This window comes from Gymnoscopelus microlampas (assembly GCF_963454915.1).
Source record: "Gymnoscopelus microlampas genome assembly, chromosome: 13".
Taxonomy (NCBI): Eukaryota; Metazoa; Chordata; class Actinopteri; order Myctophiformes; family Myctophidae; genus Gymnoscopelus; species Gymnoscopelus microlampas.
This window is the reverse complement of record NC_139950.1, coordinates 15,172,261-15,244,349: the sequence shown is the minus strand read 5'-3', so window position 1 is coordinate 15,244,349 and position 72,089 is coordinate 15,172,261. Positions and strand designations below refer to the sequence as shown.

The window sequence follows — 72,089 nt, the reverse complement described above, 5'->3', positions numbered from 1 at the left end:
CTTGTGGAGGTTGTGAGAGTGTATGAACCTTTTCACTGCAAAACCATTTTGACTAGGTAAACATGGCTGAAGGTAATGTCTATTGTAGCGTGTGTTTCATTTAGTTTATAAAACAATTAAGTTAAATAGACCCACAAGTAATGTTTTTGCTGTGTGTTTACGCTTCAAAATGGCTGTTGTTGAGTAAGGCTGTAGGCTAACTAACGATTAACCTGTTAATCCCTCCCCCCCCCCCCCCACTAATATGATTGATCTACTGTGTACTACTAAATGATTTTTTGTAAGCAATATGTGGATATATCGGATTGTACTTGAATTGATGGCTTTTCAATTATTTTGAAAAAAAAAAATGAAATTGGGATGATTAATGCTCATCCCAATTTGTCTGAAGTCAGATATTTTGAAATTGCTTGACATGTTTACTCAGAGGTCAAAACTATGTTTGTGACTATCAATTAATTGATTATTTGATTAATCGTTTCAGCCCTGGTTAGGAGATCAACTTTTTCTCAGTTTCACAACTCAGACATTTGACTGTGTCTGGCTTCATTGAGCAAGCGGACTGACGTTTTACACAGTTCCTGCATGTACTGTACTGTTCCTCTCCAAGGGGAATAATGAAAGCCTCTACAGCAGTCTGACAACATTTCACACGCATACTTCAGCATATGAGCTAATATGAGCAAAACAGCAGTTTGTATAAAGTTTATTGAGTTTATTAGGATCCCCATTAACTGGTGCATAACAACAGCTAATCTTCCTGATGGGGTCCACACATAACATAAAAACATGACATTAAACAAGACATTGCAGGACAGCGACATTAAAGATAGACCTACATTTTCCTTCAAACATTGTGACTTTTCCATAATATGCAACTTATTCTCCAATTCCCCATTTCCTTGGAAAGAATTAATGCTTACAGTACCTTAAATTATATTTTTACACCAAAGTAGGTTAGTCCAGGTGTGTCTTGGGATTATGTGACAACCACACATTATTAATGTAACATATCGTTGCTGTAGGGCAAAAACCTCTTATCTCCATAGTCTAACCTTTTGGGTTTTTTCGTAAATTAACGCCCTACTTGATCATAACACAGCGTCACACAAAAGTAGCAAAAGTAGCAGATCTGCAAGCTCAAAACGCGCCGCAAAGCAACACGTTTTGAGCTTGTCGATCTGCTATTTTTCCTAGTTTTGCATTTTAATCCTGAAAAGTAACAGTTTTGGATAAATGAGGTTTCCAACCGACAGAGACATCATACAGCTTTACAAAAAGTTATGAATTATGATTTAATTATACTGTATTATACCAGCACTTGTTTCCCAATACAGAGGTACATTCTATACCCCATGTACCGTATATACTGGCTTAGATAACAGTGGTGTGGTGATGGCCAAAGTATAAGATCAGGCATAGGCGGTTAAAGCCAATCACTTACCAGCGTTGTGCTGGCAGTAATTTCCTTTTCTGACTAGCATCGATCAGAGAAATAAGCATAATCCAATCAGCAAACATGACATTGTAATATTGAAAACCTCTGTAACCAAATAATGATACAACTTTCATTTCCATAACATGATTACAGCCCGAGGCCAGTCAAATCAAATGGAATAATGTCGCTCCAAAAGCATGAGCAATTATCAAGCCTCATTCTGACATTTAAAACTAACAACGCATGGATGAAAAATGAGCATATTGTCGACAGTGGAAATGTCTTGGCATTGTCTTGTCTGATTATGTGAATGATGCCTGTTCAAAAACTGAAGCCTCTGTTCAAAGAACCATATAAATCCAAAATACTGAATATAACAGCTGTAAGATGTAATGACTGAGGTTTACAAATCCCATGATAGTGATAAGTATTATACAGAATGCTATAAGTTGTGTACTTTCACATAATGAGTAACATTCAAACTACAACCTATTTATAATTACAATAATATGTCTGCAGTATAAGACTGATATTGCAAGATAAGTCAAAACTGAATTATATGGTTCTTCAACGGAAGGCTTTAATTCAACCTTCTTACAAACTGGTTAACAACATTCACCAGTTGTGGACATTAATCTGCTTGTATTCTATTAACCACATTCACCTGGTGTTGAGATTAAAGGTAGTGTAAGTGATATTTAGTTAGTAAGTGTTACATCGCTCTATATACCCATAGTAATGATCATTATAGTGTGTTTGTCCAGTAACTGCCTACCCAGCTCTTTAATATACAGAAAATACATTTTCAGGGTAGGGTACCAACTTTAACCAATCAGGAGAGAGAACATAATACAGAATACAGCTGGATAAACAAGTGAAACTAGAAGTGATGAAACAAAAGGGGGGGAAATATAGCAAACAAGATTGGAACTGGAACACTGTAAGATTGGAATTAAACATGATCTTTGTGTGGTTCTCTTTCCTGATTGGATAAAATTGGTGTCCCGTCCTGAAAATGTTATTAAAGAGCTGGAGAGGCGGGAAGACCTGTTACCGAACAAACACTCCATAAATATAGAGCTTTAACTATTTAGCAAGAATCTTGTTTTTGTTAACAAAATCATATAACTTACGCCACCTTTCAACCGCTAGTATTCTCATTTACCTGGTATCCTGCAGGTGTGACTATATCTCTGCTTAGACTTTTACAATGCAATCCACTGCTTTACTTTCAACACTTAACATTATATAATGTGCGTTGCTCTTTTTTCCAGCTTAACCCCAGTTCAATCTATGCTACAGCCTTCCACTTAGGTGTTAATTTAGCATTGTACTGTACTGTATGTGCTGTATATATAACAGTGTTGTCTGTCTGTCTGTCTGTCTGTCTGTCTGTCTGTCTGTCCCACAGGCTGACCTTGGAACCGCAGAGCCTGCTGCAGAGGCTGCTCAATAGGTGAGACCATGCGAGAGATGCGACGCATGCGTTCACAGAGCCCTACACTGTAGAGGCGTCATGGACTTTCTGTCCACAGTGGACACAAGTCTATGAGTGTAATGTAAAATATATTTTTTTTAGGAAAATTATACTTTTGCCTAAATCTTCTTGACACTGGCGCACCTCTGGTAAAATTGCCTATATCCTTATGGAAAAGATCATGCTGTTCCCACCCCAGTAGTATAATTGCCATGTCAAGAGTGTGACAGAGACAATGTGACTTAGGCAAAAATTATAAATAAGTCTGGAGTAAGTCACTTACTCCAGAAATAATTTGGCCTAAGTCAGGTTTACAATTGCTTAAGTCGAAACACACATTGGCCTAAGTCATTTAATCCTCTTATGTTACATAAATGACAGACAGCGTTATTTGTCTGTCAATAGTCATATATTGTTATAAACTTTTTGGGTGAAATGATTATGAAATAATGTAGTTTTGGTTCAGTTTCTTCTGTTTTCAGATTTTTTTTTTCTGATCGGCAAACGGTGATAGTGTGTTGTGTGCGTGCATGCGTGTGCGTGCGTATGTCAAAATAACTCGGTTCAGTTTGAAATGTTTCTACTGAATTAATGTATGATCAATTCAAGCATTCACATGAATAGAAACACATGTACACGTCAATAACGCAGGAGTATCATGCTGGTTTGCATGTGCCAAATGTAAACGATTATGCCGATCATGAAAGATAATTGCGATTATCTCAAGTAATTGTGATTAGGCGAGTATGTAATAATTGTGACAGGCCTAGCTGTCGGAGTGATAACATCACCCTGATGCTGCAATGATGCAGATAGGACAGACAAACAAGCTCTCTCTCTCTCTCTCTCTCTCTCTCTCTCTCTCTCTCTCTCTCTCCCCCCCCCCCTCTCTCTCAGAATCTCATCCTTAGTGTGGTGCAGCAGTGACCCCCTCCTCCCCCTGGTTCCTGTCTCGTGAGAAGAGGACAGAAGGAGTGATACGGCGACGATGACATGCAGACAGGGGGAGCGAGAGAGACCACGCCTGCACCCCCCCCTCCCTCCCCCCTTATTACTAGCCGTTCATGGTGTCAATCTGTCTGCTAACGTTATACCTGCCATCCCTAACGTTTTCCTCCGTGATGCTGTTAATAATTCTGCCAAATATTAATACCACCGGACCAACATATGCGCGTGCGCACACACACACACACACACACACACACACACACACACACACACACACACACACACACACACACACACACACACACACACACACACACACACACACACACACACAGGATTAAAGACCCCACTCCCAATAAAAAAAGAGAGTCCCTCTTTTCAGGGTGTTTTGCCTCGCAATGGCATGGTTTTGAGGTTAGGTTTATAAACATAGTTTCTGTGAGGTTAAGGTTATAGGTTTATGAGAGGTTAATGTTATCTAAAGGTTATGGATAGGCATATTAGGGGCGGTCCCTGGGCGAAACACCCTGAAAAAAGGGAGCATGTTTTTTGTGTGGTTGCATACCTGGTATGCATTTACTCAGCCTCTGATTGGACAACAGACGGCCACATACCAGGTGTTTAATGCTTGAGGCTTTTAATGTCACATCACAACATGTCTCCCCAGGACCCAAACATACACAAATGTATTATGAATTAACCAGGTATAGGCCCCATTTAAATAGTGAAAATGGTGAAAATCTACAACCTCATAGTGAGGTTGTGGATCTGCTATTGTCACTATTTCTTACATTTTTAATGGGGGTTTTGTTTTTAAGATGAATCATTATGATTACTTTTATGTTAAGAAAGGGATATCTGGGTCCTGACCCGTTGTTTGGGAGACACTGCTTTAGAAGTATATGCAGGGTTTTCAAGGGAAAACTTCAAAAACACTGCACAGAAAAAACAGATTTTTGGCAGAATGGCTCTTTGTTTAGGCAGACACTCATTTCAGCTTTGAAATGATATTATTTGCTGACGCAAACTCGCCCATGTAAGCCGTCGCGCGCGCACACACACACACACACACACACACACACACACACACACACACACACACACACACACACACACACACACACACACACACACACACACACACACACACACACACACACACACACACACACACAGCCTTCAAGAGGAAATCTGCTTAGTGGCTTTCAAGCTAATTGCCTGGAATAATTCAAGTGAAGGTTTATTATTCGTGTCAGAGTCCTGGCATGGTTTTTACCTCAGAGATCGATAAGCGAGCGCTATGACATCAGCTTTCAATAATCACTCCTTCATTTTACACTGAGCTCACCGGCCAATGAGGGGCCCTCTTTCATAAAGTTGCCACCATACAGGCCACACCTCTTCCCACTGTCAATCACAACCATGGTCCCCCCCCCCCCCCCTGTTAGTTGGTGACGTGACAAAAAAAAAGGTTTTAATCAATTTACAGTTTTGTTGTTGAAGTGATTTGTGAGACTGCATGTTGCCTTACTGACACAGAATATCACACACACGCACACGCACAAGCACATCCACGCACAAACACACACACACACACACACACACACACACACACACACACACACACACACACACGATTATTAATTTGTGTTGATGTCAAAGCTTCTTTTATAAAACAATAGAAAGTGAAATGAAATTATAAAATTTTGTTTCAAAAATCCAAAATAGTGTACCTGTGTCTTTTGTTCTGATTTCACTGTGACAGCAAACCTCACGTCATTTGGCCTCCATCCATTCAAATCGTATTCATTTTGTCAAGTGGCTGAATTCCGCCGGTTCTGCTTCGGCATCTACCAGGTCACAAATTTGTTTTTATATACATCGTTGCTGTCGGGCAGCAACAATGTGTAAATTAACGCCCTACTTCATCATCCTACAGCGTCACACAAAAGCATCAAAAGTAGCAGATCCACAAGCTCAAAATGCGGCGCTTTAGAGTAATTTATTTGAATCCTGAAAAGTAACAGTTTTGGGCAGAAGAGGTTTCCACAAGACAGAGGCGATATATTTTTTGCTGTACATCGCACGACAAAGTATTAGGGCTTAAAGACCAGCTGTATGGCTGTTCGTGACCATATCGTGACATACGGTATTTCCTAGTGAAACAGGGGGCTGGACCAATCACATGGATGGGACAGGTTGGGGGCGGGTCGTTCACTGACATGCCATCTTCTCCGGTTTACTTCCCGTATCTGCATGATGTAGGTGGCCGCCTTTTAAGGAGACCGGAAATAGGTGAGTCTATTAATTCCAAATGGGAGAAGTGAACGTGAACACAGTTTCTAAACGAGTATACCCCATGGTCACTGAACTAAATACTGGAATCAATCGCCACAAGCCACACAATTGTCAGAACATTTTGACACTTAAATAACTTTTTTCAGAGACACAAATCAGGAGAAAATCTTTATTTAACAACCTTTCTCCAGCCCAGCAACACGCTCTCGTGAGATCTAGCACCAGTAAACATAGGACGTTTGCGAGACCTGCCGTCAGACGGCACCCACTTAGGTGCCATTTGTATGCCATTTGTGTATCATTTCGTCTCTAGTGGTTACAATTGGGATGGCCTATCTTTCTATATCTGCCATCTTTGCTGAAGCACACTGCGTCTTGCCCCGCCCTATAGGCCTATACCTGACTCTGATTGGCTATCTGGAAGAAAGGGACAATATCACATCTAAAAACGACGACAGAACAGCAAGTTCTGTAGCTAACTGTCTATTCACAATCATGTGTTCATGTTTTTAAACAAAATGTTTAGCTGTGTGTGTTTGTAAAGCCTAATCCACAATCTTTCACTAGCAGATTGATTGACAAGGGCCCGTCAAATTATTTGTTGTTGTTGTTCTGATATAAAACACACAAAAATGTACTATTATCATTATTATTTGCATCTGTGGTTAAACTATGACCCCTTTAGGACTGCGGGCATGCTCTAAAAGTGTGTAAATCATCTAAGATTTAAGAAAAAAAAGGATTATCTCCTATGCAGAAAGGAGAGGATGGCAAAGGAAAGGAATGCTCTCAGACTGCAGGACGTGAGCTGGCAGAAATTGGGGCACTCACCTCTGGAGCTCCAGTACGCTATCATTTATTTAAACCTGATCTAGCACAGCAGACAGAGCCAAGAACAGCATCTATGTGTAGGCTCTCTCTGCACATAATACATAGCCTATCAACCACTGTTGGGAAAACAAAACATGTCAACAAAAGCATGTAGATCTGCATTGTTTGCTAACTTTGCACAACACTCTTGTGCAACGAAGTGCAGCATTAATTTACAGTTTGAAATATGGAGATAGTGATACAAGCTATCTGGCCGACGGCAACAATATAAGACTGCATGTGAGTGTTCACTCACTCACTCATCAGGTTCAACTGTCAACATGAGTTATACATCTGACCCATGGCTACCGCAGCGTCACACACACACACACACACACACACACACACACACACACACACACACACACACACACACACACACACACACACACACACACACACACACACACACACACACACACACACCCTGTTAGTTGGTGACGTGACAAAAAAAAGGTTTTAATCAATTTACAGTTTTGTTGTTGAAGTGATTTGTGAGACTGATGTTGCCTTACTGACACAGAATATCACACACACACACACACACACACACACACACACACACACACACACACACACACACACACACACACACACACACACACACACACACACACACACACACACACACACACACACACACACACACACACACACACACACACACGGCTACTGTACAGATAAGTGTCATCTCTTTCTCTAATGTTTGCTCTTGGCTGCCCTCTGGTGATCACCATATTTACCACCATTTATTTTCTAGGTAAACAGATAAGGGACTGTTCAGATATTTAAACATTGAACAAAAAGTTTGGAATTAATAATTATAGATTATTTCTCTGTTGGAACATTTACTTCTTGGCAACATATGTTATACCATTGGAACGTGTGTTTAATTCCCTTTCAAATGGTTTGTAAGGAACTTCTTTCTTCTCTGCCATTGCCAAACAGCTTATTCTGCTCACTAGGCTAAGATATCCTACTATCCTACTATAATTCTAGTAACGTCTGTAGTGGGAGTAGGTGAAGCTACCCGGTTCTCCTCAGTGGCTGGACCAATTGCTCTGATTTTGCACACAGCCATTGACCATTACCATCTGAACTTAACTGTGAAGCCCGTTTTTCAATTTCATCAAATCTCAGCTTCTTATTAGCGTTTATGTGTAAAACACTGTCGCCATGGTTACGGGGCTGCCCAGCTATGGGACGAACTGCCTACCGGGTTGCCAGATCATGTGCGCATATCCCCCCACGGATGCGCCGACCGGGTATGGTCTAGTTGATTTAATTGTTGTTAGACACCAAGGTGAAGGTTAAGTACCTAGTGGTGGAGTTTACATACAGGAGGAACGCTTGTAGCTCGATCATCTCCGGTGCCCTTCCAGATCAAGAGCACATCATCAATGTACCGACGCCATAAAACTATTTTAGGGAGAAATATTGTATTCACAGGGTTATGTATAGTACCTTTATTAGAAGGATAACCCCCAGCCTCACAGCTAGAAGGTCCTGGGTTCGATTCCCGCCGGGGACGCTGTGGGCGCTGGGGGCGTGTCTTCTCCTCCGCATCATCAGCGCCCATACCCTAGGTGGGGTTGGCGAAAGGGCCTACTCTGTGTGGAGTTTGCATGTTCTCCCCGTGTCTCCAAGGGTTGTTAATACCCTCACAAAAACATGTAGTAATCCTGGTCACTATACTGCCTCCCCCTGGTCAGCCGGGGCGCCTGATGGAGGGGAAGGGAACTGGTTGGAATAACGTGTTCCTTCCACGCGTCAGGTGACAAGAAGGTCAGTTGGCTCTCATGCATTGAAGGAGGCATGAGCTCGGCCCTGGCCTCCCTAGGCTGGTGGGGGGAGTGCTGGCACCGGGTGAAAAAAAGGGTTACAAAATCGAGGGATAAAAATTATAAAAATTTAAAAAAAGAAGGATAACCCCTTGAGATGTGTCATCTCGTTTTCAAGAGGGTCCTTATGACAAAAATAGAGATAAGTACATCCATGCATACTATACATAAACAGGACAAAACAAACTTGACAAAACAAAAACTAAACAAAAGCTCTCCTGAAACTGGCCGCTCCCACCCCACCTGAACACCCACAAAATAACAGACTTCATGCATTAATGATGTACCCATGTAAAGCTAACTAAGCAAAAACAGGAGAAGCAACTACAGACCGTTACATACACATGCGGTAACATGCAATTACATGCCCATGCGAGTATACATAATACAAACATGCACATGCACCTTGGAAATTAAATTGCAGTATATTCCTCATAATTCACAGGACACGTATAAATCGTTCTTCCCAAAAACCCATAACCAGACAAGCATATGACGGGGCAAAAGCACTACCCATAGCAGTCTCTTAATTGGCATTGTAAATACAAGTTACCAGAGTACTTGAAAAAGCTATTAGACAGAATAATCTCAGTGAGTTCAGTCAAAAAAGCTGAGGGGGGCATGATGAGTGCCGGGCGTGTATCTACAGTAGGTAGTGGGCAATGCCTTCTAGACCAACATCATGCGGTATGCATGTATAGAGACTCTGTACATCAAGTGAAGCTAATTTAGTATCAGCATGTTCATATTTCAAATTTTGAATTAGATTCAGAACGTCAGTGGCGTCCTGCGAGATGGGACGGCAAATTTAGCACATGTTTTGTGATGATCAACATATTGAGACAAGGGCTCAGTGAGCCTATCGAGGACGATGGGGCGGAGGGGGGGGGGGGGGGGTTCTCTAGGCCCTAGGGTTTTGTGAATTTTAGGAATCAGACCCTCGGCTTGACTGATTGATTGGCAGGGCTTCCCTGATAGGCTAATCAGACCCTCAGCTTGACTGATTGATTGGCGGGCTTGGCATAACATCAATGCCGGACTTCGCATGACATGTGTGCAGAGCCCTGACTAGGAGGGGAGGGGGAGGGGAGAGGGGACACGCACGCACGCACGCACGCACGCACGCACGCACACACGCACACATGCACACACGCACACACACGCACACGCACACACACTAGAGATAAGCACATCTTTCTCTAATATTTGCTCTTGGCTGCCCTCTGGTGGTCACCATATTCACCACCATTTATTCTCTAGGTAAACAGATAAGGGACATGTTCAGATATTTAAACATCGAACAAAAAGTTTGGAATTAATAATTATAGATTATTTCTCTGTTGGAACATTATTTCTTGGCAATATATGTTATACCATTGGAACACGTACTTAATTCCCTATTAAATTGTGCATTTGTAAGGAACATGCAGGATGATCTTCACTCTTCTCTGCCAATTCCAAACAGCTTATTCTGCTGTGCTGCTCATCCCACGAATGCATGTCCGTTACACACCCATTTAAAAGGGAAATAAACAGGCTTTTCAGCTGTGTATCCTTGTATTTGTTTGCATGTTGAATTTGCCCTTGGGTGAGTTTACGACTTTACGGCGGGACACATTTAGCTGTTCAAACATCCATTATCCATCCAACATTATGTATTATTTAGGAGAATGCCAAATTATAGCATTGTTTTTCTTCTTTTGAATGTCCAGCACTTAAAGTGATTTTTTGACCTGTCACTAACTGCCCCCAGCTACACTACATTTTCCTGTGTCAAACAGGTGTGACAGGAAAGTGACCTGGAGAAGAGAGAAGGGTCACATGACAACTCACATTATATATGTATGCGCGCGCGCGCGCACACACACACACACACACGCACACGCACACGCACACGCACACGCACACGCACACGCACACACACACACACACACACACACACACAACCACCACCACCATCATCATCATCATCATCATCATCCTATCCTACTACTATAACTGAAATGTACGTCCAGGGCTTTCAATTATAGTAGTAGGATAGGATGATGATGATGAGTCTTGGCTCTGTACACACGTCATGCACACATGTCATCATGCACACACGTCATGCGAAGTCCGGCATAAACGTATGCGAAGCACTGCCAATCAATCAGTCAAGCTGAGGGTCTGATAGGCCAATCAGACCCTCACCTTGACTGATTGATTGGCAGGGCTTCGCTTAACGTTTATGCCTTCGCATGACGTGTGTGCAGAGCCATGACTAGGAGAGGAGGGGATACAAGCTCACAGTGCATCACCTTGTGTCACGCTGCAAGCTTGTACATCTGTTATTTTGTAACATTTTTGAAAGTGTTTGAACATTTTTTAATAATTTAGAATTTTTTAACACAAATCTTCTCTTCTGGGGGGGTCCCTGGCACAAAACATTTTCAGATGGGCCACGTTCGTGGCCAATATATATCATTTTGGGGGTCCTCGACAATAAAAAGTTTGAGAACTACTGATTTAGAAGGCATTAGTAGAATCGGCCTCAGGTCTGACGCCGGCAACAAGGAACCTGACAAACAACTCATGACCCAACACTTAACACACACAGAAACACAGTGTTTATAGTATCAGGAGCTCGTCACCCAACCAGGCTCAGCTGGTCCTGCAGGTGACGGCACTCAGTGCAATCAGACTCCTGGAGCAGAGCAAGGGCGGGGCCCTCACACACTCAGTGGCAAACATCAGGGACACATCATCAGGGACAAAATGGGGGAAGATGTACACAAACAGAGGCACTCTATTGCAGTGGGGACACACACTCCAAAATGATGCAGGTAACACATGGCCCACGTTACCAAAACCCTACACACACACACACACACACACACACACACACACACAATTTTTTTTTTGTATTACGGCGTGGCTGGAGGAGGCAGGTCTGTCTGTCTGTCTGTCTGTCTGTCTGTCTGTCGGTCGGTCTGTCTACGATTGACTGGAGATAATCTTGCAAACCACTGGAACGATCAGTGCCACATTTCTCGTGCACACTGCCAGTAGGCCACAGAAGTGCCTACTTTAATTTTATAATGGAAGTCATGGAAGTCCACAGTGGACTATGCATGGCAGGGGCGTCCTCTTCCCTGAGCCAGGCCTAAACCTGACCGCATACCAAAACGTTTTGCTGCAGGGTCATCAACTGGGGACCACCGCTCATAGATGTTTTGCCCCTTATCCCAGAACATCTCCTGATGGCGGGGCAACATAGATACATCATAGATGACTGACATCACAGGCTGGCTACAAGTCCAAGATCCACATTGGAGCCCCAATGTGATTCCTGAGATCCACATGATTAGATTTTTAACCATTCATATAGCCTATCAATTTATTAGACTAGGAAGATAAAAAGTATAATTATAATATTAGTATTTAGTACAACATAAAATAAATCATTCTCATGTTTTATGTTAACATTTATTATCACTCTTGGACAAGAGTGGTGTTATCTCCATCTCACAAAGAGATAACACCTGGAAAAAGAACTACTGCCAAACGCGATAATAACCATTAGACTCTGATCGTTATGTTGTCCAGCCTACAGGGACTTCCTGTAGCCCTACTCCCTGCATTTCCTGTACTTGTGCTTCTGGTTAAACCAGTGTTTCTCAACCTTTTTTAGGCCAGTGCCCCCAATCCAATATCCAGTATGATCATCATGGTCAGCAGAGGTGGACAGAGTACTCGACCCCAGTACTTGAGTAAGAGTACAGATACTCAATGGTTAAATTTACTCCACTACAAGTAAAAGTAGCTCAGTCAAAATGTTACTCAAGTAAGAGTAAAAAAGTACTTGCTTTTAAATATACTTAAGTAATCAAGAGTACATGTTTTTAAAATACTTAAGTACAAGAGTAGAGGCACAAGAGAAGAGGCACAAGAGACTGTGTTGTCCAGTCTGATCTCTCATCTCGCATGCATAGAGCTAAGTGTACTTTGTATGTTTGTGTCCAAGGGGATATGTTTGGCGCCCACTTCCCAGCATTATTATTTTATTTTTTTCTGTTAACAGCTGGTCCGAGTTGGAAGGCTGACAAGGCTGATAATGCTGGGAAGTCACATTGTGACTGGAAGGGGTTCTGCACAAAAGTCAACATGTCACATGTACAGTAAGTGTGCTTTGTATGTTTGTGTCCAGGGGATCTGTTTGGGGCCCATAGCTTCACACTGGATATTTGACCGTGCTTAGTAAACAATAACATCCAAAACAACAACTTTTTGGTACTGTACCTGGGCTCCTTTCTAAATGTTCCAAACATTTCTCCCCTATTTTGCATCAATGAGTGAACCGTAAGAGGGTTATGATGACAAATTCCTATTACTTTGTGTAGAATGGCCAACAAAACCAATATGTCAACAGGACACACACAGCTACGAGTCGAATCCCATCTCGTATTCTAATGCAATGTCTTAAAAAATGTTTTATTTGCACTAGTAAAAAGGACTTGCATCCATGTGCTCCAGAACTTGTTCATTGCTTGCAGTGTCAAACAGGTTTCAGAGCTTTCATACGGTCCGTTCAATGGATTATTTTTTTTGCGAGCAACGTGAGCGATAACAGACACACACACACACACACACACACACACACACACACACACACACACACACACACACACACAGTCACACACACACACACACACACACACACACACACACACACACACACACACACAGCTCTGCGTCTGAGGGGACTGACAGAGGCTGAGTGGAGCACTGAGAGATTTCAGATGTGTGCACAACGTTCGGCTGCGTGCGCGTGGGCGCCGGCGCACGCTGTTCCTTCTTTGACGAACACAGCGTGTGGCCAATTGCATTATAGGGGGAAAAAACAACCAACGAACCTAAAAGTAACTTTTTAGCCTCGCTAGAAATTTACTCGAGTAAAAGTAAAATATTTGTCTTGGAAATTTACTCGAGTAAGAGTAATAAGTATCAAAGAAATCTAATACTCAAGTAAAGTACAGATCCTCAGAATATGTACTTAACCACAGTACTCAAGTAAATTTACTAAAAAATAATTCAATATATATCGTTCACCATTGTATTATTTTGTCAGATGTTTGAATGGCCCTTTAACCTGTGATGCGTGATGTTTTATTAATGATTTTAGTGACTTTTTATCCTGGATTATGATTAATTATGACTAGGCCTACGTGGTCATATGTGGCGACTTCAAAATCCATGTCTGGTGTGAGTCTCGTCCCCTTGTCAAGGACTTTAAATCTCATTGAGGCTTTTAATCTCACCCAATCCGTCACCGTACCAACACGGGCCACACACTGGACCTTGTGTTGTCATTTGGGGTAACTCGAAAACGTCATAAACCCCAAGTTCTCTTTAACATCTTTAACTCCTTCACTAACCCCGCGAAGCACCCCCCATTGCACCCTCACCTGCACTCTGTTTAAATTTCCCCAAAAAATGTATTGACAAAATTTCAGACCTTAGGTCAGCACACAGTTCCCCCCCCCCCCCCCTGACCCTGTTCCCTCCCTGTGCCCTGTCACTCTGGACAACAACTTTCTGACACTCAACCAAAACAAAACTGAGATTATATTATTCGGCCACAACACTGTCACACAAACACTGTGTAATCCTTGACAACGCCTTCAAATTGGACAAACACATCAGTTCCGTCGTCAAAGCTAGTTTCTTCCAACTCCGACTTCTTGCCAATGTTAAAGCCTATCACCCCCGACAACAACTAGAAATAGCTATTTATGCCTATATTTCCTCACAACTCGATTACTGCAATTCCCTGTACACCGGCTTAAAGCAGTCATCCCTCAGACCCCTACAGCTGGTCCAAAATGCCAGGGCTCTGAGGTCTGCCGATCAGTCGTTATTGGTCGTTCCAAAGACTAGTAACAAGACCAGGGGCGGCCGCCCCTTTGCTGCTGCCGCTCCCAGGCTCTGGAACGACCTGCCTCTCCCCATCTGATCTGCCCAGTTCATTGAGGTTTTCAGATCCCCATTTAAAACCCACCTATTCTCTTTGGCTTTTAATTGCACTTGATCCGCTAATGTGTTTTAACAATGTACATTTTTGTTTGTGCGCTGATGGGCACCTGTTGTTGATTTGTTTGTCTCAACCTTGTAAAGCACTTTGATCAGCTTCTCTTGTTTTAAATGTGCTTTATAAATAAAGTTTGATTTGATTTGATAATAAAGTTTAATCTGATCCCTCATTCTGAGACAGACAGACAGGGATGAACGCATGATAATGATCTGTTTTAATGTAAACAGTAGACACTAAACATTCATTAAAGACCTCAGAGAGAGAGGATGACTCTCTCTCTCGCTCGCTCGCTCGCTCGCTCGCACGCTCGCACGCACGCACGCACGCACGCACGCACGCACGCACTTACGCACGCACGCACGCACGCACACACACACACACACACACACACACACACACACACACACACACACACACACAGATTCACTGTGACATTTCCCTTGAGCCATACGTACAATATATGATCAAATATTGACAGAGGAATATTATCATGCTGTCATCAGATGACAGAGTTCATGTATTCATGTGTGGTCATTAATGTGAATCCTTTGTTATAATGCAATCAGTCAACAGAGCCTGGTAAATGTGACTATAGGTACATTTACTTCAAGTACTGTACTTGAGGACTTTTTACTTCACTGGAGTGTTTCCAATTTTCAATAAATAAAATAATTAGGCAAATATCGTACTTTTTACTCCACTACAATTATTTGAAAACTCGTTACTAGTTACATTGTAGATTTTGATTATTATTGCAAAATATACAAGCTCACAACGAGCAGCAAAGCGACACGTTGTGAGCTTGTAGATCTGCAATTTCCAAAGCATTTGTATACATTTGGAAACATGTGAAATAGGACATTCTGCAAAATGATTACTTTTACTTTCAGTACTTATATTAAGTATATTTTAATCCGAATACCTTTGTACTTTGTACTAGTATTTCTGTGGTATTGGTACTTTTACTTAAGTGCAAAATGGGAGTACTTCTTCCACCTCTGCTTGTTTGTTAAACTAGCTCCAAAAACTGCAACACACAACAGCAGACACACAGCTATGGGTATCATATGTTCTCTTTGCCAAGACATACAGTAGGAAAGTTGAGAGGGATACAGTGTAGGAGAGACAGACAGTACGAAAGCAGAGAGGGAGACAGTGTGCTGCAGGCTGACCCTAGACCAGTAGGACACAAGGATGGAGGGAGGAACAGAGAAAGGGTGAGAGAGATCTCAATCAAGATTTCAAACCTGTGAAACAGGTTTATCCTGCCTTTCCTTTCTTCATCTGTCCATCCCTCCACCCATCCCCCGGGTCCTCATCGCTCCTTCATTTTCCACCTTGCTACCATCTGGTTCAGTCAAATTCTTTCCCTCTCTCTCTTCCTACCGACCCCTCCTTCCTCCCTCGTTCCCTCCCTACATCAGCTCCCTCCTGGCCACACCCTGATCTTTCCGGCCAATCAGGTTAGGCCTGAGGGACGAGGGTGCCAGCCTTTATAAAGCCCAGTGCCACAACAACAGTCGTAACTGTGTCACACACACATACACAGAGACCCACAGAGACACACAGAGACTCACAGAGACACACAGTGGGACCATGTCTTTCTTCTCCTCATTCCTAGGGAAGGGAGCGGACAGTATTGTGGACAAGGCCGTGGACAAAGTTGGTGAGTACAGAAGAAATAGAATCATTTCACCCACTGCTTTGCACCTGTAAACTGTGATGTAACAATACACTGTTTCTGATGTAGACAAATCTCTTCTCTCTCTCTCTCTCTCTTTACTTACGGCATCACAGCATGTTTTCTGAGTTGTACCTTCCATGGGTGGCAAGTAAAGTACATTTACTCAAGTAGGCTACTGTACTGTAATTTTAAGGTACTTTTACTTAATTGGAGTATTTCCAATTTTCAAAACTTTTACTTCTACTCCACTACATCTCAGAGGCAAATATTGTACTTTTTACTCGACTACAATTATTTGAAAACTTACTTTTTTTTTTTACTTAGCCTCGGAAACCCATGCCTTTTTTTTTTTTTACTATTTACTTGGTAGATTTAGATTATCATTATAAAACATACATTAACCACTTGAGCCCTATTTAAACTTTGGCTATATGAAAATAGCCGATCTACAAGCTCAACAACGCGTCACAATGCGATGCGTTGTGAGCTTGTAGATCTGCTATTTTCAAAATATTTTAATACATTTTATACATATGATACCTTGTATAACGGGACATTCTGCATAATGAGTACTTTTGGTACTTTAAGTATATTTGGGGATCCCCAGGGGTCCTTGAGTGGGGGTTCCAGGGGGTCCCCAGAAAGAATTAGGAAGCAGTTTTATACTTAGTCTATTGGAAAATAATAGATCTACAAACATCACGTCGCATCATGACGCACTGTGAATTTGTATATAGGCTATTTTAAGGGTAAGGGTGGGTCCGATCCAGAATGAGTGGGAAAGCATTGAAAAGTAGTTGTTCAGTTGCCAAGCAGTTTGGAAGTCCTTACTTCCAAATATGACTCATACTACAGTACCACATACCACACACACACACACGCACGCACGCACGCACGCACGCACGCACGCACGCACGCACGCACGCACGCACGCACGCACGCACGCACGCACGCACGCACACACACACACACACACACACACACACACACACACACACACACACACACATTTTAACCATTTATTTATGTCCACACAAAGGAGAGTATACAGGGACACAAATATTAAAGGTGCAGTGAGATAACATCACAAAATCATGGAATACGTCTTCATGATACAATAAGCATGTCACTCAGTTTCTCTATGGGTATAAGTAACAGCGTCTCCGCCATATGTGGCGGCTGCCAATTATAGCAGCACACGCACACACACACACACACACACACACACACACACACACACACACACACACACACACACACACACACACACACACACACACACACACACACACACACACACACACACACACACACACACACACACACAGGCCAGTGGCACCTCTCTAACCAGCACATAACATGGCATTTAGCCGTACAGTATAATCCAGAGAGTGACCAGTTTGTCCAGTTTGGATTGTGTGACAGGACAGATGACTGAGGGACAGGATAGGTGACTGAGAGACAGGATAGGTGACTGAGAGACAGGACAGATGACTGAGGGACAGGATAGGTGACTGTGGGACAGGACAGGTGACTGAGGTGTGGATTTAACCCGGTGACACACTACTAACCCACACAGTCGTCATGACAACTATTTGAAAGAAATACAAACACAAGTGAATTCTTTCAAGTCACAGCCAGCAAGAGTGCAAAACACTACTGTCAGTGTCTGTGAAGATGAGGCTATTCCTCTTTAACCACTAGCTGACTGTATTACACCGGACATCTACACTATAAGACCCCTCCTATTTTTGATCTACTACATAATTTATCTTTACCAAAAACAGCTGATCTACAAGCTCACAGTGTGTGCTATTTTTGCAGAGCGTTTGCCCTAGAATAGGGATGCTATAGGGTTCATGAGGTTAAGACAATCTAAACCAAATTTATCACTTTTCTGCTCTTGTGGACAAAAACATAAGATGAGAGGAGATATTGATTTACAGTACAGCATTCTTGAATAATGGCCATAACATATGACTAGTGTACTGTCGTTCATGTGAAGAGTTTTTTTATTACAATTATCATATTGGAAGAACTTATTGAAATATTCAAAGCCTGCCTTCAGTGGTGCAGTGGGTCAGGCTGATCGAACTGGATCTTTAACAAAAGATTTGAAGGAAAATGTGTCAAACAAAGACACTTTCTTTGTTTACTGTATCTTTGTGTTCAGCACCACTCCCTTCTTCCAGAACATGGAGACGAGGCCTGCGGGATCTCAAAGCTTTGTTCACAACCAGCCGGGTCACATTCCTGTTGCATATAGAAAGCATATAGAATTGCATTAAATTAGTCATTGGAAATGTTCCAAATTGTAGGTTGGCTATTTTCCCTTTTAAATAGGGCATAAGTGATTAATTCATAATGTGTATTTGTAAGTTTGGGCCCCAGGGAGACACAGAATTTTTCTTTTGGGTCTCGAGCTGAAAAGTTTGGGAACCACTGCTTTACACTGTTAGACATTTAAGTGATACGCTCGTCCGGAGAGAGACTTATGCGCCACATGTTTAATTCATGGCTGCCTTGTAGGCAGACTGAATCCTCTCTTCTCATCTGTCATCAAGTTTTAATTGAACTCAAGGTTATGTACACACACGTTTTGGGAGCATTGACTTACAGAGGCTGTAAGTGGCAACAACCTTTTGTTGAGTTGAGTATCTCTATATATTCCCATAGTAATCATTGCTATAGATTGTTTGTTCAGTAACAGGGGTCTCCTCATCTCACCTGCTCTTTAGCAAACGGAAAATACATTTTCAGGTCGGGATACCAGGTGAGAACTGGAACACTATAAAATGTAAGCTGATACGGTCACGCTCTCCTGATTGGATGAAATTTGTGACCCACCGGAATATTTTCTGTTTACTGAAGAGCTAGACTCTTGCTCTTCAGTAAACAGAAAATATTCCGGTCTCTGTGTCTCTCTAGCTGCTAGAGAGACACAGAGACCCCTGTTACTGCACAAACACTCTTTAGCAATTACCACAATAGAGCTTGTAGATCTGCTATTTTTGGCATGGAACATATAAATCAGGCTGTAGTGTACAAGAACACACACTGACACAAAATGTTCTTTTTGATATGGTTACTGAGTCCTAAACTAGACAACCAAATGTAGTGTGTCAAGTGTGATTTGCTCATGATGAGGTTAACGTCCGACTCGCACATTCAACAAATCCTTTATAAGACCGTAGATTGTGAACAACAACAGCCTTTATTCTGTCTGCCCTAGACTTGCAATTAAACACCACGCAGTGCTTATTACGCCTGTGTCAAACCTCTGTTTAGATGCCAAGTTACATAGAGACGTTCTCTACATGAGCCTGGACTCTGGCCCAGACCAAAACACAAACACAAAACCATTATTATGACTGCACACACAAGTGCATTTTTGATACTTTAGTTTTGATACATTCCTTTCATGTTCTATCAACGTTGAGACAAAACGTAGGCCATCTGTATATCCCTGTGTCCAAATAGATTTCCGTGCTTTTTATGTGTACTGAAGTTTTCAAAGATAATTCTGATGCCGTTGTAAGTATTTTGGTATTTTGGTTTGGGCTGAAGCTTGAACTGGGAGGGGTGATTTACAGTACATGTTATGCAAACCTCACCCGTATAATTTTATGTGGCATTTGTGTTATTTTAGCTGAAGGCCTTACACACGATTCCAACAGCAGAACTATAGCATCGCCATGTAGTATGCCCTTCATTATGGACAATATCAGTGTCAATTTAACTCAGAGAGGTTACAAATGTAGTTAGAAATGTAACCTCTCTTACCCCAGAAGCCTTTGTTTACTGTATTGTCTTGTTCTGTATACATTAGCCTTTGAAGCTGCAATCCTCAAGTTGTATGTCCTCTCCCAATGGAGAGAGGTTGCTTCTGTAACACCCAATATTCAAACCTGGGTCTCCCCCTATTTTCAAAAAGCCAAAGTAAATATATAGGTCCAAAGTGGTTTTGTAATAATAATCAAAATCTACAAAGAAACTAGTAACTAACGTTTTCAAATAATTGCTGTGGAAGTACAATATTTGCCTTTGAGATGTAGTGGAGTTGAAGTAAAAGTATTGAAAATTGAAAAAAAAAGAAAGAATGGAAGTAAAAAAATACCTCAAAACTGTAGTACAGTACTTGAGTACATATACGTTGTTACTTTACATCACTGCCTGACACCAGGGTCTAAATGTCTCAATGGAAGAGTAGGGAGGCCACCTCCAACCACTGCAGATTACTCTAACATACAGATGATAGTTATATTGTATTCACATACAGATTGGTTAAACTTTTGTTAATTCAATTCAATTCCGGATTGTGGCTTTAAGAGAGAAGTTCTCGTCTGTTCCTCCTGGCTCCGTTTGAAAGTCACTCTTTATTTCTGGGTATTCCTGTTGCCAGATTGCCATAGAAACATGTCAGCAATCCAGGGCAGGAATGTGGTCTGGCAGAGAACCAGTCTACTACTGCACCCTACAAGGCAAAACTTTGTTCTGCTATGTTAATATCATGACCTGCTGGGCAGGCCTATGAGCACCTAACCATGCGCTTTGGATGTTGCAAGTTTGAAACCAGCTCTCTCTCTCTCTCTTTGTATTGTCATCCATTTAGAAGCCATAAATACCTTTAAATCAGCTTTCTGAGTGCAAAAAAATTGTTTCAAGTTGTCGTCTCTGCTGAGGAATTCTCTCTTTTAACCCATTTTGGGGGGGAACCCCTTTTTGTAACTGTACCCTTCAGGACGGGAACCCCTTTTGGGGTTCCTGTTGCTATGTATAGTATATAGCAACATACATTTTTTGTAATTTTTGAATAAATATTAAGTTTTTTAAATACCTAAGTTTTTCAGAAAACTTAGGTAACAGGATTTAGAAAACCTGAGGCCGATTCTACAAATGCCTTCTACTGTATATCAGTAGTTCTCAAACTTCTTCGTGCCAAGGACCCCCAAAATGATCAGCAATGTTCAAAAATTGCAAAAAAGCTCAAAAAGCAGCACGGCACAAAGTGTCACGCTGTGAGCTTGTATATCTGCTATTTCTGAGAACCACTGTTCTAAACCAATGTTCTAAATTGGAATCCTAAGAGTTTTCAGAAAAACATATGTTGCTATATAGCTAAAATCTAAAATGACAAGGATGCTTTCCCAGTTTATTGGGTTAAACATAGAACGTAACCGTAGAACGATAATTATGAAGCTTTAAATTGTCGCCTTGTTTCTCAACCGGGTGTTTATGACTTTACAACACCAGCTGAGAATCCCTCCACGGTCTGTGTCTATAGAAGATGCAAATCTGGGTGTCTTAGCAAATTACAGCCCCTGTTGTTGACTACACAGAGATTTTGAACAAACGTTAGTATATTTCATAAACTTAAAGGGATAGTTCACCTCCAAAATGACTTTTTTTCTATCGATTAGTCACCCCATGGAGACTGGAATTCATGAATATTTTTTTGATTTTGTCGCATTCCTAAACCAATAATTTGATGACAGGCAGCGGTTCAAATAGTCTCCTACCGGAACCGCTGCCTACCGATCCGCATCTGCATACAATTTTGGGGGTCCTTGACATGAGAACGTTCGAGAACCACTGATATTATAGAAAACACAAGTGTTTCACATAACTGTTAGGATTTAGAAGACATTTGTAGAATCGGCCTCAGGTCTTAATGGGTATTAAGACCTGGAAAGCATCTGTATCATTTTAGATTTCTTTGGCTATTAAAAAATATCAGATATACAAGCTCAGTGCCGTGCTATGAGCTTGTAGATCTACTATTTTTTTTAAATCGCAAAATATATTCTTTAAAGCGAACATTTGTAACTCAAATCTTTGCTTCTGTGGATTTTAGTTTTTTGAAAATACTTGTTGCTTGTTGCTGCCGCGCTATGAGCTTGTAGATCTGCTATTTTTGAATATCCAAAGAAATCTAAAATGACACAGATGCATTAATGGGTTAAAATGATTTGTTTCACACCCGAGTACTTCAACATGGATGCACTATCTCACACTCACAGTATGCCTCGTTGTCTGCGATTACAAAGAACCCTAAATAACCTTTGACCTTTGTGGCTCTACAGCGGATGCGGCCAAGGATAAGGTGAAGGAGTTCTTTGGAGGAGGAGACGACAAGGACGAGGAGAAGGAGAAGGAAAGAGGAGGAGGCTTGCCAGGATTCCTCTCCTTCGGCGACAAAGACGACGACAAGAAGAAGGAGGATGAGGAGGGAGGCGGGGGAGGGCTGGCGGGGCTGCTCAATTTTGGAGGTGGTAAAGATGACAAGGAGGAGAAGAAAGGAGGCTTCGCCGGTTTGCTCTCCGAGCAGGAGGGTTCACAGAGCTCAGGAGGAGGAGGAGAGAGCGCCGGACAAGGAGGAGGAGAGAGTGTACAAGGAGGAGGTAAGATTCACTAACATTGTTTCTCTGAATGTGGTCAAATAAAACAGTCGCCTACTACTGTACTCTTAAGGCCTGAGGCATATCGCCATTAAATCACACTTAGGGCTGTCGTCAAAAACACCCATAGCTGTGATATAAGACAATTATATCGAGGCCTCACGTGTATTGCTGCTTTTATACACAGTTACGTGTGTGTGTGTGTGTGTGTGTGTGTGTGTGTGTGTGTGTGTGTGTGTGTGTGTGTGTGTGTGTGTGTGTGGGGGGGGGTTCACATTCGAACAGGAAACACATATGAAAGTGACCTATGTGTTCCCCGTTCGAATCTGCTGCGGGGCCAATCAAACGCAGCTATGGGAAAATATATGTATTGACATCAATGTCCTCTTCCTGTCCGTTTTCCTGCAGAGTTTAGTTTGACTGACACACTGAGTGATATCGCTGGAGACATGGCCAAGGAAAACCAGTAGGACCACAGCGACCGCCCGCCGACGAGCCTGCTCCGAGACATCTCACTGCATCAACCCAGTCTCACTCACACCAATCACCACTGGGACTGGAGTATCATTGTTATAATGGTCCCTGTTTCAACCATATACTGTATATACTGGGAGGAGTCCAAAGTACTGATTATATTAGATTAAAAACATAATAACTTTATGTATAGTTGTATATATTGCAATAATAATGTGTGGTTGTCACAACATCCCTAAGCACACCTGGTCTTGTCTCATGTACACCACTGTGCCTTGAGCACACCATGGCTTAGACTGGGAACCACTGGCTTAGACTAATATTAACATCACATAAAGTGTACTTGGTAATCTGTAGTTTAGTCCATCCAACTGTCGATCACTCGTGAACATCTGGACGGAGTCACGTGCATATTTTGTTTTCCTTTTGCTTGTTATGGAGACAAATGTTTTTAAAAACCCCTAAGACTTTTTATTCCTGCACTTAAAATACTCATTTGTTTCTGTATCTGTTTCCTTCAAGCATTTAATTTAAATGACGTCTCTGTGGTTGACCTTTGCGCAAACAAACTAAACCTTTGAAATGTTTTGTGGGATGGTTAGAGACAGCGGTGGACTACTCAACTCCAGTATGTGAGTTAAAGTATAGATAATCCTGGTATTACTCAAAGTTGCTAAGTCAAATTTGTACTTGAGTTAAAGTAAAGCAGCAACAACATTTGTCTATGAATTGTAGTGGAGTGAAAGTTATAAGCTTAAAACAAATAAAAAATTGTAAAAAGTAAAGTACACACACAAAAAACAAAGTAGCCTACTCAGACGCCAGGGTTAATGTGGTTAGAATGGCCAAGGGTCTAGACAAGGATGTCCTCTAGTGCACTGCTATCGTCATCTCCCTTGATCAATAGGGCAGTGATTCATAACCCTTTAATTTCAAGGAACCTCATTTTGATATGCAATAGGCCACGGACCCCCATCTGAAACATTTTTAATCTCTGGGACCCCATTCTACACTGTAAAATCCTCTGTGTTAATTTAACTCTGAGAGCATATGAAAATGTACAGACCCAGTAAGGATCCATTTGGACCTTACGTTGAGAACCATAGTATCGTGAGGCCAACATTTGCCTGTTGCAGATGTATCTATCTCAGCATATTTTGGCCAATAAGCACGGTTAGTGAAAGAGGCAGAATAGGGGGAATAAGTGTCATTACATCGTTTGCCCAGCAGAGCACTGTGCTGTTATAACACAACCTCTTGCAGGGTCTGTATCCCAATGTCTTTGTATTAGGCTACTGTTTACAGGGTGCGTGGACTGTTTATAATAAAGCTCATTGTTCAACTGTATCCTGCCTCCAGTGTATATTTACAGTATATGACTAATTGTTTTTGTTAACCAAACTTCAGATCTGTGCTAAAATGTTTTCTTTTCATGTGATTATAAAAAACAACTAGAAATACAGCATTGCTTCCTCGCCAGCCAGTTGCAGTTTACATCCATGTCTTTCCAGAATCCAGAACATTATGTAGTGAAGACTTCGAAGAAATCTAATGAACATGTTGTGTGAGGTAACAGTGACCATGATGGATGAGTCGGTATGATCAGCTCTCACATCCAACATCTTGTTTGTTTGCGGTCAGTGCATACGGTACAATCAACATAACTATTTATTTTATATATTAAATACATTTACTATGGCTTCTTTGAAGCATGGACTGGCACACACATTCACAATGAAGACAAGTTTTAATCTGAAGAGTGTTTTGAGCATTTCTACTCAGTTACTTCAGTAATGATAAGGATTATTGTGGAACATTTTCCCTCCATTAGCATAAGACATGCAGGGCTCTATTTTTTGCCGAAGATCCTATACCCACTATTTGGGGATTTAGCATTGCGCGAGGGGCGTTCCCGTGCAAAAGTTTCTATCTTCGAACACCAGCCTTATCCCTAAAACACCTGCACTACCCGTTACATTACACATAGGTGTGGTTTGGGCGTTACAATAATAAAACCAATTACCATGCCAGATGCCATTGCCTTTAAGAGAAGACTGTGCAAGCCATTATCCCCAATGCAATCTTATGCTCCCTCTCTGCCCATGGAAGAGAGACGTTGCCTTGTAATAAAATTATATTTGATACACAGAATTATCACTCAGACATAAACAAAATGGTCTGGTGTGGTTATAGCAAACGCAGATCAAATGACATTGTATTAGTTTTTGATAAGCTTAACTGGCAACTGCTGATAAAAAACACAATATATTGACACAAGGAATTAACAGTCACACTTTTTTGGATTACAGTAAAATTGTAATGACAATGGCCGCCGGCCGCCGGCCATTGTCATTACAATTACTATAACAATTACTATAACATAACTATAAAGCCCCCCCAAACTACACCGCCAAAACAGTGTATTTTGGAGAAAAAAAATCGCCCTTGCCTGCCACCGCCTACATTTCCCTGAAATTACGCCCCTGTTGATAACGTCTGTGTTTGGAGAAAAAAAAAAGTATTTTCTTACTGTTTGGGTAAATGAGCTGATGCTTCATATCATTATGAATAAGATCGCCGGGGCGATTTGCTCATTTTTGTGAAAGTGGCTTCAAAACGGGGCACCCCTCCTTCCTTGTTTCCTACAGTCTATGAGTTTGACCAGAGCCCTGTCAGTCAGCATTACCTGTTTCCGCTTCTCACAACAAGGACGTAGGGTTGGGTTTTTGAGAGGAAAACCTAAATCAACTTTTGCTAAACTATTACAATGGTGGATTCTTGTCCTCTCCCTTTTCTACTTTTTTTGAACCGTGGGGGAGAAAAAAAAACATTTTAAAAGAGAAAAAAAAGAGCTTACAAATCCCTCTGTAAAAGCCCAGATGCAGGACAAATTGAAAGAGAATTAAAGAAGAAGAATTAAAAAAGAAAATAGAACCCTCACACTGTGAAAAATTACTTGCTCCCACTCAGTGATATTTATTCACTCTTCGACCCCATCACTGAGAGGGAGCAAGTCATTTTTTACAGTGTACATGCAGACACAATTTTCTTTTACTTGTCTATGAGGCTTCTCACACATTTTTACATTTTTTATGCACTTATCATTTTGCTGTTTCTAAGATGCTTTGTAAAGTGCTAGAGAAATAAAGTTTTGTTTTAATTATCGGCTCAGTCATTATGTCATTATAACCTCCACCGATTTTCTTATTTTTAGGGTTAGTTTTTTTTTCCTCACGTATATATTGTTATTATATTTCTTTGAAATATTTAACATTGCAATTTTATACATATATGGGGCTTAAAAACTAGGCTGAAACGTAGTTCAAATTTGGAATCTTACATGCTACTAGGAACGTACATGATACACATCATGTGTAATAGTCCTGAGGCCACAATGTCGTGTAGCATCGATCAACTTTGACAAGATGTGTTTAAATCATGCTTTCACTGTCCTAAAATTGGCAACAACAAAGTAGTGGCTGACAGAAGGGTAGGGTTTGGGGGGAGTGTCTTAATCTCACAAGGCATCTCATTGGACACGTTGTGAGCTTGTAAATCGGCATTTTTTTGCAGAAGAGATCTGTAGATCAAAAAAAGACTGCTTTACTAGATATAAAGGGTCTAAGTGGTTCATGTCCTCTCATGTTTGCCAGACCCAAGGAGTCGGGCTTACATGAGGATTTGTATCCGTTTTCTCCATACATGGGCATGGTCACTTTGTCCCCCGGCCCCAGCCAAAAAAGTCTGTCCCCCTTTCGTCATAGAAGGGACATAGAAGGGACACACGTCATGCGAAGCCCGGCCATTCAGATTTCAACCACTAGGGGTCTGGCAGTACCAGGTCTCCTGGTTCCCTTGTTTTTTTGGGGGGGAAGGCTATAGGCGAGTGTTTTTTATTTTATTTATTTTTTCCTTTTAATAATCTCCTATGCCCATGCAGTGGTCAGCTTAGCTCGGTTTCCAAGCAGATGGTTTGTTTTGACCAATCCAGATTTAGCATTTTAAAGCATCAGCAGCAGCGGCAGACCTTTATTTATCGTAGGGCCTAAATACGGCGGGCCTCTCTCGGGAGCGTCTCTCCGGCGTGTCTCTCTCCTCGACCTTCCCGAAGGAAACCTGCAGGGTGTTGTTTCCCACGCGGAAGCCGTTGAGCCCGGAGATGGCGTTGATGGCCTCTTCGTAGTTGGCCATGTGAACAAAAGCCAAGCCCCGGCACTTGTTGGTGCGGAAGTCTCGTATCACCTTGACATCGGCGACGGTGCCAAAGTTGGCAAACATGTTGGTGAGGAGGTCCTCGTCCGCGTCCTGGTCCAGGTTGTGGATGAAAATGCGTGGCACGCCCGCCTGCTGACGCCTGTGACTGGAGATGAGCCCGGCCTTCGCCACCTTCGGGAGCTGCTGGAAGTCCTTTCGCTGGCCGCCCGGGCCCTTGCCCTTTGAGTCGGGGCCCTTACACAAGATGGGCTTCGAAATCTTGATCTCCTCGGAAGCTCCGGGAGGCTTGGTGCCGTTCATCTGTCTGGTGGCCTCCTGCGCCTCGGCCCGCTTGTCAAAGCGGATGAACGCCGCGCCGCGGGGCTTGCCCTCCCCGTCGAGGAGCATGCGGGAGTTGATGATTCGTCCGTAAGGGGCGAACATCTTCTCCACGCCTTCCAGGATCATGGTTTTAGGCAGGTTACACACATAGATGTTGGCGTCCTGGATAGCCTCTGAGCTGGGCCGCGCGTAGGACACCTTGATGATCTTGTCCTGCAGCTGGTGTTTGTTCAGCGTGTCGATAGCTTTGGCTGCATCACACGGGTTAATGTAGCTTACAAAGCCGTACTGAAGACTGTGACCTTTGACCTTGTCCCTAATGACATTGGCCGATTCCAGCGCTCCGATGGTGCTGAAGAGGTTCCTCAGCTCTCCCTCGGTCGTGCTCTGAGGCAGGTAGTTGACTATCAACTTGGACATGGCCTTGATGTCCTTCTGGTCCAGGTCCAGGTCCAGGTCGTCCCCTGTCATCATGCTGGTATTGTAACTGGTATCGTAAAAGCTCATGTTGAATGACCGTGTGGGATGTACAATACAATAAATGTATATGTCAAAAATAAAAACTATTATTATAATTATAATGATAATCGCTTTCTTCAAGCGAATGAGCTAATGAGCTCAAGGCCACCATACGTTTTTATAAAGGCGGGAGTGACATCAGAGTTCGTGTTGACATCAGTTAGGTCAAACTTTGTATTGTGATTGGCTTAGAGGAATTGTCGATGTTTCCATATAGAACCCAGACGCCCCTTCTTTACCGCACATGTACTGTGTAGCAACGGCCACCACGACTTGTGTTGTGTAACGTCAGACCAAAGCTTGGTCAATCTATATTAATGACGTCATAGACTTGTCTTCTCTGTGGGTATGCCCGGATTATGCCCACATATGGAGATGCCTGACGTCACAGTACCGAGTGCCCTGATTATTACCAAATATGGACATGCGGGGCACTTCACAGTGATTAGTGACCGGATTATGGCCTGATGTCACAGTGCTGATTATTGCCCAAGAAATGATGTCACAGTGCTGCTGACGTCATTGATGTCTGGCGTTATAAACTAGTGGTCATGCAATACTTTGTGCCTATCCACCTATCCACCACTGCGATAACCTGGGACACACAATACTAACATGTCAAAGCACGGTAACACTTGCTATGCATACCATTTCTATAATGCATTATAAACATACTTATAATCTGCTTATAACACTGTATAATTATAGTTAATAGGACATCATATACTGAACTTTGAGTACTCTGACAATGGGTACTGGTGATCAGTGTTGTAAGAAGTACATTTTTTACCACAATGTCAAAATTGTCTGTTACGAGTAAACGTTTGGTATTCAAAATGTTTAAGTATTGGCATCAAAATGACTTTAATTCTCAAAAGGAAAAGTACTAATTGTGCAGAATGTCCCCATTTCTCAAGTTTTAAAAATGCATACAAATCCAGAAGGAGCAAGTGCATTTTCCGGCAGCGGCATGCACTCGCTGTCCCTCTAAAAATCTTTTGAAAATAGCAGATCTACAAGCTCAGTTGTGAGCTTGCAGATCGGCTAATTGAAGCGGTTAATATAGTTTTGTAATAATGATGAAAATCCACAAAGCACATTAGTTGTACTGTATTTGCCTCTGAGATGTAGCGGAGTAGAAGTAAAAGTACTGTGAAAAATGGAAACACTCAAAGTAGAAGTTCCTCAAAAGTGCACTTAAGTACAGTCCTGGAGTACTGTACATGTACTCAGTTACTTTACACCACTGACCGATACAGAGTTTTATAGACAGAGTCAGTACTGATGTCATAGAAGCCTCATGTCATAGGCAGGCTCTCACGGTTGAGGCTGTGCCTATATTCATTGTCGTATCTGGTGTTGTATGTGTATCGTACTTTAGTTTTAGTTCTATACACATAGAACATTATGTTCCAGTTGAAAGCAATACTACGAAGCCCCTAAAGTCACATACAGAGTAACACATACCTTTTTCTTTCCGGTCATATAGGTGCCAATTCAAAATATTAATACTCTTTCCCACTACAAATAGCGGCAACTTCGAGTTCACAATGCGTCCCAACCGACTACTTCTCGGCCTAAAACCCATGACCCACCTAATTCCAACACATTTTGCTAATCTGGCTCAGGGTACAAGACAGGGTTAAGCAATTAAAAATGGGATTGGTAGATTTAAGATAGTCAAGCGGGAATGCTCTCACTACCCTCAGAACTGTCTAACTACTTCTCCAAAGTGAGTGACTCCCACAGACACAATACTAGAGGGAGCAACAATAATCTGGTACTACCCAGTTATAGAACAAACAATAACTTCGCATTCTACTACTATGCCACCAAAATGAATGCCCTGACATCATCCATTAAAAAATGTTGATCACTGGCTTCTTTCAAAACTAGCCTGAAAATCCATCTATCAGGAGACCACAAGGGGAGGTAAACGCAATCTTCCCATAGAAAGGAGGTGACATTCACTGACGACATTGTTCCCTTTTCTACTTTGTACATAGTATTTTGTATTTGTTGATTATATGCATTATTGTGTTCTTTTTGTGCTATGTTGATTAATTGAATACATAGGACCACCATGGAAACAAGTCCCCAGGACGTTTTTGTGTTATCCTTTTAGCCTTAATGTCTGACTGTACTGTTTACATTTGACTAAAGTAGTCAATCAAAAATCATAGTGAGCTTGTAGATTTTCATTAATCATAATGGAGGCAAAAGTTTGATAAACATATTGATTTGAAGTCATATCGCCCAGCCCCAACTTATACTATGAAATGTTTTGCAATGTTCCATATAATTATGTAATATTGCCTAATAATGTAATCATTTAAATAACACCCAACGGGAGTGCTGGGATGCCGTTATCATCTTGTCTCAGTCCCCCTTCTCTAGAATGTCTCTAAATCAATTGATCAAAACAATAAAACCACACCACTCAACTTAATATTTTCATGTTTTCATTTGTGACAAAAAAAAAGGCAAATACAAGTTTATCTTGCACAGAATCCAAAAAAATAAAATGAAATTAAATCAAAGCTGATATAACGAAAATAAACATTTCCATTTATTTTGTTCCCACATAGATGTATCTAAATTATATATATATATTTAATGTATTTGTTTCCTCCCCATTCTCCCTTCTTTGTGTCGCCTCAAAGAGCGGATCAACTGGGACCAGCCTGAACCTCTGCAGACACACTTAAGGGCAGGCCCTGTTCAGACTGACAGTCCAGATCTGTTCTGTGGCCTGTGTCAAGGGTTCCCAAACTTTCCAGGCCACGACCCCCCAAAATAATCAGATGTTTGAACTGGGGACCCCCAACTCTGAAAATCACTTGCATTTAGTTTGACTCGGAGCCACAGATAACCATTGTGAAAATAGCCAAACTACAAGCTCACAACGCCTCGCTGTGCGAGGCGTAATGAGCTTGAAGTTCAGCTATGTTCACAATGTTTGCCTCTTTTCTTACGCAAGATTTGACAATTTGGCATTAAAAAAAGGTCTTACAAGTCCATTAAACTGTCATGTTAGAAAGATACCCTGTATACACTTATACTGTATATTGGTTTGTTTACTGTTGAGTGAGAAAACCCCTATTTGGGGACCCCCAGTTTGGGAACCTATAGATTGTAGTCGCATTGTTTTTATGCAGTCTGAAAAGCAATAGACCACATGGAAACTGACTTGTGCTCAATTAGATTTCAAATCGGTCCAAAACTGTTACTTTTTAGGATTCAAATTCAAAAATAGCAAAAGTAGCAGATCGACAAGCTCAAAACGCGTCGCTTTGCACCGCGCAAGCATTGAAGATCTGCTACTTTTGTGTGGCGCTGTAGTATGATCAAATAGGACGTTAATTTAAAAAACAGAAACGAAAAAAAATATATTGATGAGGTTTCTGCCCGATAGCAACGATATGCATTATTCTTTTACAGACCCAAGAGGGTTCATATTATGCACCCTTGGCGGTCCCTGGACCTAGCGTTGAGAAACGCTGATTATAAAAAAAATTGGGTATAAACTTCAAGGTTTTAAAGCTACAATCAGGACTTCTATCAATGCATCAAAACAATATTTTAACCAATCTGTGCACCAGACACAATGTGCTGTAATCTGTATTGTATTGTGGACAGACAAACATGGGGGCAAGGTACAGTAAGTGCATCTTAAATCTGATTTCAAGGTGTGCTGGAAATCTTTTTTTAACACTACACTGATGCCGTCAAGGTTTGACGGGTGGGTGGGGCGTGCAGTGGCTGCCAAAGGACAATGACAGCGCACAGGTGTGTATGTGTGAGAAAACAAACTGCACCTCACCGAAACTCTTTTCTCAAGCGCTCCTCAGCATGTTAAGCCAAATTTATATCCTGTGGTATGTCTGTGTCGCTTGCCAAAAAGACCCGATCTATCTGAACTGAGGTCAGAAAGAATAAAGCACTGGAGCATCTCAACTGAGGTTGCAGATCAGTTATTTCTTTGGCGAGCGGCACCCTTCTTGCTGGGACATATAAATTACGCCTTTTCTTATTTCGATTGTGTTCCTTTTCTCCTACTTTTTTGCTTCATTGAGGTTTGTCCCTTTTCCCGAGCGCTCTCTCGTTCTACTGTACGTGGGTGTGCGATTGTCATCGTCACATCGCTTGTGCCACACAGCCACATTTTAAAGTTTTTTTCCCGTAAATTAATGCCCTACTTTGTCAAACACAACAGTCACACAAAAGTAGCAAAAAGAGCAGATCTACAAGCTCGCAATGTGATACGATGTGAGCTTTGAACCAATGAAAGGTATTAACAAGAGCTTGTTGTGACTAAATGATAACTAAATTGGATCCATATGGAACACAGGTTCGTATTTCCATTTTCTGAAAAGTAACAGTTTTGTACATACGAGGTTTCCACCAGACAGTGACAATATAGTTTATTGCTTAAAGAACGTACAGCATTAATGAACAGATTGATTATTACACTGGGCTAAATGGAAAAAAATACAACTTTTTGGTTAGCAGATATGAGCATTGGGTTTGCTGGTTGGAAATCCCGCACTGCCCTTTTTCTGGGCAATGGAAATTGATCTGAGTGTGCTTTTGAGAAAGGCAGAGAACCCTGAAGGTTAAGCAGTAGATGTTTGGTTGGATTGGGTACAACCCCTCCATCCATAACTGCTACCCATCCATTTTTTGTAAACTAGGCTGCTTAACCACTTAAGTTTTATTTTTGAAAAAAGAAAAAGCGGATCTTACAAGCCCACGAGGCGTCGCTATGTGGCGCTTTGTGAGCTTGTAGATCTGCTATTATCAAAATGGATTCAGAAACGTTAAGCAGTTAACTAAACACCTGCAGTGTCAAGTTATCCTCCACGTCAGAAACTCAAAATGCTATACATTCTTACGGCAAACTATGACTATGGGACATACATATAAATATGTATGTTAAAGCTACAACCCGATCATTTTGATTAACAAAACATTATTTGAACCAACACAATATAACTAGTACATCTGCAGTGGTTGGAGGTGGTCTCCCTACTCTTCCATTGAGACATTTAGACCCTGTTGTCGGGTAGGATAGGACACCTGCTGGTTGACAATGTCAAAGTTATTTGAAGCAGATGACAGAACCTCATGGAACACTTAGGCGCGCCGCCATCTTTATTCTAGTTTGCGGACATGATTGCAAATTACCCCTCTCCTTAAGGAGAGGGAGACAACGTAAAAATTTGGGGATTGTAGTTTTAGATGAGTTCATCAAAAGTAAATAAACGCATTAGGATAAGAGCACGCAAGGATGGGGAGTCAGTAACTGGACTGGGACTTAGCAGGCAGCTAACGTGGTGCTAATCCTTAACACTAGACCACACTGGCCTACGAAACCAAACAACAGTGTCTGTGTGACGTTAATTTACAGCCCTACAGTATTGTGCGTCTTAGAAAAAAGTCCCCTTGTAACAGAAATGGATCCTTTCTTGACCTATGATGAGTCACACAAAAACAAGTCCCTGTTGTTTAGTCTCTGTAGGACAATATGGTCTGAAGGACAAGGACAGAACTCAAAACATTTATTGGCAGAACAAGGTCACTTTTTTTTATGAGCCAGCTTTAGAAAAAGGAAAAGAAAAAAAAGGCAACTACACAGTACATTTCTCAGTTTTAATTTAACTCAGAGCGTGTACGAATGGAACCAAATGGACCCAAAAAGGTCTATTTCGTTCCATGTGTACACGCTCAGGGTTACAAATGGACTTTACTGTGCATAGTCCCACATAGAGAAATACTAAATCATTTTACATGCATTTCACAATATGCTCAGTGCCACGTTTCAAAAATATACAAAAGCTATATTCTGAACTCCGTTTTTCCAAGCGCATATTGTAAAGTATATGTAACAATGTTTCCCCCATATGGAAGTGACTGCTGTCCATATGAACAGTTATGTCATCCTGGATCATATTGAGGCACATCTGCGCTCCGTGGGTACAAACAGCTTTTTAGTTCTTTTCATTTCTTTTTGACCTAAAAAAAGGATGAATATACATTTGTGCATTGCAGGCAAACATTGGTAACTTTTTCTCTATGTAACCGCGGGAGAGATCTTCTCTCTCTGTGGCGTTAAGGCTTTGTGTTAATATATATATATTTTATATATAACTGATGCTCTACATTTCCTATGTCTGGATAGATATGTGTAGTTATCAAGCGATGAGTAAAATATGGCTGACCTATCTTTCATAAAGCGCAGCAGTAACTGACTGGAGTGTTCGCTCCATACAAAAAAGCTATTGACCGGACAGGTTTTTTTTTTGGTGCAGTTAAGTGAGAAGACGTTTAATCAACAGGAAGTTGACTTTATGTTTGTTTGTTTAATGTTGTACCAGGTTTTATAACACGTTAGTTTAAGTGCTAAAAGAGTGAATTCGAGAAGTGTTTCACCGTTGAATTTAAGTCAACGAGGAGACTATTTTTGAATATCAAAAACAGGACGTGTAATTTAGCTTTAACTTTTGTCATCGCATTTGTGGTGCAACAACATGTCGCTCGACAGTTGCAGCGTGAATCATAAATTGACCCTTCATGGGGAAAAAGCTGTGTGGAAGAGATGGAATGATTATAAAATAGATCAGGTTTTGACTTTTAACCGAATACGATATGACCAGAGATGGACACAGAGGAGAGGAGAGGTTTGATTGAAAACAAGGCGTCCGTCGGGTACCGGACAGACAGACAGACAGACGGGTGGACAGACAGACAGACAGACAGACAGACAGATGGTCGTCTATGTGAAGGTGAGACCAGCCTCGTGGTAAACCTTGAAGACCTTCTCGATGGCGTTGACGTACGCTGCTGTCCGCAGGTCCAAGCCCAGGTTGTACTTGCCGGCTGTACGCATGATTTGCTGCAAAGACAGAGAGAGAAGTTTGCTGCTATTTGTCCCAAAGCTTTTATACCAAGAAGATGCAAAACATTAAAATATCGCTGCCATTTGTTTCAAAACTTCACCCTAAGCTGACCTTTCCTATTTGGAGAGAGCGAGAGAGAGCGAGAGCACACCTAAAATCCAACACACGGTCACACCCATTATCAATTTGAATAGGTTTGAATAAGCTGTGTTGCTTACATCACTGTGTACTATAGTACACAGTGATGGCAGCCTGCCATGTTTTTACCCTGCTGTGTGTGTGTGTGTGTGTGTGTGTGTGTGTGTGTGTGTGTGTGTGTGTGTGTGTGTGTGAGATTGAGAGGTCCATGTATAGTATATTTCAACAACAAGGCAAATCCTCAATGACTCACACTGCCTTTGAGTGTGAGGAAAGTGAGTTCATTCTGTATCTCTTTGTGTATGTGCATGTGACTGTATGTGTGTGTGTATGTGTGTGATTGTCTCTTTGTGTGCTTGTGGGTGTGTGTGTGTGTGTGCATGTCTTACCCTGGCAGAGCGCTCCATGGTGTAGGCCAGTCCTGAGTGAACAATGTCCTTCTCTGAGGCACCCTGTAACACACACACACGCACAGTTACTACAGAACATATTCAGAAAGAATTCTGGTGCCTGTGTCCCGACATAACCCTGAGGATAGGGGGCTGGGCCACACTGAAATATGATATGGGTGAGAGAGAGAGAGAGATAGATAGATGTGTGTTTAGACTGTGTGTGTGTGTGTGTGTGTGTGTGTGTGTGTGTGTACTCACAGAGATCCTAGCCTGGAACTCGGAGGTGGGGATAACAGGGATGGCACCTCCATGTTTACCAAACTTCCTCTCCAAACTCTCCTGAACCGACACTGTGGGAGGGAGGGAGGGAGGGAGGGAGGGAGGGGGAAACTCATCACATGACTGACAATGTCTGCTGTGTGCATATGGTGTGTGTGTGTGTGTGTGTGTGTGTGTGTGTGTGTGTGTGTGTGTGTGTGTGTGTGTGGCGGACAAATTATATACATACTCAAGCATTCAAAAGTACAAATTACAAAGTACATTTTCAAAAATGGTGACATGATGTACAAGCTCACAAGATTGTCTATCTTCACTACATGTGACCACGGCTGGCCGAGGCACAGTCTTTTCGGCAGATGCCATTGTTCAGTAAAGCAGAAAAACTCACTGAAAGTAGGTTAATTCATAATATATTTTTTGTAAGATTTGGTCCCTTCCTAGAAATGTAGTGGACTCAAAAGTACAGTATCTTTCAATTTAAAATGTAGTCATCAGCTTTGCAAAGCTCATCGTACTCAGCAGATGGTAGTTGGAGTCTCTCTCGTATTTGAAGGTGAGCCGTCCGTAGCTGACGTGGTTCAGGTTTTTCAGCCACTCAAAGTAGGACACCGTCACACCTCCGGCGTTCAGGTACATGTCCTACAGGAGACACACCACACACAGGTTTATATTACTATACTTAATACTTGTGAGCACATCAACATTTTAGGACGGCGATTTTATGAATGCAATTTTCACAATGTTTTGCCATTCTTGTACCGTGTGAGCCTAAACCGAAAAATGTCAGATCTACAAGTAGATTGTAGATCGTCTATTTTCCGGTGCACGACACCAGCGCGCAACTCAATGTAAATTAGGCATAAATCTTTTCAGTTTACCACGTGGTTAATTGCCACAGTAACGGTCTCCCGACAGTTGAATGGCTGGTGTGACTCACCGGGATCACCATGATGTTTCTCTCCAGGAAGATTTTGTCGGCCTCAGGGGTTGTTGGACCGTTGGCACCTTCAGCAATGATCTACACACACACACACACACATACACACTAGTTAGACTAGCACTTCACTTAACTTTCTTCAGATCGGCTTCCAAAGCCCCCAAAAGTATGCAGTTTCCATTTGGATCCCAACTATTAATCATTTAGCTGGGGACGCCTTGGAACCCCCCTGGAACCCTTGGAGGACCCCGGACCCCACGCTGAGAACCACTGCAGTCGACTACTACAGCTGTGTATACGGTTAATGGCCCCACACGTCATACCAACATTATCATAACCTTTATAAGCGTCTAATTATCCAGATATTCTTGTGTTTTTGTGGTTGTTGGGTGTCCAGGTGAGTGGTGGTAGTGACCTTGGCTTTGATCTTGTGGGCGTTGCTCTTGGTGAGCTGCTTCTCGCTGGCAGCAGGGATGAGGATGTCACACTCGGCCTCCAGGATGCTGCCCTCGTACGGAGTGGAGTTGGGGAAGCCCACGATGGTGCCGTGCTCCTGGACACACACACACACACACACACACACACACACACACACACACACACACACACACACACACAGAGGAACAGAGGCTGTCACAATGATGAAATTCTACCTGACGATTAGCTGTCGCTCAAATAATTTTGATGAATGTGTGATTAATTGCGTTTCTGTCGTTGAACAATGGAACATAATGAATTTGAAAAAAAATGACATTTCTGTTTGGCTTTTAGGTTTCGTAAACAGAAAGGTGCACAGTGCAGATAATGACAAATAACTTTACACAATGTAATAACTATACTATTAAAAGAAACATAGCCGATCTACCAGTTCAAAACGCTTAAGGATGTGACACGTTTTGAGCTTGTAGATCTGCTATTTCCACTATTTTTGAAAATGAACATTTTTCAACATGGAAATGATTACGACGATTATGCTAAAAATAATTGCCATTAGAGGGATTATGTAATAATTGTGATTAATTTACTGGATGGCTCAGTAACTGCCACACTGCCTACTTGAAGGAATGGTGGTACACTACAGATATTTGAAGGAATGGTGGTACACTACAGATATGTGAAGGAATGGTGGTACACTACAGATACTGTATGTGAAGGAATGGTGGTACACTACAGATATGTGAAGGATTGGTGGTACACTACAGATATTTGCAGTTAGCAAAGGTCATGTCATTCCAACATCAGCTCTTTGGGCTTTCGGAATGTTAAAAATATAGTTTATCCACTAGGTGGCGTCACTATCCTTTCTATCGTTATCATGTTATCTGTAGACAATATTGTCACTGAACCACAGTAACTAACAGCATTAACTGAAGAGTTGTTTTCAAATTTTAAAAAAAGATACAGTGAGCTACATTACAAATTGTCATTTGGTGCAGGCCTGGAATTTTCAAATAAAACAATGATTTTCATTGTGTCCATGGAAATAATGAATTTAATTTAAAAGTATCAAGTCAAAGGTTCACACATGCTCAGCCCTGGATTAATCAGTCACATTTGAAGATGGGATGAGGGAGTTACAGAAACACAAACCTGGAGTCAAGAATTCAGAATCTCAACAAAAAACATTGCGTTTCAAACCGGATTGACAGTTACTATTTGTATATTAAATGGCATAAAGTGTATACAGTACAATGGTACTAAATAAAATAATAGATAGGTCATAACCCTTCCACTGCCAGTTTCACAGCAGCTACAATGCTTATTGCTATGGATACCATCTCTACCATATAACCAACACATCTTTTTCTTCCTCTTCCAGGTTTCACATGGGAGCTTTATATTAGCATTATATCCTTGCTGTCAGGCAGAAACCTCTTATCGCCATATCTTAACTTTTTGTGTTTTTTCATAAATAAACGCCCTACTTGATCAGTCCCTGTGACATACTAGCGTCATGTCCAGGGGGTGTACTTGTACATCAAGCTGCCTCACCCTTCAGAAACAGGAGATTTCAGGTTCCTGATCTATACAAGGCTTACCGCGCCGCGTTTTGAGCTTGTAGATCTGCTACTTTTGCCATTTTTTTATTTGAATCCTGAAAAGTAACAGTTTTGCACATATGAGGTTTCCACCTGACAGAGACGATATGAGCAACAGTTTCTTACTTTTATTTCTATGCATGGCAATAGTTTGACATGATTCATATACATGTATATTAAATTATAGAAAGCCATAGTTCTCAAACAGTTTCATATGTCCAAATTGATATGTACAAATTGTATTTGGCCGCCGATTCCCCCATCTGAAAAGAGTTAGTGCCAAGGACCCCCCATAAGAGAAGGTTTGTCAATATTTATCAACATTTTTCGAATAGCCGAAAAATAAACTGCTACTTTTGATGCTTTTGTGTGACACTGTAGTATGATCAAGTAGGGCGTTAATTTACGTTAAAAAAAACACACAAAGTTTAGATATGGAGATAAGAGCTTTCTGCCCGACAGAGACAATATTAAAAACATGACATAAAGTACTAACCAGCTTGTAGTCCTCCAGCTCTTTGGGGTCGATGCCGTTGGGGTTCCAGATGTTTCCATCCATCTCTCCTACACCCACGCACTTGGCTCCAAAACGATGCAGATAACGCATGGAGTGTAGGCCCACGTTACCGAAACCCTGCACAAACACACACATATAATTAAATAAATACTATACACACACACACTTTCCTACTGTCTGTCTCTCCTACAGTCTCACTCTCAGCAATCCTACTACCTGTCCCTCCTAAACAGCCTGACTCTCAGCTATCCTACTATCTGTCCCACTTTTCCTACACTGTCTCCTTCTCAGCCTTCCTATTGCATGTCTCCTAAAGTGTCTCCTTCTCAGCTTTCCTACTGTCTGTCTCTCAGCTTTGTAAACTATCCATTTAATGCAAGATGCAAAGTACGTGTGTTAACTCCTAATGGATTCTAAAGCAAATAACAGCCTTGAGTTGTCTGCACCGCTGCAGTGTACTTAACCATCTAAAAGACAGCAGTAGTGGGAAATAACATTCAGTTGAGTCATACTGTTTCTCCTCTGAGTCACACACACACACATGTGGCCTAAAGACTTTCTAGAGAGGTACAAAGAAGTGACTGCACACTGTAGCAGAACCAGTCCCTTAAGTGCATTTCACTGGCACATTGTGCAGTAACTACAGCAGCTACTGCTGGATGTGCCAATGGAATACACTTAAGGGAGCTACAGTGTGCTGACCTCCTTTGCACCTTTTATGATTGTCTTCTTGTGTCCAGCTCCCGCCTTAAAAGCAGGTGTAAGTGATACAGTATGTCTTTTTTGTTTTTGTTTTAAAAAAGAAAAAAAGGAAAAAGAGGGGGTTTAAGTTAAAGCTCTTTATTCTGATAAAGGGTGTTTGTTCAGCAACAGGGGTCTCCTCATCTCTCCAGCTCTTTGATAAACACAAATATATTTTCAGGTCTGGATAACAATTTGTGTGACCTGAAAATGTATTTTCAGTTTAAAGAGCTGGAGAGCCCCCCTGTTACTGAACCAACATTCTAGAGTCTATAGCAATGATTACTAATAGAGCTATTTAACGCTACTATTAGGTAATATTCAATGACCGTAGGGATGATGATGATGACATACCTGGATGACGAAGGTCTTGTCCTGGAAGCCGGGGCACATGCCCACCTGGCTCATGAAGGACCCCTCGTTAATGAAGTTCTCGATGCCGTGGAAGACACCGCGACCGGTGGCCGAGATGCGACCGTGGATTCCTCCCTGGCTGATGGGTTTGCCCGTCACACAGGCGTGAGCGTTGATGTCCTGGAAACACGGACAGAAAGGAAAGACAGAGTTCAGCATGGATTAAAGCAAAATGAAAGGTGTATTGCCAAGTCCTATTATGCGATTTGTGAAAGGAAAACGCTGTTTCCTAGACAATTAGCACAATATGTAAAATTATGATTTATGATGTTCTAGTAATATTGCTGTTCTACATACTGCCAACAAGGTGAGGAAATCACAGACTGAGGCCTTAACCTTTGCTTTTATGAAATATCCAAGACCATTAGGATTTTATGGAAAATGCTTCTAAACATATTGCTAGTTTTGACCACTTCAAATGCTCTAATCTTAAAAAAAAGATAAAAGATAACCGAAAATAGCCTATCTACAAGCGAGAGCTTGTAAATTGGCTATTTTCGCTGTGCAACATGGTTTCATAGAGAACATGCTTGCTTCTATGGAATCCTGAAATCAGTCTGATAACTGAGTTTTTCTATTCTACTGCTTCTCAACCTTTTTTGGACCACCCCACTACTATATATGTATATATTATTTAGTATATGAGGGCATGAACGGTTATTTTAAAAATATCATTGCGTAAATACTTTTGCGAAAGCACCAATAGATGTCGTTGTCGTCACAATATGCAGGTTATTTGGTCAAAAAACATGGTGATATTTTGATTTAGTCACTAAACTGAGGTGAGACTTACATTGTATCCCATGGTGGTTGCGTAGGTGTCAGCGATCCAGGACATTTCTCGCTCTCCAGTGCTCATGTCAGGAGCAGGGACGTCGATACCGGGACCTGGACGCCACAAACACAAAGCAGCAGCACCTCAGCTCACCAAGCGCACACGTGGCTGCTCTGTTATCTAGTCACCTTTATTAGTGAGGTAGGTGTGTGCGTCTAAACTAAAAGACTCTAGCCTCCATGCATACTATTTATCTTTTAACTCTCTCAGTGCCAATGAAATAAAAAAAAAATCATACTGTGCCAGCAATTAAAAAAAGTGTAATTGAATCAGTTATAAGTTAAACAAGGAGTGGATGGAGCTGCAAATCTTCAGATAATGTTATCTTGGTTTCTGAACATTCTTTTCCAAAAAAAAAGAATTAAAAACTCGGGATTTTTTGTTCTTGGCACTGAGGGCATTCAGAAAAAACTCGGGATATCTCGTTGTGTGGCACTGAGAGAGTTAAGGTCTGATGCCGATCTTGGAAAGTGCTAGACCTGTGTGCCGACCCAGTCTCAAACTATGGGTCGGGACTCTGCCCCCAAAAGTTCTTTGGGGACCGTAAACAAATCAACGTACAGTAGAAGTATATACAGGGTATCTGCACATTTCTAAAGTGACAATAACGAATAGTAATAAATAAGACCATTACTGCGTCAAAAGTAATCAACAAACTACACTATAAAATTAAATTGTCAAAATTAGAAGCAAACATTGTGAAAATAGCCGATCTACATGCTCACAAAGGTGTTGTGAGCATGTATCTATAAAAACGTGTCCATGCATTCATCTTCAGTAGACTGGACTACTGAAACGGTGTCTTTACAGGTCTCCCTAAAAAAAATCAATCGGACGACTGCAGTTGATTCAGAACACTGCTGGAGTCTTACCAATACCAAGAAAGTGGAGCATTTCACTCTAGTTCTTAAATCATTGCTCTGGCTCCCTGTGTGTCAAATAATTGATTTCAAAACACTACTGTTGGTCAATAAAGCCTTGAATGGTTTAAGGCCATGGTGCGTGTGCGTGTGTGTGTGTGTGTGCATGCATCTCACCAATGAATCCTTTCTTGGCCAGTTCAACGGTGAATCTCCTGGTGATTTTCTCCAACTCGTTATCCTGGAAAAACACAAATAGAGTTAATACACACACACACACAAACACACTCTACACTAGCCTGGGACCAGACGAATCTGCGAGTGCAAAAATAAATTGCACTCTGCGATTTGGGTCTGGCACCGCTCCATAGAATCCATTTCCTGTTCCAGAAGACGTGGGGCACCAATCAGGGCCCAGTATTCGAATATGGGCTCCTGTAATTGGTAGTTGGTTGTAGGTCTAACCAATTGCGTCGAGGGACATTGTTTTGATCCCGCCCCTTGGGAAACAAAACGTCCTCATGGAAGCACCAGACTCATATCCAAGCAGTGATATAGTCTAGCTACGCCAGGCTAACTCTACACCCCAACCGTAGTTAACGTAAGCAGAGTATATTTAGTAATGCCTGGAGGAGGGTGCAGGCTGATGACGTGTTAACCACTTAAGCCATATATACTTTCCTGTACGACATATAGTGAAAATAGAATTTATAATAATAATCTTTATTTATATAGCACAAAGTGCTTAACAACTTAAAATCAAACAGTGAATCATAAATCATAAACAATTACAGCAACAAAAACAACACACAACAACAGTATCAGTGAGAATAGATGCACCAAATTCTGTTGTTAGGGAGTTAAAAAGGTATAGATATGGGTCTTTAATTTAGATTCAAAAATGGTTATGGAACTAGCAAACCTGAGGTCCAATGGGAGGCTGTTCTAGAGTCTGGGGGCCCTGGTGGCAAAGGCCCACCCACCCTTGGTCACCCGCTTAGACTATAGTAGGGCCGAATCAGAGGACCTCAGGCACATGGGGTTCCAGCAGGTCAGCTAGGTATTGGTATCACTAGCTAAGAGCTTTAAAAGTTAACAATAAAATCAATTCTAAAAGTTACTGTCAGCCAGTGCAGTGCAGCTAGTACCGGGGTTATATGCTCTGATCTCCTAGTCCCAGCAATGAGTCTGGCAGCCGCATTCTGCACCAACTGCAAGCCTTTTTGGGCTATTTTTGCCTGATAAAAAGCCTGATGAAGGTCTGAGTGACTGAATTATAATGATAATAATAACAATAATAACTTATGCAAATATTTTAATCTGCATTAAACTAATGTATTTTTGCTGTAAGTGAAGGTGGTTTGAAATGTTTTATTTCCAAAGATGTGTCTCAGTCTGTCCAAAACATCCTCTGTCGCTGATGCCTACTGTTATGCAGTTCTGCAATGAGTGTGCAGCCTTTTCTTCACTTTTAGACTTCTGCACCAAGTTCAGCAGCACCTCAGAAATACTGGTATGCGCCCTTCTCTTGTTTGCTTGCCAATCCCCTACGTTTGTTAATACATTATTTATGGACTGGTCCTAGACTGTCCTCGTCTCCCCGCCTACTTTTTTTTTGTGTTACTCCCTTCATCCCTTATAGCTAGACATTTTGGGGATGTACTGTAACAGCTGTTGCCACAGCAACCAATGCAGAAGAATTGCAGGTAGTTCCATGATGTCTGAATACACAAATCGGATCTGATCACACTTGCAAATGACCAGCGTGGGCACTGCAGTGCAGTCCGTCCTTGTTTCTCCAACATCCTATTGGACAAACAAATTGGATTTGCCTCTGCAGTCCGAACAAATAAGATAATTCAAATTGAAAGGGAGGGTGAGGGGAAGCTGAGAGAAGAGTAGAAGTAGAGAAAAGAGAAGTGACTGAGTCACGGTATGGTGCAGTGGAACAGAGCGCTGCTGTCTATACATGGATTAAAACAAAATAAAATCTCACTGCTGAAAAATGTGTAAAATTATGATGTTTTAGTAATATTGTTCCTGATGTTCTACATACTGCCAACCAGGTGAAGATATCACAGACTGAGGCTTTAACCTTTGCTTTTATGAAATATCCCAGACCATTAGGATTTTATGGAATATGCTTCTGAAAATGTTGCTAGTTTGACCACTTCAAATGCTTTAATCTTGGAATAGTAACCGAAAATAGCCGATCTGCCAGCTCTCAATATGTCACAGACGTATTGAGAGCCTGTGCAACATGGTTCCATAGAAGACATGCTGGCTTCTATGGACTCCAAATGACTGAAATCAGCCGTGGTAATGGGAAAAATAATAACTTGCGTTCCAATAGATAAAACACAATTATTATGTAGTTACAAGCTTGTTAATACTTTTCATTGATTCAATATTGATAAAACCCACAGACAGGCAACTTTCACTAAGTTTCATTGCGAAAATAGCAGATCTACTGTACAAGCTCACAATGCATCGCATTGCATGCGATACATTGTAAGCTTGTAGATTGCCTATTTTTGCTACTTTTGCACAACACTCTTGTAAGCTAAGCAGGGCATCAATTTATGAAAAAAGAAAACATAAAATGTTAAAATATGGAGGACATACAAGGTTTTTACCCAACAACAACGCTATTAAATGTAAATTCTGTTGGTTCAGCAGTTCCTTCCCCACTCAAGCAATGGACAGCACACGGTTGTGTGTGTGTGTGTGTGTGTGTGTGTGTGTGTGTGTGTGTGTGTGTGTGTGTGTGTGTGTAGGGGTGGGAACTTCCTCTCCATATCGCCTGGAATGAACCTCGCATCACCCGCCTTTCCACCATAGAGGAAAGCCTGGTATTCATACTAAAACTGAGCTGTGTGATACGGTTTAGAAAAAATAAAAGGGGAAAAAAAATGGGTTCTGGTGGTGTGTTCCGGTTTGCGTCACATTGTTTTTGTTCCCCACATAATGAGAATCAAGTAAGTCACTAGTCGCTAGTCACGCTACGATTTAGAATGAAAGATGGATAAACCAACGAGTATTATACCGAAAGAAACAAAACGATTACACCAAACTAAACACATTTTAAACTAGGGGAATCATTTTGGAGCACGGCACGCTTGGTTCGGGTCTTGAGTTCCGGCCGGCCTGATGACGTCAAGTTATATCCGCTCCAGACCGGATCAGAAAACCAAAAATGGTATTGATCCCAGCCTAGGCTAGCCTGGAATCAATGAAGAGCATGGCGCCCTATTTGAAAGATTCTAGTTGCTGGGAAATATACAAAAAGTGCTTCCCAAGAACAATGTTGCTTAGAGGTTCACTTAATATGTTTTTATATGCATAGATTATCAACTACAACTACTTTCCACTGTTGGTAGAGTTTCACTTTCACCTCACCAGGCAATTTGTGGTTGTGCAAACTGTTTGTAGCCGGAGGCGCTTCCGTTTTTATGACCTCATGCACATACAGTAGTGGCATGAGCTGTGATTGGTCTACTTGAGGAAACCATGCAACAGGTGAATGCTAAAATATTTTTTTTTTGAACATGTCAGTCCTTTCTTTAAAAAAATAATCTATTTATCCATTAGATCAGTGGTTCTCAAAGTGGACTCCAGGGACTTTCAGGGTGTCTAAATTGACCCTTACAACTCTGACAGTATACAAATGGAACCAAATGGACCCTAATCTCTCAAGCACCACTGCCCTAAACATGTAGTGTGTTGTTGTTAGTAGGAATAAACACAGAAGCACCCAGGAAGTGGACTAAGAAAGGGGAGGAGTCAAACCGAGTTCCTGTTTCTACACAAAAATGGAGGTGGTGCCCCCAAAAATGGAACCAAATGGACCCTAACGGGTCCATTTGGTTCTATTTGTAAACTGTGTAGAGTGTACACTATGTGGAGATCAGGTCTCACATATCAGTGTGGGGGACGTGAGCAACGTGCAACACTGCCACTCATACAAATCTATTATTATCACTGCACCCCACAGCTGGTACTTTAAAAGACCACATGCATGGGACCTGTCGCTCTGTGTGTGTGTGTGTGTGTGTGTGTGTGTGTGTGTGTGTGTGTGTGTGTGCGTGCGTGTAGTCCCTCTGTCCTGAGCAGTGACCCTCACTGTCTTTATTTAACGTCACCTGCATGTTCAGCGTACTGTAAATGAGTGAGTGCAAGAGGGTGCCATGCGAGGGCTGGACATGTCATATGAGTATAAGGGGACAGCTAGGGTTGTCACCCGTCCATGATTCAACCTGGACAGTCCAGGAATGTTGTTGTCGTTTCCAGGAATCTGAGTGTTTTTTGAGTGTCGCCTATGGTGCAATGGTTCTCAAACTTTCTTGTACCAAGGACCCCCATCTATCTTGGCCACAGGGCCCCATCTGAAAAGGTTTTGCCAGGGACGCCCAGAAGAGAAGATTTATGTTATAAATGTATCAAAATTATTCAAACATTTTCGATATTTTTCAAAGACTTTCAAAAATATCAGATGTACAAGCTCGCAGTGCGGCACAAAGGGGCAAACATTCATTAAAAATAGCCAATCTACAAGCCCACAACACATCACTTTGGCCTTCTAGATCGGCTATTTTTGACAAAGAGATTTGGTGTAGAGGGAAAAAAGTAATTAATCAATTATGAAAATTCATCAATTTCGATAATAAACGATTTGGGGAGAAGATCCCCCCCCCCCCCCCCTTTTTCCTTTCGTTAATTTTTCATAGTATAAATATTAAATGCTATAAAATAGTGTTAAGTGGTTGATCACACTAATCCATTTAATAGATTATAAAACAAATCTAGTAGAATTTTTTCTCAATTCTCAAAAACAAAACAGTCGCTGCTCGATTATTACAAAAAAGTAGTTGATAGAATAACCGCTACAAAAAAAAAACAATGGACAGTTGCAGCCCTAAAGTATTTTGTGTGGCAGCAGGTAGTAATGCTACGGTTAAATTCAGACCCTGAACATGAACGTGGTTCAGCTCTATTGTGCATCTGGCATCTTGTGAGAAAGCTGTGTTGTCTTTTAACTAGTGGTTTAAGTGACACAGTAACAAGAGCCTGTGCAAGATAACCAAGGGAAAGTGACATACTAATAGAAGGGCTTTGCTGCCAAACGTTGGCACACTGCTTTATCCTTTCAAATGGAAACTAAGCCCCTGAAAATAATACCTCCTCCTCTGCTTTAGTGTCAAACACTGTGTTTTTTTCTCTGGGTAAGACACACAGTGTGACTCTGTAACGGTCACAGAGTTTACATGCATCGTAGCACAGTGAATAACTGAACACTGGTATTATGGCATTATATCGTCACTGTCAGGCAGAAACCTCTTATCTCTATATTCTAACTTTGTGTTTTTTTCTAAATTAATGCCCTACTTGATCATACTACAGCGGAACACAAAAGCATCAAAAGTAGCAGATCTGCAAGCTCGAAAAGCGAAGTCGCTCTGCTACTTTTGAATTTGAATCCTGAAAACATTTTTTCTAACCAGTTTCTAACCAACAGAGACGATATTAAACATTTTCAACCTGGTATCCCTATTTTGGCATGTTATTACAGGCGAACATTTGTAAACATTTTCACAAAATTAAAAAAAAGAATTCCATACAAATAGATCGGCTAGTTTCTCTGTGAAACACCGCCGTAAAACAAAGTATGACATAGGGCTTAAGTGGTTACGGTAAGTTGGTTGACGTTTCTACATGTGCGCTGCGGACAAAACCCCAATCTACATGCCTAAATAAATCAAATGATTTGAGCACAAATGTTGCTGTACACTGGTCAAGAAGGCAGGAGTAATGTGTTGACATGGCCATGCCCATGACCATATTTGGTATATTGCTAGTAATAATTCCAGGCATATATTACATTGTATTGCACTATGGGTGGAATATGTTGGTTCTGCCAAGCATTGACATGTTACTTCATTCTGTCAAAAATAAATACCACACACCTGAAACTGATCTAGACCTACCTGTGCTGGCAAGTATCTTTGCTGCAACTTTACTGACTCACTCAAGTCTTTTTCAGTGTTTCAACTTGAATAGAAGAATAAAGCGGGCTTTGATGGCAAGACCTGCCATGGTTCAAATCCCACCAGAGCCTCCCTCTGTCTCTTTCCTACTGTCTGTCTCTCCTAAACTGTCTCCCGCTCAACTTTGCTACTGTCTGTCTCTCCTACACTATGTCACTCTCAGCTTTCCTACTGTCTGTCTCTCCTACAATGTCTCCCTCTCAGCTTTGCTGCTGTCTGTCTATCCTACACTGTCTCCCTCTCAGCTTTGCTACTGTCTGTCTCTCCTACACTGTCTGACTCTCAGATGTCCTACTATCTGTCCCAATAAATAATAAAAGTTTAGTGGACTGACATAACAAGAACAAGAACTTACAGAGTAATTTCTTGGGTTGATTTTAACTCCAGCTTTGGCTCCACCGAACGGCACATCTGAAAGACATTCAACAATTACTAACACACCAACAAGTTAACAACACTAACACATTAAAAACACACTAACAAGTTAACAAAACTACATATAGTGTGTGTCTTTCTCTCTGTCCGTGTGTGTGTGGATGTGCTTGTCACTGTTTCGTTTCGTTTTATTTGTTTCGAACATCATACAATAAAAAGTCACAATAAAACAATATAGTAAAGAATACAAAATATTTTTAAAAACTATTTCAACTATCTCAGTGAACAATCATAAGTGTTCGAAAAGGATATATATATATACATATATATATGTATACATTTGTACTTACACAATACAACTTCACTATGCACAAACCTATCCATCACCATCAACAATTCACATTAACATTTCCCTCCTCATTACTATACTTCTTAAAAATGCTTTTCTTATATTGATGTATAAAATGTGGCATACTATTGCTTTGTTTTATTTCTTCGTGGAGTTCATTCCACAGTGTAACCCCGCAGACTGAAATGCACATACTTTTTTGTGTAGTGCGAGCAAAAGGCTGCTGTAAGTCTTCCTTCCTTCTTAGGTCATATCTTCCTACTTCTTTATCTTTAAACATTTTTTGCAGGTTCTTTGGGAGTAAATAATTCCTTGCTTTAAAAACCATCACTACAGATTGAAAATTGACAAGGTCCAGAAATTCTAAAATATTTGACTGTAAAAACAAAGTATTTGTGTGCTCAAGATAACCAACATTGTGAACTATCCTTATTGCTCTTTTTTGAAGTGTGCATATCCTTTTTAGGGAGCTCTTATAGGTGTTACCCGATACTTCCACACAATAGTTCAAGTATGGTAGGATAAGTGCACAATAAAGTGTGTGTAAGGCTTGATGGTTCAATATGTGCTTAGTTTTCTCCCTTTCAAGGGAGAAACGGTTGAGTAGAGTTAAGATCACAATTGGAAAAAGATTCCGGTTAGGATGAGGCATTTAGAGGTTAGGTTTTGAGGTTGAAGTTTGACAGTTATTCGAGATTCATACTTTAGTAGCGTGTCACGGTCTCACACTGAAAATAGCAGATTTAGATCGGCTGCTTTCATGCACGACAGCAGCGTGCAAAGTATAACTGTTTACAGTTAAGAGTCATTTATAACATTTTTGTCCTAAGATTCTGATGTCCTCAAAGGTATAGTAATACAAACGTGTGTGTGTGTGTGTGTGTGTGTGTGTGTGTGTGTGTGTGTGTGTGTGTGTGTGTGTGTGTGTGTGTGTGTGTGTGTGTGTGTGTGCGCCTGGTAGTAAGCCAGGATTTTATAAATCCCTTCTGGGTTTTGTGTGAGTCAGTGTGTGTGCGTGTGCGTGAGAGTGAGAGTGAGAGTGAGAGTGTGAGTGTGTGTGTGTGTGTCTCACTCACCAACCACAGCACATTTGTAGGTCATCAGAGAGGCCAGAGCCTTAACCTCATCAACGGACACATCATTGCTGTATCTGATACCTGGAACACAACACACACACACCAAAACAACATTAATCACAATAAAACATATAGTATCTTTATGGGGCAGCCGTAGCTTAGTGGGTAGCTGGGTTTCTATTAGATGCTATATGCGGGCCATTGGCCAAATTAAATCTTAATTGACTGCTAAATAAAACAGACCACCAGCTACCATTTACAACCATTACAAACATACAGTATTTCAAGTCTTTTTTGGGTGCTACATAATCAGCCGAGGTCTAGATACATAGCCCGAAACATTGCTCAGCCTAGTTGGTTGATGTGATATTGTAATATTACACCACACTATGCGGTGAGCTTGTAGATCTATTGATAGACATCCCACAATGATGGAGTAGATAAATGCTGCTGTAGGAAACAATGGTTAATCGCAGGAACCATGCAGAAGTACCTGCGTTAAACTGGTTGAAAGCAGACTGCTACTGTAACAGGTGTAGCGATCAGTTGGGGTGGTGCACACGCATCAAGGTATCTGAACACGTGATGCGTATTACACTAATATGTTAGATCCATTTAAAATCTGGCCAGGGAAATGCCTAGTGGAAACCCTGGTGGGTAGACAGGCCTTCTGGTAATCAGAAGGTCTCTGTTCGCCCCAAGTTTCGCCCAAATGCCCAAGTGTCCCTGAGCAAGACACTTGACCTCTTATACCCTATATACTTACTTGACCAGAGTCCCCAGGGGTCTATTCTAGACCCCCTCCTTTTTATATCACCAAATATCTATGACAAAAATAGCCAATCTACAAGCTAACAAAGCATTTATTGCGACACACCTTCACAAACTATTTAAGTATTCACAGACCAAGACATGACATTGATACTGAACGAGTCCCGCGTGTTATTTACACAGATAGGTCTGCCAACCGGTTGGGTGAGATTGTTATTGTAATTTAATTCTACTGTAACATTTAAAATAATCATCATCATTATATTTTGCATACAAAATAATGCACACGTCAGAACTCGGCGCTCGCAGACAACCATCAAGAACATAAGCTCAAAAGGTTGACATGAACTAATATTTCTTTCATGTCTGACAACATTCAAGTGTAATCCAGGTCAAATAATGAGTCACTAGTTCATAGTTGTCCACCTGTCTAAAGTCAGTTACACTCTGCTATAGTTTAGTTGTGGACCAAAATCCCTTTGTTTGCCCGGAGTAGTCAGGCGCGTTCACACTGGACCCAATGAAAAGGATCATGTCGCAATGCTGTTTCTCATATGTGTTATGAATGTGGGATGTGTTTTGGATTGTTTGTTCGTTTCGTGGTTCTCAACCTTTTCAGGTCACAACCCCCCAAAATAATCATATTTGAACTGGGGACCCCCACCCTGACAGGCACTTGGAATTGTAGGAGTTGAGGCATTACATTTAGTTTGACTCGGTTCCACAGATAATATTTGACAATTTGGCCAATGCTTGAATTTTTTTATAGTATAGTTTGTTGATTACTGCTGTTGCAGTAATGGTCTTATTTTTTATTTTAGCAGTGTTAAAAAGGAAATATGCAGATACCCTGTATACACTTATACTGTATGTTGGTGGTTTGTTTACTGTTGATTGACAAAAAAACTGTTTTTCAAGCTAATCATCCCCAAAATCATTTGGAGACCCCCCTGGGGGTCCTGACCCACAGGTTGAGAACCACCGGTATAGGAGGCTGACGTGTCAGCACACACACTCAACGTAGGTTACACAGCGGTGTATCATAGCTTGTTGAATTGTGAATTGTCATTATAAAACATTGAGTGGTAGCCACGCCTCCTAATTGGATACATACATATGTATATGTATGTTTACAATCTATTGCACATGAAAGTTGACAATTATTAGAGATTTGATTATTCATTTGAAAACCCTATTGTACACTCTCTGAGTTAAATTAAGCAGAGGATTACACTGTGTATACCACAGGCTGATTTGATAAAATCAAAGACTTGCAGTTCACTTGCAGATGAGAACAGTTTGAAGCCGTGATGGATGAATTTGAGTACAACTGTGTAGCACTCCTTCAGACAAAAACCACAGACAGCTGTAGTAATCAGCCTAGAGGACACACCCATATAACTCAGAGTGAAAAGGACTTGCAATGTTCAGGGACCAAATATCACGTATGTATGTATGTCTATTACCAACCGTCTTTGGTTCAAACCGCAAGTAATAGGTCTTTTTTTTAATAGTATTCAAATCTATCTTTTAACCACTTAAAACTCTATACACTGCACTACAGTCATCCAGCTCATTGCTTTTGTTTTAAATTGCTTTAAAAAAAATAATTGCGTTTTTATGTGTGATTGATTTGTATTTTGTACCCATGTGTATGTATATAGGTACATTGCAATACTTATTTTTATTACCGTTTTATTACTGCTTGTTTTTGTGCATAGCCCTTCGGGATATGTTTTGTGATATTGAGCTATAATAACATTTTACTTGACTATGTACTTTGTAGACCGGGGTCCCTCAGGGATCTGTACTCCCCCCATCTCTTTGCCTATTTGTGTTCCGATTCAAAATGTCAGACTACTATGAAATCAGAAGAGGGCCGGTAGGGTTCATGTGGTTAAAAGAAGCTAAATGTACAGTAACTGAGACTCCTTAGCTCTGTCAATGTCCCCTACCTTCCTCACTCCTGCATGACATCTTCCTCCTCTACCTGATATTCTCATTGTCTGCCATTTCAATGCTCCAAGGACTGGATATCACATTTGAGCCCAACTCTCTGAATGGAACTTAAATCAAAGATTCCATGACTCACTGATATAATAACAGAGGATGTGTGTGGTGTGACTAGTGGATGGATCGACTCTTCTCTACAAAAGTCTCTCTCTCAGCTGTTGAACTGTCTGTCTCTCCTACAAGGTCTCTCTCTCTGCTATCCTACTGTCTAACTCTCCTACACAGTCTCTCTCTCAGCTATCATACTGTTTATCTCTCCTACACAGTCTCTCTCTCAGCTATCCTAGAGTCTGCTCAAGGTTCAAGGAGGTGTTTTATTGCTACATCTTGTGTACAGGTACATAAGAGTAGAACTTATATTTGTTCGGGTCCTTCAGATGATGCTGCAGCAGCATAGGTAATAATAACTGTAAAATAAGATTAAAAAAAGAAGGAAAGAGTGCAAAAAAAAGAGAACATGAGCGAATGTACACGTGCATATGAGCGTGGTATATTACATACGCCAACAGCATTTTTCTGTAGCTGCCACAGTACTTTATGTACCAACTTCACAGTATCTTCTACTATATACAGCAGTTTAGGTAGGAACAGTTCAAGCATATTAAAGTGCAAGAAAAAGGCAGGAGAGGGAAGAGGTGTGAGGGATGGGGTGTTAGCGCTTCCTTTTGTGCTGATCTATGATGTATCTTATACCGTCTTCTCCGTTATCTCTCCTATGCCGTCTCGCTCTCAGCTATCTTACTGTCCATCTCTCCTACAGTCTCTCTCTGGCTCAGATAGCCTACAGTCAGTCTCTCTGTGTGTCTCTCTCCTACACAGTATCTCTCTCAGCTATCAGACAGTGTGTCTCTCCTACTGTCCGACTGTTTCTCCGACATAGTCTCTCTCTCAGCTATCCTACAGTCTGTATCTTCAACAGTCGGTCTCTCCTATACGGTCTCTATATCTAGGCTTTCCTACTGTTCGTTTCAATAAGGAAACAAATCACGCTGACTGGATTGTTCTTGTGCTGTTTGGACCCAGGAGGGAGCCCTAGAGGGAGGGATTCCAAAGTGATGACCTAATTTGTCTGGATCCAAGAAGACCACACATTCATAACTCCATTTTGCATCAAGTCAAACATGCTGAAATCGAGAGGAGTTTTTTAATCGAACATAGAGCGGCACACAATGGAGGCAGCTGGTCGAAAGTGTGGTTGGTGAAATACGAACCATGGAAGAGAAGAGAATGAAGGGAAACGGGAAAACAGAGGGAGAAAAACAGATGGGAGACAAAAGAGAACAGGGAAAATAAGAATGAAAGGCGCGTCGCTTGCCAAAAAAAGTAACAATCTAGAAGCTAGATCAGTTACTGATCGTGTGTACTTGCGATCTGATCTGCAAGCTAACAAGCTTATAGATCAGATCGTTTTTGGAAAGCGAGACCTCCATACTACTACACATTACACTTTAAGAGAGGCTTGTGTGTGTGTGTGTGTGTGTGTGTATGGATGAAGGTAATCAGACCACACCCCATCCTTCTCTGTATGACTCACAGACAGAGAGCCCACCAAACCCTCTCCGAGAAAACTAGAGGGATGGAAACTGGGTGTGGTCACACACACGCGTGCGCCGTCTCTCTCTCTCCCACACACACACACGTCCTGAACATACAATGCTGTTCTACATTGGTCTGCAGAAGCAGAATGGGAAAGCCTTCTACAATAACAATCATAATTGCTTGCTGCTGCTCCCATAGCTAAAAGGTCTACTATAACGTCACTTCTTCATCCAACACTGCATGTAGTATTACTAGAAAGAGAGGGAATGCTAAAATAGTGGCATTGTAAACGGTACTGCACAGTACATAGACTTGAGCAGCCAGAACCAGGTTATCCTCAACACTAAAGGTCTGTATGCACAGTGGTTCCCAAACTGGGGGTCTGGACCCCTGGGGTGGGGGGGGGTTTCCAAATTATTTTGGGGGGTCCGCCAGATGATTAGCTTAAATGGGTACCGGCACATTTCTAAAGTGACAATTTAAGGACTTTTAAGACCTTTTTAATACAAAATTGGCCAAATTGTCAAATATTTCGTAAGAAAGAGACAAACATTGTGAAAATAGTCCATCTACAGTACAAGTTCAGAACGCCGTGAGCTTGTAGTTCGGCTATTTTCACAATATTTATCTGTGTAACTGAGTCAAACAAAATGTAATGTCTCAACTCCTACAATTCCAAGTGCTTGTCAGGGTGGGGGTCCACAGTTCAAATATGATTATTTTGGGGGGGTTCACGGCCTGAAAGGTTTGCGAACCCTTGCTGTATGGGACAGTATCAGGACAGAGACCCACAAGCAAAGGCCTTGATGTCCTGTTACGATTATTCTCACGTGGCCAAACGACGGGAGATCATTCTCCGCCAACTGAAACGTCTGGGGAAGTCTAAAAATGGACGCTAACAAACCTACGACCACTGCTTTTAAAACAGATCATATCACCCACCGCCCCAGTATGAACTATGTAAGTAAAAGTATCCTTGGGAACAAACAGCACCCGAGCCATGTGGCCCATAGGAGGACCTAGATCATGTTTCTGTAGCGTGAGGCAGCATGATGTACAAGTACACCCCCTGCCTGGAAATGACGCTGGTATGTCATAGGGTCTTAACCCCAATCTAACCCTTGATGCTGAGTGCAAAGCAGGGAGGCACTGGGTGCCATTTTTTATAGTCCTTGGTATGACTTGGCCAAGGGACTGAACCCCTGATCTCCCAGTCTCAGGGTAGACACTCTAACCACGAGGCCACTGAGCTGGTTTCCCAATATAAAGGACCGCCCTAAAGTCTTTGCATTGGTACTGCATTGCTGCTATTTTTAAATGATTCATTACATTTTGATTTCCCTAGCTAGACATTACAGCAAGCGGAGATCTCCGGTTGTTACTGCTGCTACGCGAGACTATGTTAGGATTAACTAGTCAAATCACTCATTCCACTTTGCAAATTGGATTACACTTTATTAAAAAGCTGACAGTTTGCATTGATAAAAAATTAACAAGCAGCAGTGTCTCAACTGCACTGAACTCTTAATCACAAACGAATGGTACTTTATTATAACTTCTGTTATACATTAATGTCTTATAGTACTTGTTTGAATTAGTATTTGACAGGGCCTAGGGCATTTAAGGTAGCGCTGGAGTGTGAGTGAGTGTGTGTGTGTACTGTGTAGGAGCACAACACTATGATTGGATAGTGTCGATTGTTGTAAACCAGATTAGATAGATAGACTGACAGACAGACATCTCAATGCCATGTGTTGAACTGTCTATGCTGTCTCGTTCCCAGCCTTTACTCATCCACGAATAGAAAAGCCTGGTCATGACCTAGAGTGTCTATAGGGGTGGGCCTTCCGTCGGACATATTTGCCCCGGAAATGATCTTTTTCGACCAATCACAACACTCGCTTTATTCACGGAGAATGTCAACAGATTTGTAAAGCGTTAATGTCATTTCCTTGGGCGGTACCATTTAGACACTCAACCGGCTAGGTCTTGCCCAGCGTGGTCTATATTATGATAGTAGTAGAATGTGTGAAATGTGTGTAAGGCTCTGCAGCATGAGTGTAGTGTAGTGTAATGTGTGTGTTGTATTTGGAATGGGGGCGCAGACACAGACAACCGCCCCCACAAGCTCACAGAAGAGGCTCCTCCCTCACCAAATATTTGATGTTGTATAGAAATACGGCAGTTAGTACACAACTCGGCCCTGCAAAACAAATGTACAGGTGTGTACACTACAACAGGACTGTCAGCATTCCTATCCGGGGTGGCACGGACAACACTCCACTAAGTAAGATCGATGGGTAAAAAAACGCACACATTATGTTAGGCTACATCTAAAAGGTTCAACTGGCTAGCGATCAGCTTTTTGCATTTCAAGCCTTTTCTCTCTGATGCTCTTATCCATAGCAACTTTACAGAACAGCTGACTAGCTGCAATTTTCTGCAGCAGCGGAAAAGGCTGCTATCCCTTAGAGATCACATTTTCATCCTTAGATGCCCTCCTACGGTAAAACAAGTGTTGTTTTACCGGTTTTGACTCTAGGCATGCAAAGTGTCACATTTACCTTTACCCATTCATTCATTATAATTTAATTCTCAGACAGACAGATCTTTTCGTTTCTTTTGCACAACAGTAATTCCTATAATTACTTAAGTTACAGTCTCTACCCAGTGCCTGTCAGACCACCCTGTACACAGTGTACAGGATTTGTATACTTACATTGTTTAGTGTTCTATTTTGATTATATCTCATAGCAGTGTTCTATTTCTACGTCTCATAAAGTGTCTCATGCTCTTGGATACTGTGTGTACTGCTACAGCGCAAAACAATTTCACATGGGGATCAATAAATTATCTGTCTGTCACGCATGTAATGAGCAACCAGCAGTAATATGTACCAGGTCAGAACAACTACAGTGTACTTGAGCCTAGACTGACCAAGAGGAATGAATGAATGCACCTATAGGCCTGTCACAATTATTACATAATCGTCTAATCGCAATTAATTGAGGTCGTCGCAATTATCTTTTGCATAATCGTCATAATCGTTTCCATGTTGAAAAATGTTCACACATTTTCAAATATATAAAAAAAAGCAGAAATAGCAGATCTACAAGCTTACAACGCATCAAATTACGCAGTCAAATTAAAAAGTAGCAAAAGTAGCAGATCTACAAGTTCAGCGAGCTTGTGGATCTGCTACTTTTGATACTTTGGTGGGATGCTGTAGAAGGGCATTAATTTACGAAAAAAGCGAAAAGTTAGAATATGGAGATAAGAGGTTTCTGCCCGACAGCAACGATATCAAAACTGGGGGTCCGTGCAATTGAAAGGTTTAAGAATCGCTGCTATACACAGTCGTGCACACTGCACAATCTCTTTGTCTTGAGAGTTAATAGTTAGAATTTGTCCTCCCAGTGACATCAGGTCACTCTACTCCTCGTGGGGCTAAATACAGCTCAGAGAAATGATGTAAAGGAAATAAATATAGCATGAGACCCGACGCTTGACAGCAGATACTGTCAGAACATGGATTTCATAATCACCAAGTCCCTTCACACAGAGAGCAGTGGTAGAGTAAACTATTATAGCGCTTATTAGAAAATCATGTTAAGACAACCCACATTTAATCCACTGCCTGAATAAACATGCAGAAGTATTGGTAAGGCTTTTACAGGGGGTTCACACGTGCCTGTCTTATTTACTGTAGGATTGTACAGTAACCATAATAAAGCACCAGCAAGTGGGATTTTGAAGCACCTTTTTACAGAGACTTTTAGTAATAATCTCAATTGCTAGAGGAAATGTTTAACTTCATGCATTGGGGTGAATGGCATATACTGCTCTGCCTGAGTCCATGCAAATTATTAGCCTGGAGGGCAAAGCTGGGGGTAGCCACAAAGTAACTAAGTCGTAGGCACAAACAGGTGTTATACTGAAATGGACAACCTATCAGATATGGAGACTCCAGAGGTCGCCGTTTTGCCATTTCAATAAATTGCTGAGCAAGAATATGACAGGTTTGCTCCTGAAATATTTATAAATTGCTGAGCAAGAATATGGCAGGTTTGCTTTGCACCAGAAATATTTATAAATTGCTGAGCAAGAATATGGCAGGTTTGCTTTGCACCTGAAATATTTGGTTGGGCTATACGGCTAACTGCCAGTTTTCTATATCTGATAGACCTTTTTGTAATTGCCAATTAATGGCTATTGCAAACTTTGTCAGAGATTGTGACACTTAGGGCAGATTACAAAATTACAAAAAAGATTACAAAAAAACTATATAATGTGATATTACGGCCTCCACAAAAAAGAACAACTTGTCTGTCTGCGTCGAGATCTGCTTGGACATGCCCAAGAGATATTTCTTTTAATCAATGCAGCAAATCTGCTGCGAAAAAAAGTGCAGTGGCAATAAGTGGCACTGCATGCAAGTTATGTTCCTCTGTGACTTCTTTAGTTTCAGTTTCAGTAATCCGACACTAAATTACTACATTATGTTGCTATACATGTGTCATATCAACACATACAGCATTTGTTTGCACATACCAAACGTTGTTTCTCCCATCATGTGGGGGGTATAAATAAATAGGCATAGATCTAAACATTCAGTGAAAGGCCTCTCTCAATTCACCGGGTCACCAATTACACTACAGTGTAACTTCGGTACCAACCATGGTGCCAACTCTCGCTGTTTGAGGAGTTTGGACTACTTAAACCATATTTAATAAATAGACCCTCCAGAAAAATGTGATTATGCGATCACATAATTTATCGCATAATCAGCCAAATGGCACAGACTATGTGAGGGAACATTTTTCAAAAAGGCCGCATTATCGCATATTTCCGAGCAAACTTCCCATATATTTTGCAACTTAATTAAAGGTAGGGTAAGTGATATTTTTGGGTTAAAACAGGTTAAAGCACTATATTCTGATAGTAATCATTGCTATAGAGTGTTTGTTCAGTAACAGGAGTCTCTCCGTCTCTCCAGCTCTTTAATAAACAGAAAATACATTTTCCGGTAGGTGTCAAAATCTCAGCCAATCAGGAGAAAGTACCCATTTTTAAGCTTCATTTTTATAGTGTTCCAGTTCCAATTTTGCCTGCTCATTTCTTAGTGTCTTCACTTCCAATTTCACTTGTTTAATCTATATCCTGATTGAGTTCTCTATCCTGATTGGATAAAATTGGAAATGAAACTGAAACTGAAACGAAAATGCATTTTCTGTTTAATAAAGAGCTGGATAGACAAGGAGACTCCTTTTACTGAACAAACACTCTATAGCAATGAGTACTATTAGAATATAGAGCTATTTAACACTTATTTTAACCAAAGAAAATCACTTACCCTACCTTTAAGCATATTTAACTTTTTCCGCAACTTTTCGCAACTTCCCACACATTTCACCACATAAAATCACTTCAAACGCGCATATTTCACAACTTTTCGCATATTTTGTAACTTTCCTCATATTTCGCAACTTTTCGCATAGTTCGCAACTTCTCACGATTTCACCGCAAAAAATATCACATAAAAAACCTGCATATTTCATCGCAAAATCAAGTACTTTAGCCCGCAAAATCAAGGACTTTGGTCCGCAAAATCAAGGACTTTAGTCCGCAAAAAACCTTTGCAGTGTGTGCAGTGCTGGGCCCGGTATCCCTCCACCACCTCTCACTTATTTATTATTATGTTGTATTATTATTATCAATTATTGTTATCATAACCTCCTTTGCCGGGCTGGCTGTGCTGGGCCCGGTAGCCTTCCACCACATCCCACTTATTTATTATTATCATTATTATTATTACTATTATAATAATAATAATTATAATTATTATTATTATCCTCACCTCCTTTGCAGGGGGTCCTGTGCTGGCTGTGCTGGGCCCGGTAGCCCTCAATCACCTCCCACTCCCCGTTGTCCCTCTTGATCGGGAAGCAGACGCTCAGGACGTGGTTGCAGGGCTTGATGATCTTCAGGATGCCCCGCACCCGGTGGCGCTTCTGCTCCGGCGTCTCCTTGTTGCGCAGGTCCTCCACCAGCTGGTCCTCCACGATGGCGGCGCCGCGGTCGAAGAAGCCCTCCACCATGGTGAAGAAGTTGGGGTCGTCGTCGCCGTCCACCGCCTTGCTGTAGCTCCGGAGCCGCAGCGAGGAGGAGGAAGCCACCGCCGGGAGGAGAGCAGCCGAGTCCGCCGCCAGGAGGGAGCCCGCTCCCCGGGTGAGGAGTTCACCCAAATACCGGTACATTTTGATGGTGTCGAGGTGAGTTTGTAGACTTTTTACCCGTGCTGCCGCTGTCCTGAGCCTAAAGGGGGGGGTTATGAGTGTGTTAAACCCGAAGGAAAGGTTCTAAAATGAACCCGTAAAAGGGAGGAAAGTCAGGAAAGGAAATAAAAAACAGACTGCTATGACGGGGGGGAACAGAAAGAAAATGTGACCGCAGAGAGAGGCGTCTCGTTCCGCATTGAAGTGACAGGCAGACAACTCTGCTCTACCGGCCATTTCCTGGATCCACACACTACTGGGGAGACTGGAGATCCCATAGGCCGGAGGGACGCTGACAGCTGTGATTGGCTAGTTTATAGGCGTTATAACAAGCGTGTTATTGTACGCTGTAGTGTACAGTATCAAAGTGATTTAAAAAAAAACAACAACTTTAAAGCTGCAATCCGGCACTTATTTTTTTAAATAATTAAAAAAAAAAGAATAAAGGATTCTCTGAATGGGCGGTAATGACGGGGCGCATCTGGTGAAAGCCGGCAATACAATCAAAGTAAACAGGAAATAAAACGAAGGGGGGAATGGCGTTCGGCCACAGACGGGATTAAAACACATATCTATTGAAGAATACGGAATAATACATTCCACAAAAACTCCGAATCGTGAATTAACATTTGCAGCAACCGACTAAGCACCTTATATATGTATATTTTGTACATGTACGGAGAAGTACGGGCTTTACTGGTGAAAGTTTACTGGGGGTGCTAGCCAAGAGTCAAGACTGACACGAAAGTAAAAATCAGGCTATTAAATACATGATAGTCTTGATCCAAGGCTAGGTTTGAATCACGGGGGTAACACGGTTTATTACATTTATTACACGGTGACACAGCAATAACTTATACCCTTCCGCCACCCAGACCCAGCACATGGAAGAAAAGCCTGGTGACGCGAAGTTATTGGTTCTCAACCTTTTCAGGCCATGACCCCTCAAAATAATCATATTTGAACTGGGGACTCCATCACCCTGACAAGCACTTGAAATTATAGGCATTACATTTAGATTGACTCTGTTCTACAGATAAATATTGTGATAATAGCAGATTGCGAGGCTTGTAGATCGGCTATTTAAAAAAAGAAATCGCTTTCTGATATTATTTGACAATTTGGACAATGTTTGACCAGTTTTTATAGTATAGTTTGTTGATTACTTTTGATGCAGTTGTAGTCTTTTTTTTTTTTTTATATATATATTAAAAAGGCCTTAAAAGTCCTTAGGCCTACATTGTGTCACTTCTGGGGACCCCCCCCCCAAATCATATGGGGACCCCCCTGGGGATCCCGGCCCACAGGTTGAGAACCACTGCAGTATCAAAATCCAAGGCTTCACAAGGATGATTTTGTGTCCATGACAACAACCAACTATCCAATCACGAGACTTTTTTTCTTTTGAAACAAAAAAAACGCTGGGTTTCCGAGGCTACTGCTTGAATGACCAGCCATCCCGACTATGGGATTCCCCACTGTACTGTACTGTAGCTTCTCATAAAAGTGCAGCTTCAAACAAAAGTTTTTACTTTTAAAGTCTTAGTTTGTTTTCTCCCCCATTTGTATCTGTAAAAAAGGGTCACAGTACAGACAAACTACAGTACAAGGTGCAGTTGTTTTGCCATAATGCCAAAACATTTGTAATTTATTAAATATTATTTCTACGGAGCATTGACAGAAAAGAATAATAACTTGTGGCCTCAAAATACTATCTTGTGGCCTCGATTTAGTATCTCGTTCCCTCAAATTACTATAATTCGAGGAGAACAATATACTAATTCCAGGGAACAAGATACTAATTTGAGGCCACAAGATATAGTATTTCTAGGCCACAACTCCGGGGCTCCGTAATGTCCCACTAGGGGGGTTCAAATTACCCAAACTCACTTTCGGAGGTAGAGTTGCATAAAGTAAAACAGGGGTGCCTTCCTTCCCAATGACTCATCTCTTAATTACAGTGTTAATCTCTGCTGGCACACACAGGCCAATCAATGAATGTCAATCTCTGCTGACTTTACATCTGATGACAAAGCAATTATTTCTTTCTTTCTTTCATTGTTATTCATTATCACATTATAATTATTGATTGTATTCTAGGTTGCTCAGTGCGGATTTGAAATCTGAACATTTTGATCACACCCGGCCACTACTACTTTACTTAAACATACTGTAGTGGTGGAAGAAGTACTCAGATTGTTTTAATATACTTAAGTAAAAGCAGTAGGCTACTTAGTTACTTTACACCACAGCTTAAACATAAAGCCAGGTTTGCACTTGCAGGTGCGCAGTGGGAGCAGACAAACAGTGTGTGATATTTACTGTACAGTATGTGCAGGCCACGTGCAGCAGAGCAGTAGTCCATGTTGTTGCTCTCAGCCAGTCAACCAGCTCCTCTTACAACACCACACTACTGACAGACTGACTGACTGACTGAAGCAGGTGGACACACACCTCTGGAAACACGTTGTTATCCCATTAAGACATGAGGCCGATTCTACGAATGCCTCCTAAATCAGTAGTTCTCATACTTTCAAGATTTTTCAAAAATGTTCAAAAATAAATGTACAAGGTCGAGCTTGTATCTGCTATTTTTGAATAGCCAGTGCAAAAATCAAAAATGACTCGGATGCTTTCCCGGTTTTGTTAAACGTACAAATGCATTTGTCTTTAAACCACTTAAACCTCTGTAGTCTTAGAGATCTGGTTACAACATGTACTTTGACCACTTTTTCCCGTCTACACCATATCTCTTCACCAAAAATAGGCGATCCACAAGCTCACAATGCTTCGCCACGCCACACGTTGTGATAAATAAGTGAACATTCTGGGAAAATAGGTGAACATTTGTTGAAAATTGCAGATCTATAAGCTCACAACGTGTCACGGGGGATAAATTGAATCTTGGCCATCAGGCAAAAAATTGTGTCAGATCCTGCGTCTAGGTGAGGCATGACCTTTGACACGATCTAAATGTCTCAATAGAAGAGCAGGGAGACCAAATACAACCACCCCATTTGTATAAGTTATATTGTATTAACATAACTCTACCAGATTGGACAAAATTACATTTTATTCATGAAAACAAAGTTACATAATGCCACTTTAAGGCAGCTGACAAACATATTCCTGGTTTTGTGCAAATAATTAAACTCAACTGGACTGCCAGGAGTTACAGTAGCTACACATTAAGTGCCGTCCTGTCTCTAACTGTGAACCCTCTGACCATTAAAGATAAAAACACAGCAGTTTCATGTCCTCTTCCTTTTGGAAGGGATCCAGTGCAAATAGCTCAGCAGGGGGATTTCTAGTAAAGCTTAACTGTTTTACACATTAGTACATATTAATCCATGTTACTTTTATACAGGGTTATACGTTTTGTGTTGCCCATGCAGCGCTTTGTTTCAAAGTGGCATAAAAATAGTTATTTATTATTATTATTCGTAGTTGTTCGTAGGCATTACTAAAGTATTTTAACCACTTAAATCCTATATGGTTGACCGGAGCCCCTCAGGGCTCTATACTGGTGTCTTTTCTGTTTTCTGTTATTGTGGGGAAAGCTTTCGCTGAAAATAGCTGATCGACAAGTACACAAATAATGGAGTTAATGGAGCAGAATCAACGCATAATCATATTGACACACACACACACACACACACACACACACACACACACACACACACACACACACACAGAGGAACTGTAAGGCACAGTGGTCTCTGCAGATTGAGTCTCAAAAGACGGGAGACAAAACAAGTCATGTCATAATGGAGGAAGCAGGCAGACATGTGCACTGGAGCTGCCTGTGACATCCAGGACATCGACGCTGTCAGGTGGAAACCTTGTATGTCCAAAACTGTTACTTTTCAGGAAATGGCGATCCAATGGATCCAATGTAATTATTATTTAGTAACAAGCTCTTGTTAATACTTTTCATTGGTTAAATATTTATAAAACCCATAGACACACTTAACCACGTCACACAGTGAAACATGGAGATACAAGGTTTCTCCCCGATAGCAACGATGTAGTACCTTTATCTGGACTGAGGAATCCATTATTCTGCACCTGTCAGCTAAAACATGCTGACCTGATTTTGACCTATACCATACAACACGCACACACACACACGCGCACACACACACACACACACACACATTCTGTCTTTCTCTCACATACATTACACACGCGCACGCACAAACACACACTATAGGGCTGCATGGGTGATCAAATCAAATACTGTCACTATATTTTTGGCCAAATACCTCAATATTGATATCGTGATGATATTTAAGTATTGTGACAATAGTATATCAATTTCCTTCTTTCTTTTCAAATATTGTCAAAAACTTTGGCATCAGTCCAAAAGAGTCCAGTACTGTATGTGTGTGGCTGCTCTGCTCTTGACATTGAGCCAGTAAATACCTCATGTGTGTGATGTGTTGATCTGCTGGCATACCAGCACATGAGCACCTCACTACAACTACAACTCAGTCCAATGCATGAGTAGTAGGAGTAGTCTCGTGTAGCCAGACAACTATTACACAATCTCCGAATGCTCTATATAGAGTCTGGAACTACACCTCCCGAAATCCGAGGCAGGAAGCTGGCATCTGTTCGTCATTTCCGCTCACGAAAATATATTTTAAAATATCTTTACATTTTATTTTTTTATTTCTATTTCTGCTAAGCAGCAAGCTATATGTGCTTAGATGATTTTGATTTTAACTGGGATAAATTTGCGCGACTGTAAAGACGAAACGGAAGTGGGGAGGACGCTTCGCATCCGCTTAATCGTTTGATCATCAACAGAGCTTTCCATATGACCGGAAGCATTTGGAAATTGTGTGAGGCAACAGTCTCGTCACGTGAGACTAATGCATGAGCACCTCACTACGCTCATGGATTAAAGTTCTCAGTAGCCAGCAATTTCAGTCATTTGGATTCCATAGAAGTCAGCATGTCTTCTATGGAAGCATGTTGTGCAGCAAAAGTAGCTTATCTACAAGCACATTGAGAGCTATAGAGCTATGGAAGCTATAGAAGATTAGAGCATTTAAAGTGGTCAAACTATCAATATGTGCAGAAGCATCTTCTATAAAATCCTAATGGTCTGGGATATTTCATAAAAGCAAATGTTAAAGCCTCAATCTGTGATTTATTCAACTGGTTGGCAGTATGTAGAACATCAGGAACAATATTACTTAAAACATCATCATTTTACATGTTGTGATTGGAAACAACACTAGTATGGGGGGGTCCTTTCAGACTGTTCCACAAATACTATAATACATTTTTCGTTGTGAGATTTTGTTTTGCTTTAATCCATGTACACTACAATTCAGTCCAATAAAAGAATGATAGAAATGAAAAGAAAAACAGATGAGGAGGGAGAGCGTGACTGTACAATCCAAAAAGGATTTTAATGGCTTAAAAAATAAACACATCCCATTACACTTATCTAGGCACATGAACAGAAAAAGGGCTTAGAAACATGCAGACTACTACTCAGGCAATGCTTTTTGAGTCTTCCTCGGGCAGCAAAAGCAGTTTTTAAGCCATTGTTTGTGCTCATGTGCCTAGATAAACACTGTAATGTGATGCATTTTTTAAAAATGCATCCCAATTATTTTTTACAATTATTTTTTGCATTTTATAGTGGTCTACCTAGTCATTTGGATGTTTGCCTTTTTTGTGTGGGACAGAAATTATGAAATTATGAAAATATTCCATATCTTCTTCGTGCGCATGTGTGCGTGTGTGTGCATGTGTTGTGGGGGAGTGGGTGGGGTCACATGTTGTCCACAACATGTGCAAGAGGCCCAAGTGTCCACTGGATGACCTCTGAACCCTGAACTCCTTAGCCCTTCAGGGGGTTTACAGCACTGTTTGCCAAACACTGGGTCGGGACCCATTTGTCGGTCGTGGATACGTTTTTATGGGTCGCGAGTAAATATCCCTTTTTTAAATTTGTTTCCTACAATTCCTACATGTTAAATTCAAAAATCAAATATTATAGATTGTCTATTTTCACTTTGGGTCACGGGGAGACAGCAAATTTATCATTTGAATCTTGAGCTAAAAAGTTTGGGAACCCCACAACTATCAGCCACTTGAACCCTATAGCATCCCTTTTCTGGGGCTAACATTCAGCGAAAATAGAGCATCTACGAGCTCACAACGTTGCATATCGGCTATTTTCAGAAAAGATGTTTAGTGTAGAGTAAAAACAGGAGGTGTCCTAGTATACCGTAGTAATAGAGCCCTTGAGAATCCAGTCAACTAAGTATAGATTTGAAGTGGTTAGTTGGTTGTGACATTAAGTTGAACCTGTTGAGATTCTAAGTGGTTTGTTAGTTATAGGCTCTGGTTCCCAATCTTGTAATACCAGGGATGCAAGTTAGTTCTGCTGTTGCCCTGGGAAAGATCTAAAGTAAATATAAGACTTGCAACTAAGGGTGCAACAGTTAATCAAAAATAGGGAAAATAGCAAATCTACAAGCTCACATGTTTTGAGCTTGTAGATTGGCTATTTGTGCTATTTTTGCACGACCTTGTACACTTTAGTACTTTATTATCGGGGGGGAAAAAAATCGAAATATGTTCGATTTTTTGGTATATAAAATATACATTTATTTATACGTAATTATTCGATTAATCAAAAAGTAATCGAAAAAAGAATCGCTTAGAAGAAAATCAATAGTAGCCGGCCTTTCTATCTCTCCCTATCTATCTCCCTATCTATGTCTCACTCTCTTCTATTCAACTGAGTACCTTCATCAATCCAAACCAGAGGTCCAAAGCAGTGAGTGTACTGTCTGTGTATTCTCATCACAGCCTCACGTGACGACTCCACCCATACAGAAAAACCCTTATGATTGGTCGGATGTGGGGAGTTGTATATGTCTGTTTTTTTGCTGTTAAAGAAAAAAAGAAAAAAAGAGCTCCATTGAAGGACTGCAGAACATTAAGCCGAATAATTGCACTCTCTTATTGTTACCATGTGTGAGAGAGGGTCAGAAACATAGCATTCTTCCTGGTACATACATACGGACTCACCCCCAATCACCATTACCTTTGTTTTCGCTGACTCATGATGGTGCAGCGTGTAACATGATAAGTCTCTTTTTTCACAGTAACTGGCTCTACCCTCTCAGGATTAGCCAGTGTAATAGAATGGTGTAAAACTGGAATATGAATACAATGTTGGATAACAAAAGCTAGGGTAATTTGTCAGACACAATAATGTTATTGTTATATAAGTCCTCTTGAAAAATATAGTCCACGCACTTCCGTGGCCCAGGTGCAGCTGACAAACAGCAGTATACTGTATTTTTATTGCTGTCAACATTTCGATAACTGAGTGATCCAAATCTCTCCTCTCCCCTCCCCTACCTTTCTCTCCTCTCCTCTCCTTGTCTCCTCTCCAGGTCTTTTACCAGAGAGACCTGGCCACGGTAGCAGCCTTAAAAACACAACACAAACCACTTCACATTAAAATGCTACACATATACAAAATAAAATCCACAATAAAACGAAAAATGATGATGCCCTTAAAGCTGCACTATGTAACTTTCATCTTCTACCCCGGATTTGAACCTGGTTTCCCACGCAAGTGCAGATTATTTTCCATTGAGCTAATAGAGCGTACCTCAGGGGATTGCTCAGGGGATAAATTGAATCTTGACCATCAGGCCAAAATTTGTCAATCCTTTTTTTGTCACCACCAGCACTGTCCCCAGTAAACAGCATTATTCCCTCTGTGTGTCACCCAGGACATTGTTCAGCATGTCAGACAAGAAGCCAAAGATCCATGTGTTCATGGGAGCCCCCCGTGTCCCCACAGAGCAGGGAGAGGAAGACCCCCCTGGTCCATGGAGGACCATGGAGCTCCGCTGGCATGGAGATAAACTCAGGCCCAGAACAGCACACAACACAGAGAAAGGTCATCATAGCTGTTCTTTTTATTTCGTTTTGACTTTTTGTTTAACATTTCAGTTAGTTTTAGTGTTAGTTTTTTTTTAATAATATGGGGTATAGTCTGTCTGAAATGATCAGTGAAATTTCTGACAACAGGAGATTTCATATCCACCCAAACTACTAGGCTTACAGTATGTATGAGTCGACACTCTTTGATTTTAGTTAGACACACAATACAGTTTCAGTCTCATCATTGTTTTTGTAAAACCTATTTTTTATTTTTATTTCAATTAACTAAAATGTTTTTGTTTTGTTTGTTTTAGTTTTTTTTCAATTCTAGTTTTCATTATTTTGTTTCAAATACGTATAATAACCTCGATGTCCAATGGATTCCAGATAAGGAAGAGCAGTATCCCGCCACCAGCACCACGACTGAGCAACCTGCAGGAAGTTCAATCGGTCAGGAGGAACAATTCATTGCAGCTGATGGGGAGACCCATGTGTTCATGGGGGCCCCTCCTCGTGCCTCTGCCACCCCAGCCTCATTGTGTGAGGCTGGGGAGCAGGGAGAGGAAGGCCCTCCTGGTCCGTGGAGGACCATGGAGCTCTGCTGGCATGGAGGTAAACTCAGGCCCAGGACAGCACAGAGCACCGAGGCAAACCAATGTACTCACAGAACAACAACAGTCCAGGATGTTCAGCAAGGTTATCATAGTTTTACACTTTTCAATTGTAGTTTATAGTTTTAATTTCATTTTTTTATGTGAATTGCTGGTTTAGAAAAGTTTTTATGTTTTGTAAAGGCTTAGACAGTTTTAGTTAAGTTTTTATTTAGCTTAAAATACACAGACATTTAGTATTAGTTTGGTAACCGGAATGCTTGCCCCATAGTTTTACTGAGATTAAGGTAGAAATAAGGTTAGGTTTAGGCATAGTTTTACTGAGGTTAAGTTTAGGAATATGGTTAGGTTTAGGCATAGTTTTACCGAGGTTAAGTTTAAGAACATGGTTAGGTTTAGGCTTAGTTTTACTGATGTTAAGTTAGGAATAAGGTTAGGTTTAGGCATAGTTTTACTGATGTTAAGTTAGGAATAAGGTTAGGTTTAGGCATAGTTTTACTGAGGTTAAGTTTAGGAATACGGTTAGGTTTAGGCATAGTTTTACTGAGGTTAAGTTTAGGAATAAGGTTAGGTTTAGGCATAGTTTTACTAAGGTTACGTTTAGGAATATGTGGCGAGGTCCAAAAATGGTGGGACCTTCTGAGCTTAACCGACTACGCCACCTAGGTTTGAACTTGAAGCCTAGGAACTCCTTTAACAGTATTTGAAGAGAAACTACAGCTAATGGACTCAACACTACTAGGCTAAAAACTACAATGCACATTAACCAGATACAAAAGGCTAGGTTCTTTTACCAGATGGAGAGCAGCTTAGTGGTGTACAAAAAGTGAACAAAAACAGATGTGCCAAAAGATCAGTTTATTCACTAAAGCTAACAATGATTACCATACAAAAGGACATTGGGTTAAAATGCAGGTTATCATAGATCAGAGTCAAATACCAAAGGCAAAGCCTTTGAAGTGCGAATGCTGAGTCTTAAAGGGCTGTTGCATCCACATTGGCCTTTGGTAGCCTACTCCCAGAAGCACTCCTCTTCTCCGGCCACGCCTATGGATGAAGGAGACTCAAGGCCAGTTATGTCCTTTTCTAATACATCATTTAGAACGAACAGGGTTTTCTGCCACTTAAACACCGGTATGTGAAGAGACTTACGCGGGAGGGAGAGATTTGACTCTCTCCCATTGCGGGCCGCTAGCATGCGGTGTTTAGGGCCCGGTCTCGAACCTCAGCTCCCCACGTCTCCGTCCCATCCTCTCGTTCCGTGCTGCCGTCCACACCTGCAACTGGGCTGACTAGGCTGCCTCCCACGGACAGGATCCACAACAGGCGGACAGGGCACCCACCGCATGTTGCCTAACAACACTCTCTGGCCAGACGGATAGAACAGCTATCTCACAGCCTGGCCCTTCATCGGCGGTGGCGTCCCTATCCCCGTCCACCCATACTTCCGCCCGTGGGAGCCGCCATCCTGCCTGCACCAGGTCACAGTACTTCTGTTGGCTTTCTTTCTTTTTTGCACACACCTTGAATCACCCCCTTTTATCCAGCCTCTGGTGTCAGCTGATTGGTCTGTCCAGTACCATTTCCTGTTCTATAGGCCAACCAAACTGTCAGTCCATCCTACCCATTAGTCACAGGTTAATTTCATTACCACTGATTGCAATGTCAAATAGGGAGAAGTCAGTAGACAACAGTAGACTACAAGAATAAAAGCATGCACCACCACACAAGAAATATAAATATATATAAAGCACTACAAAACCACACAAGTCAAAATAAATAAATGTTGTAGCTTAGCACTGCAAACAGGTTGTAGATCGGCACTGCAACAATATTGTAGATCGGCACTGCAAACAACATGGAAACAGTTAGTCTCACTTTGTGACTACTTACAAATACCTGGTGACGACCGTTCAGAGGTCGCCGGATTTGACCCGGGGTGAGCGCGTTTTGGGGCGAACGTTCTTGTAGTTTAGTATTTTATGGTAATATGGAGTATATGGGGCAACATTCAAAAAGGTCAGAAAGATTATAGTGTAATAAACAAGATACCAAGAAAATATTATTCACAGGTAACCACTTTCAACCTGGTAGCCTTTTTTGTCTTTTTGGTTTTTTTATTCAGTTAACTCAAATGTTTTTTCAATACTCAAGTACTTAATTTCAGTTAAGTATAATAACCTTGATGTCCAATCCATTGCAGATAAGGAAAACCAGCATCCCACCAGCAGCACCACGACTGAGCAACCTGCCAGGAGTGTAATAATAGTTCAGGAGGACGACCATTTAATTACAACTGAGGAGGCGGTTCTTCTGCACGCCAAGAAGGCCGACCAATCGAGGACCGCAGAAGAGGAGGAGGAGCCATGCTCGGAGTCCATTCACGAGTACCTGGACAGCTGCTTCCCTTTGGGACAGCCCGACCCGGAGCCCCCCAACCCAACGGAGCGGAGGGTCAGCCCCTCTCTGTCCATCCAAACAGACTTCCTTTGCTCATGGACTC

General features: G+C 41.4%; 5 protein-coding genes across 10 annotated transcripts in view; 3 read left to right on the top strand and 2 right to left on the bottom strand.

The window, feature by feature from the left end:
* Positions 1-5,578, top strand: part of sncga (synuclein, gamma a) — an 18,546-nt gene extending 12,968 nt beyond the window's left edge. For all 4 annotated transcript variants that reach the window (XM_084076652.1, XM_084076650.1, XM_084076651.1 and 1 more), the window contains 2 exons: positions 2,850-2,894; positions 3,813-5,578. In XM_084076652.1, coding sequence (XP_083932778.1) covers positions 2,850-2,894 — 45 coding nt within the window. In that variant the 3' untranslated portion in view covers positions 3,813-5,578. The remainder of the gene's footprint in view (positions 1-2,849; positions 2,895-3,812) is intronic.
* Positions 5,579-16,449: 10,871 nt separating this feature from the next.
* On the top strand, positions 16,450-24,845 carry LOC311059063 (uncharacterized protein). The gene is made up of 3 exons (XM_084076647.1): positions 16,450-16,608; positions 22,710-23,027; positions 23,433-24,845. The coding sequence occupies exons 1-3, from the start codon at positions 16,539-16,541 to the stop codon at positions 23,492-23,494; spliced, it is 450 nt and encodes a 149-aa protein (XP_083932773.1). The 5' UTR covers positions 16,450-16,538; the 3' UTR covers positions 23,495-24,845.
* A 2,682-nt stretch (positions 24,846-27,527) lies between these two features.
* LOC311058568 (ELAV-like protein 1-B) lies at positions 27,528-28,508 on the bottom strand (the record flags this gene model as incomplete). Its single annotated transcript, XM_084076031.1, has 1 exon — positions 27,528-28,508. One exon carries the CDS (start codon positions 28,506-28,508, stop codon positions 27,528-27,530), a length of 981 nt encoding a protein of 326 aa, XP_083932157.1.
* A 4,454-nt stretch (positions 28,509-32,962) lies between these two features.
* glud1a (glutamate dehydrogenase 1a) lies at positions 32,963-61,283 on the bottom strand. Its single transcript, XM_084076643.1, has 13 exons — positions 60,629-61,283; positions 50,449-50,529; positions 49,004-49,059; positions 42,782-42,845; positions 41,703-41,797; positions 40,850-41,029; positions 39,734-39,871; positions 37,614-37,751; positions 37,199-37,279; positions 36,777-36,900; positions 36,241-36,332; positions 35,980-36,042; positions 32,963-35,448 (listed from the first exon to the last, which is right to left on the bottom strand). Exons 1-13 carry the CDS (start codon positions 61,026-61,028, stop codon positions 35,329-35,331), a joined length of 1,632 nt encoding a protein of 543 aa, XP_083932769.1. The 5' UTR covers positions 61,029-61,283; the 3' UTR covers positions 32,963-35,328.
* A 7,542-nt stretch (positions 61,284-68,825) lies between these two features.
* Positions 68,826-72,089, top strand: part of shld2 (shieldin complex subunit 2) — a 15,295-nt gene continuing 12,031 nt past the window's right edge. Inside the window, exons 1-3 of one of the 3 annotated variants that reach the window (XM_084076625.1) lie at positions 68,826-68,991; positions 69,363-69,587; positions 71,790-72,089. The exon at positions 71,790-72,089 is cut by the window's right edge and continues 379 nt beyond it. In XM_084076625.1, coding sequence (XP_083932751.1) covers positions 68,835-68,991; positions 69,363-69,587; positions 71,790-72,089 — 682 coding nt within the window. In that variant the 5' untranslated portion in view covers positions 68,826-68,834. Of the gene's footprint in view, positions 68,992-69,362; positions 69,672-71,789 lie in introns of all 3 variants that reach the window. The other 2 variants (XM_084076624.1, XM_084076626.1) reach the window with 2 other exon arrangements.

Excerpts from the sequence above, each read along its gene's own strand:
- LOC311059063 (XM_084076647.1), top strand. The coding sequence starts at position 16,539 with ATGTCTTTCTTCTCCTCATTCCTAGGGAAGGGAGCGGACAGTATTGTG. Across the intron at positions 16,609-22,709 it reads CAAGGCCGTGGACAAAGTTG|CGGATGCGGCCAAGGATAAG; the intron begins GTGAGTACAGAA and ends GTGGCTCTACAG. Across the intron at positions 23,028-23,432 it reads AGAGAGTGTACAAGGAGGAG|AGTTTAGTTTGACTGACACA; the intron begins GTAAGATTCACT and ends GTTTTCCTGCAG.
- glud1a (XM_084076643.1), bottom strand. The coding sequence starts at position 61,028 with ATGTACCGGTATTTGGGTGAACTCCTCACCCGGGGAGCGGGCTCCCTC. Across the intron at positions 37,752-39,733 it reads AGCTGGAGGACTACAAGCTG|GAGCACGGCACCATCGTGGG; the intron begins GTTAGTACTTTA and ends GTGTGTGTCCAG. Across the intron at positions 36,901-37,198 it reads GAAACATCATGGTGATCCCG|GACATGTACCTGAACGCCGG; the intron begins GTGAGTCACACC and ends TGTCTCCTGTAG.